At 35.8% G+C, this 70,702-nt stretch overlaps 7 protein-coding genes across 9 annotated transcripts; 3 read left to right on the top strand and 4 right to left on the bottom strand.

Moving 5' to 3' along the window:
* Positions 1–5,897: 5,897 nt before the first annotated feature.
* Positions 5,898–8,200, bottom strand: LOC109019992. The gene is made up of 3 exons (XM_019002373.2): positions 7,479–8,200; positions 7,289–7,389; positions 5,898–6,690 (listed from the first exon to the last, which is right to left on the bottom strand). The coding sequence occupies exons 1-3, from the start codon at positions 7,964–7,966 to the stop codon at positions 6,047–6,049; spliced, it is 1,233 nt and encodes a 410-aa protein (XP_018857918.1). The 5' UTR covers positions 7,967–8,200; the 3' UTR covers positions 5,898–6,046.
* A 2,976-nt stretch (positions 8,201–11,176) lies between these two features.
* LOC109019993 (tRNA (adenine(58)-N(1))-methyltransferase non-catalytic subunit trm6) lies at positions 11,177–18,319 on the top strand. 3 transcript variants are annotated; one of them, XM_019002375.2, is made up of 14 exons: positions 11,178–11,544; positions 11,638–11,765; positions 12,439–12,559; positions 12,777–12,858; positions 12,959–13,029; positions 13,800–13,841; positions 14,284–14,408; positions 14,911–15,004; positions 15,143–15,245; positions 15,322–15,497; positions 15,572–15,677; positions 15,845–15,892; positions 16,442–16,528; positions 17,802–18,319. In XM_019002375.2, the coding sequence occupies exons 1-14, from the start codon at positions 11,420–11,422 to the stop codon at positions 17,886–17,888; spliced, it is 1,395 nt and encodes a 464-aa protein (XP_018857920.1). In that variant the 5' UTR covers positions 11,178–11,419; the 3' UTR covers positions 17,889–18,319. The 3 variants fall into 3 exon arrangements, with proteins under 3 accessions (XP_018857923.1, XP_018857920.1, XP_018857921.1); XM_019002378.2 differs by lacking the exon at positions 17,802–18,319 and having other exon boundaries at positions 11,177–11,544; positions 15,801–15,892; XM_019002376.2 differs by lacking the exon at positions 15,845–15,892 and having other exon boundaries at positions 11,179–11,544.
* Positions 18,320–20,395: 2,076 nt separating this feature from the next.
* On the bottom strand, positions 20,396–24,310 carry LOC109014332 (putative HVA22-like protein g). Its single transcript, XM_035692873.1, has 8 exons — positions 24,007–24,310; positions 22,849–22,889; positions 22,660–22,758; positions 22,523–22,579; positions 22,368–22,431; positions 22,047–22,256; positions 20,935–21,343; positions 20,396–20,779 (listed from the first exon to the last, which is right to left on the bottom strand). The coding sequence occupies exons 2-8, from the start codon at positions 22,878–22,880 to the stop codon at positions 20,763–20,765; spliced, it is 888 nt and encodes a 295-aa protein (XP_035548766.1). The 5' UTR covers positions 22,881–22,889; positions 24,007–24,310; the 3' UTR covers positions 20,396–20,762.
* A 3,326-nt stretch (positions 24,311–27,636) lies between these two features.
* LOC109014333 (protein SPA, chloroplastic) lies at positions 27,637–29,516 on the top strand. The gene is made up of 5 exons (XM_018996760.2): positions 27,637–27,983; positions 28,081–28,164; positions 28,285–28,336; positions 28,844–29,000; positions 29,316–29,516. The coding sequence occupies exons 1-5, from the start codon at positions 27,819–27,821 to the stop codon at positions 29,335–29,337; spliced, it is 480 nt and encodes a 159-aa protein (XP_018852305.1). The 5' UTR covers positions 27,637–27,818; the 3' UTR covers positions 29,338–29,516.
* A 712-nt stretch (positions 29,517–30,228) lies between these two features.
* On the top strand, positions 30,229–36,648 carry LOC109014334 (endoglucanase 10). The gene is made up of 6 exons (XM_035693399.1): positions 30,229–30,726; positions 31,138–31,421; positions 31,806–32,243; positions 34,571–34,718; positions 35,683–35,852; positions 35,971–36,648. The coding sequence occupies exons 1-6, from the start codon at positions 30,516–30,518 to the stop codon at positions 36,301–36,303; spliced, it is 1,584 nt and encodes a 527-aa protein (XP_035549292.1). The 5' UTR covers positions 30,229–30,515; the 3' UTR covers positions 36,304–36,648.
* Positions 36,649–40,030: 3,382 nt separating this feature from the next.
* LOC109010587 (cytokinin riboside 5'-monophosphate phosphoribohydrolase LOG3-like) lies at positions 40,031–42,250 on the bottom strand. The gene is made up of 6 exons (XM_018991465.2): positions 41,972–42,250; positions 41,291–41,388; positions 41,192–41,222; positions 40,996–41,095; positions 40,452–40,522; positions 40,031–40,218 (listed from the first exon to the last, which is right to left on the bottom strand). The coding sequence occupies exons 1-6, from the start codon at positions 42,098–42,100 to the stop codon at positions 40,042–40,044; spliced, it is 606 nt and encodes a 201-aa protein (XP_018847010.1). The 5' UTR covers positions 42,101–42,250; the 3' UTR covers positions 40,031–40,041.
* Positions 42,251–45,303: 3,053 nt separating this feature from the next.
* LOC109010589 (5'-3' exoribonuclease 3-like) lies at positions 45,304–64,917 on the bottom strand. Its single transcript, XM_035693043.1, has 23 exons — positions 64,455–64,917; positions 63,328–63,430; positions 63,152–63,228; positions 62,037–62,228; positions 61,790–61,909; positions 61,577–61,639; positions 61,252–61,401; positions 60,987–61,151; positions 60,223–60,300; positions 60,012–60,098; positions 52,268–52,639; positions 51,960–52,055; positions 51,756–51,851; positions 51,591–51,661; positions 50,344–50,472; positions 50,178–50,254; positions 50,040–50,080; positions 49,875–49,949; positions 49,617–49,774; positions 47,468–47,572; positions 47,298–47,373; positions 46,269–46,348; positions 45,304–46,157 (listed from the first exon to the last, which is right to left on the bottom strand). The coding sequence occupies exons 1-23, from the start codon at positions 64,656–64,658 to the stop codon at positions 45,446–45,448; spliced, it is 3,327 nt and encodes a 1,108-aa protein (XP_035548936.1). The 5' UTR covers positions 64,659–64,917; the 3' UTR covers positions 45,304–45,445.
* Between the last annotated feature and the right edge of the window lie 5,785 nt (positions 64,918–70,702).

The raw sequence follows: 70,702 nt of genomic DNA, 5'->3' as shown, positions 1-70,702 counted from the left end.
CTAGACACTCGATCAGTTTGTCAAGTGTGCCTTAAACCAGGCCACACAGCCTTAACTTGCTAGCATCGATTCAACCAGACATACCAAACATCTCCTCCCCCTTCTCTCGTTGCTTAATTAATCACCCTCCATTCTCCCTCAACTCCACCGAATGTTTGGTTTCCTGACACTGCAGCTACTAACCATTTTACTACAGATTTCTCCAACTTAAATTTGGACTCAACAGCTTATCATGGCCCTGATCAAGTTAGCATTGGTGATGGCTCCTCTCTTCCGATCAACCACATTGGCTCGGCTCATCTTCTCATTGCCTCTGGCAAATTTCTACTTTGACACCTCTTTTATGTTCCCTCTATTTCCCACAATTTATTGTTTGTGCGTCAATTTTGTGTAGATAACTCTGTTTATTTTGAATTTCATTAATCTCATTTTCTTGTGAATGATTTGCAAATCAAGGAGGTACTTTTTCAGGGAACCGTTGAAAGTGGGTTGTATATGCTTCCGGTTGATGCCACTGCCACCACCTCCATTGTCTCTCCGCAAGCTTACTTGGGTGAACGAACTACCCCTCAAATTTGGCATTCCCGACTTGGTCACCCGTCCTCACGAGTCACCTCCTTTACACTCAAGAATTTTCAGCTTCCAATAACTAGTAGCACGAGTTTCATTTCATGTTTAGCTTGCTCTCAAGCAAAATCACACACACTTCCACATCCCACCTCACCCTCACAATCTCACAAACCTTTTGAACTTATATATCTTGATGTTTGGGGGTCGATACCCATGCTATCTACTTTGGGTTCTGGTTACTATTTAACCATTGTAGATGATTTCACCAAATACATTTGGATATTTTCCCTTCAATCTAAATCTGATGTCTCAACTGTTTTTCTTGTCGTTCTGATTTATGTTCGTAATTGTTTCTCTTCAAATATAATTTTTGTACAATCGGATTGGGGCGTTGAATTTCGTCCCCTCTCCCCAATCTTAAAAAAATTTGGAATTAATCAAAAGATCACTACTTCTCATTCCCATGCCCAAAATGACAGCATTAAATGACGTCATCACCATATTGTAGAAACGGAACTCTCTCTTTTAGCTCATGTGTCCGTACCACTCAAATATTGGTCTGCCACATTCCAAACAGTAGTGTTTTTAATCAAATAGATGCCCACCTCCATTCTTAATAACATATCTCCATTTCAAAAATTATTCCACAAAATACCTTATTACAAATTTCTAAGGACATTTGGGTCTGCTTGTTGGCCTCATTTATGCCCCTTTAATAGACACAAAATGGAATTCAGATCTCAACTCTGCGTCTTCATGGGCTATAGCCCAGATCACAATGCCTACAATTATTTGCATATACCGTCAGGTCATGTGTATATTTCAAGGGATGTTAAGTTTGATGAGCTTAATTTCCCTTTCGCTCATATGTCTAGCACAAGTCCTTCAGCACCCACGACCCCATCTCCTGGGCTTCATAACTTTTTCTCTTTGACCATATATACCAAGGCCTAATTCTTCATTTTCTCTACAAAGTGTTCCACTTGGTCCTCCCGTTTCATCTTGTGGACCTCCCGTTATCACTAGAGCCCATTCCCTTTTTTTCCCATCAAGCACATCATCTCTTCAACCCAACTTACAAACTTCTCAAACCCTACCGATTATTCTCAAACCTTCCCATCGCATACACTCTCTCCTTCCTTTGCGATTCCTTCCCCTGTACACACATCTTCAAACCCTAGCCTCCCTGAGCTGATTCCTCTTACCAACATTGAAGCCACTTCTCGTCAAAACCGAACCTCATCTCTCTCCTCTCATCCGATGGTTACACGCCTTAAAGCTTTGAAAATCTTTCATCTTAGACAGATAGATGGCACAGTTCCTTGGCCCCCACCTAAACCTTCTCTCTCTCTCACTGTATCTTGACCTTCTTCTATCGGAGCCTACCTCATTCACAGAGGCTTCTAAGTATCTAGAATGACGATTTGCCATGGAGGCTTAATTCCAAGCACTACCCATCAATCAAACATGGGATCTGGTACCTTTCTCTTCATCTTTCAATGTATTGGGTTCCAAGTGGGTTCTTAAACAAAAAGACTTGCTAATGGTACCCGAGAAGACCGTAAAGCACGACTTGTGGCTAAGGGATATTATCACCAAGTCGGTTTGGATTACACTGATACATTCAGCCCTGTAGTAAAACATGTTACTATCCGTTTACTCATTTCACTTCTTGTATCTTCCAATTGGCCATTGCATCAACTAGATATACAGAGCGTTTTTTTACATGGTGATCTGCAAGAAGCTATTTACATGCAGTAACTTTCAGGTTTTGTTCATCTTGATCTGCCTACACACGTTTGTAAGTTGAAAAAGTCTATTTATGGACTTAAACAAGCCCCTAGGGCTTGGTTTTCAAAACTAAGTGATCGACTACTCACACTTGGTTTTCAAAGTTCTAAATCTGATTACTCTCTCTTTATTCTTCAAACTGCTTCCACTGCCATTTACATTTTAATTTTTGTTGATGATATTATAGTAACTGACACTAATTTCTGTATTATTCTTGACTTTATTGTTGCACTTGGGCTTTACTTTCTAGTCAAAGATCTAGGACCTCTGCATTATCTCTTGGGTATTGAAGTGTGTCGCACTGCCTCTAGTTTATTTTTGACTCAGTCTCGATACATTTTAGACTTACTTACTCGGACTAATATGCATAAGTTCAAACCTATTTCGACCCCCATGTCTTCATCTCTTAAACTCATTGCACTAGACGGTCTTTTTTTTAAAGACCTTGGTTTATATAGAAGTGTAGTGGGTAGTCTCCAATATTTGGCCTTCACTTGGCCCAATATATCCTTCTCTGTTAATAAAGCTTGTCAATATATGCATTGTCCCCGTGCCCCTCATTGGCAAGCTGTGAAATAGATTTTGCATTATTTACGGCTCACTAATCAATTTGGTCTTCACTTTTCTTTTTCATCCTCTCTCACACTCTCGACCTACTTCGATGCTGACTGGACAAGTTGCTCTGATGATCGCAAGTCCACAGGAGGATTATACATTTATTTTGGTAAACATTTAATTTCTTGGGGTTCTAAAAGGCAGCCCACAATTGCGCATTCATCTACTGAGGCCGAGTATAAAGCTATTGCAAATATAGCATGTGAAGTCTTATGGTTGCAGTCTCTTTTGAAGGAGCTTCGTATTTTCCTTTTGGATCCCCAACATTATGACATGACAAGTTGGGGGCCACTTATCTATCTGTGAATCCTATTATGCATGCTCGAACCAAGCATGTTGGGTTTGACTATTATTTTATTCGTGAAAGAGTGGTTGCCCAAACCCTCAAAGTTTCCTTTATCTCCAGCACGGATTAACTTGCTGATATTCTCACAAAACCACTTTAAATAACTCAATTCAATCTATTGCGATCAAGCCTTACCATTGCCATGGTGTCGCTTGATTCGAGGGGGGCTATTAGAAAAAACAAAGCAGAGCATGAAGACCCACAAATACTCGAAGATTCTAGAAGCAATAACCCAACACAACCGAAAGGAAAAAGCCTAGAATAGGTGGCACAGTGGAATCGTCTAGAATTATTCTTGTAACAAATTTTGTTATGTAAATATTCTCTAGCTAGAATATTCTTCTGATAAATAATAGTCTATATAAATATGCTGCGATACTCTATAAAAAGTATTGTACAAAAACTGACCAAAAGATCACAAGGAATCAATACAATTTGGTTGAGGTTTTTCTTAATACAGTAGGTGTGCCTTCATTCTTCTTACTTTAACACTACTACTCATCGAGTAGTTTTGTAGTTTAAACTTTAGGATACAAATAATTACATAACCTAATTGGTTGTTTGAGTGTATAAGCATATTTGTCCATTACCATAAATTAGAGATCATAATCATATTCTAAATTTCCTTTTGCAAATTCTATGATTAAGAGACATATAAAGAATATATATAATTCTAATATAATGTATATTGTTGTAAGTTTGTGTAAGTTTTAGAACCAAAACAAAAAGTACTCTACCAAAATTTGATTCGCAATTTAGTAATTGAGATTGATCGATAAGGTTGATCTTAATGATCAAAAGGGGTTTTAACTTTTAATAACATATATGCAAATTGCAAAGCCATCTTGAAATGCGACTCTTTAGAAAATACAAGAAAGATTAGGTAGCTGGGGCAAAGTAGGAAGCTTCTTCGGAGTACTCTCGGCCTGCTCTGATCTCTCTCTCTCTCTCTCTCTCTCTCTCTCTCTCTCTCTCTCTCTCTCTCTCTCTCTCTATATATATATATATATATATATATAGTTTTACGTGCAAGATTTTAAATAATTAATTGAGGAAGCCTTATAGCTATTTGTAATCGATTATTATGATTATCCCATGCTCCAAACACACCAAACAATGAGAAAATGCACACATATACATGCTCAAGCATGTGTGCGCAATTATCATACCCTCACTCATGATCTCCTCCTTGCACAAGCTGACCTTGATCATCTGCATATATATATGTATAGTGCACTGTCTAATTCCCAAGTCATGCATGCTGTTTAATTAAATATTGGTCAAAGTCAAGCAAACTCTAATTTTCTCCTTCCCTCTTTCGTTAAATCTCCTTTAATTCCACACTTTCAGCGTTCCAATAATACTTCACATGGCTCTCCATGTATAAATTCAACTTATTGGCTACACGATCAAAACTAGTCAAATAGAAAATTAGATTCATTAATAAGTACTCCGTCATCGATATCTAAAAGAAAATAATATAGGAGGCCGGCCGGCCTCTCACTGACTAATCATATAGAATTCAATATGCTGTTCTTTTTAGTTACATGAATTTCCTAAAACTTTGACTCAAATATTCTTCATAATAAAATAAATAAATACATAATTACATGCATGCAGCAAACTATATTATATTTATAACTTGAAAAATATATGTATAATATATAATACATAACATGTGAACTCATTGTAATTAGAAAAATGATATTTGCAATTCTAGATGGTGCAAGTTTCATGTATTCATTTTGAAAAAAAAAATAGATAAATATAAGATCAACACAAGAAAAAAATTAATTTTTTTAATGATGGACTCTACTATTTTTCAAAAAGAATGCACAAGGCCAAATGAACATTATAAAACTGTATCTAACATGCATTACTCTTGTAATTAATACTAGAATCCATTTTGTCTATATATATAATTATTTAATATTATGAGATTTATATGTTGTACTACCTATCACTTCAAATCATAAACTTCGTTTGAATATATAAAAGAGAAGTTACCCATAAAAAGAAAGTGTATGGGATGTCAATGGAGAACTTGTTCAATAGATTCTTGGTTTAGCTTCCAAATGTACGTCAGGGCCTTTGCAGAGAAAGACCATAGAACGTCACGAGATGAGCCGAGACCAGCAGAGAAAGAGATTTGGCGCGAGTGCTTTACTTTAGACAGACGGTACGTACTAAAGGATGTGCCTTGAAGATGACAGGTACTCCACGCTTCCAGTTCCAGCGGCAGCTTCCACTTCAAAAAGTTGCACTTGCCCTCGTCACCTTGGAGTTCAATATATCTCATCCTTTCACATGTCCACTTTACACTTTAAAAAAAAAAAAGACTTAAATCACATAAATGATCAATGATCATCTTCCTAAATCACGATCTTTTCTCGATCGAGAGAAAATAATGAAAGACGTTTTAGTAAATTATTATCTTAATTGTCCAAAACGAATTCATCATGTATATATATATTTAAAAAATTGATCTTTTATTTACATGATAAATCAATTTTTAGTATGTAAACCAAATTATTATAATTCTAAATCCATTAAACTCGAATGGACTCCTACAATGTGAGCTTGGAAAAGAAAGAAGAAATTACATAATATATACACAAACACAGAGATGAGGCCAGCACGTTAGCTGACCCGGCCCTTGGATTTTAAGTACTGTGATTTTGATAGTAGAAGGTACAAAACATTCTTAGGAAAGAACAACGTTAATCAAGACTCCAGGGCTTTGTAGATCACTACGAAACAAGGAAGGATAGCCCTAGGATTAAAAACAGTCAGCTCCTCAAAGTTGGAGTAGATCCCAGCGCAGCCAACGGCAGAATCATACAATCCACCTGAAACGTTGTCCTCATCCATTGGCGTTGCATCATCCCCTATACGCCTCACCCTCCCGGCAATGACACGGCACACCAGCATGGCCCTGCGGCTGTCCGCACAACGTAGGGAGTCGTGGGCTTTGCCACTGCTTGCAGTGGTGGTACACATGATCCCCTTGCACTCCTCGCCCTTACCTTCGAACCCGTGCCTAATGATGGTGCATACTCCACAAGTAGGTATAGAGCTGCACAAGTTGGACGAGCCGCTTGCCCCAAGCGTGCATGTTAAGCTGGTGCAGTGGAATCGGAGGAGCTCGTTCCCGTCAGCGGCGCATCTTGGGTTTTTCTTGTTGCTGTTCAACGCACGAGTCTTGACTGCATCTCGACAGTCCTCAAACCGTTGTATCGTCCTCTGGGTGTTGTGAACCTTCAATATCCGCTCAATCTTGCATATTGAATTGTCCCTTTTGAGCCAGCTTGATTTGAAGATGATCTCCACGATGTTTCGACCCGAATCTTCATGTCCCAGCTCCGATACTGTACCCAAATCGGAGGCCTCTCAGGCTCCTTTGATAAAGAAAATCGAAATAATAATAATAATAATAATACTAATAATAATAATAATGATGATGAGTTCACTTTACAAATTTAATGTCTAGAAAGGTACCGGAGCGGTCACTGACAACCAATGAAGGTACGCCGGCTCACCGAAACAGCCCTTCAATACGGGGACAGCTGTTTGGGTGTACGAGTCCCTACAGCCTTCTAGCTAGACCATAAAGGGCCCAAGGGGGAAGCGGGTTGATTTTGGTCACGCGAGATTCACGGAAAATAGTGATACGAAGAAGTGTAAGAGTTCACAATTCTTTTTAATTTATTTTATTTAATTATTATATTTTTTTTAAAATTTTTATATAAAATAAGATAAAAAAATTTATTTTTTTTAAATTTTAAAATAAAAATAATATTAAAAAAAAATTTTATAATAATATTTTATTTAATTTTTAATTTTAATCTATATTCAACTTATCTCATCTAATCTTATATATGTAAAAATAAACTATACTTAAAGCTATTCAAGCGTAAATGATATACAAAATTAGAAATTAAATATTATTCTAATTAATATTATTACCAGCATGGCGAACTGCTTGGTGAAGCTCCAAGCTTTCAACCTTCGGAAAGACTTCCCCGCACTGAGAGCAAGCACAAATAGTGGTCCTTGGTATTGGGTACCTGATTTATTTGCTCTATTTTAATTCTCCACCATATTTTCTTGACAATTAAATCATGAAAATATAACCATTGGAGGGGGGGGCTAATACCTGCTAGGGTCAACGATCATGCGACACTCATAGCATCCGGAAAGCTTTCGGAATTGCATGCCTGATCTTGAACCAGACGAGTACGTTGATCCACCGTTGGATCTTGCTGTTGCTGACCTTGATACTGGCCGAGTTGAAGACCCGCCGGCTACGGTTTTCCGACTCAGCAGCCCAGTTTCCTGAGTACCGACTATGCTGCCCTCTGGCGAGTTATCAGCTCTATGAACAACCCTAGCTTTCCCATGAACTGTGTCCCGGAAGCTGCATATGGAGCTGCAAGAAGACCCTAGCTTCGAGTACCCAACGCCTGTGGCACCGTAATTCTTTGACGGATCATGCACTCGGGACCCTTCGATCTGTTTGCAGGTGATGAGGTTCTTGATTTGGTCCCATGAAGACGGTGGTTTTTTCTGCTTCTTTCGCTTGTGTTTGGAATATTGTTGTTTTTTAGGCTCTGAGGGCTCTGGTAAGAAAGTTAAGAGCGCCATAAAAGAGCAAACCAGGAAAATAGAAGGCAAGTAAAGCAAAACGATCTCTCTCTCTTTAGAGAGAGAGAGAGGTGCTTTTGAAAGTCGAGCGTGGTGTGATGGGGGTGAGGGATCCGAGAGAGGTAATAAGGAGGCAAAGCAGGTGGGAGTGGTGGGTCTGCTTTTGTTTATTGTTCCATGGACATGGCCGAGTCTCTCTCTCTCTCTCTCTGTGCTTAATTTGGATTAACCTAATTCAATCTGTGCTCGTCTTACACAGTACTACGAATTAAGTGCATCTTTGGCACCTAATAATCTCAGCTTGATGGCTGACCTTCTGTTGACTGGATGCATGGCTCGATTTATTTAGAGGAAAGTTCATCGTGTGGTTCAGGACTATCCAGGTGCTAATTGTCCCACTGCTTTCACGGTAATAGGGCTAAGGTTAATCTGTGTTTGGACGTTCAAGCGTCACTCAGGATGTACGTATGTACATGTGTTTTTGTGGGTACAGCTTGGAACACTAGGGGTTTAAGTGTTTCACAAGCTTACAACTGTACCTTAATTGTCATTACGGGTAAACCAAATCAACACATATGCACCCCCTTTGATCGGTTTCTAGAAAATGCTCCGGCTTCAAAGAATAATATTAGATACAAGTTTTAAATAGACAAATCTTATACAAATCTTTTGTAAATTAATGAGTCTTATTAATAAAGAATAGTTTTTTTTTTTTACTTTTTTAAGGTGGAGTCCACTTTTTTACAAATGTTTGTATAGGACTTGTCTATTTGGAACTTGTACAAATCATTTCTCTTTAATTATTTATATTATATTCTTAGTATTTGATCTACTCACATGTGGTCAAATTCTTTTTTAATGAGTAGATCCAATACGTGAAATATTTAATTAAATAAGATAGAGTATATATAGAGTACTCAAGATTCGAACTGATCAAGATCGATCTGATCTGCTCTAGCTAATACAATGTGAAATCATTACAGCTAATTGTCTAAAAAATTTAAATTGAGAAAAAAAATATATATTTAATTATTTATATTATATTCTTAACAACGTATAAATATTGTAATGCGGTGATGACACGTAAGTTATTAATAACTAATTAAATAATTAAACGGGCCGGGATGTTGTTTATAATATGCAGGGTAACTTTGCGGAAATGATCTCTAATTGGTAAAATATTATGGGGTCAGCTAGCTAGCTCCCATATATGATCATTTTATAAAATATGGTGATAAGAGTGGGCACGTACATCTATATATATATATATATGTATATATATTTGGGTGGTTTCTGGAACAAAATCACGTGTGAAGGGGGGGTCCAGATTCCAAAACGAAGCAAAATGAGCCAAAGAGACATCATATAAAACAGGTAGAAAGAATTAAGGATCGAGACTCCTATACCAATTTTCGTTTTCCAATGCCCGGCCTTTGATCTATCTACTTTGGTGGACAGACGTTGCGTAATCATGATCATGAACATGCAGTACCCTTTTCTGTTTTGGCTGGGCTCGAGATTTGTTCTAACATCTAACATATTGATCATCACCAGCTAGCCAACATAAAGTGAAAAAAATATATAGCCTGTTTGGCATTTTGCTATGAATTATCTAATCAATTAGTTGTTTGAGATGAAAATAATTATTTGCATTTAACTATTTTTATTAATTTTTTTAGAGCAAGCTGCATTTTTTTCTGATCCTAACAAAACATGGAACGTTGAATTATGTGCACGATTCTTGCTGGTTTTGTTCGTGCGTGCCCACGTATCAAAACATATAAAATAGTAAACTCAGATGAAGAGTACCTTACTGCAAGATGCATGGCAGTTGTTAGAACCTCAGATGTCAGACATGAGGGATCGATTTGGCCAACCATTCCCCTAAAAATAATGGAGATCGGTGTGTACGCGCGTAGTACCCTTGTCGTCCCCGACTCATGACCAGATAATTAATCACTCACTACCTCTCACCACCAATATATTATGGAAATATCACTTCCCAATCCATTATGCAGGAAAAGCATGTTAGACTAAAAACGATTCTATAATGTGGAATAACATTTTAAAAATAAGAATCGACAGATTTTAATGTCAAGAATAATATCTCTAGCTATTGATATTATTCACTGGTTTGTTTTGTTTCTCATTATATTTGACACTTCCAAACTCTTCTCCACTCTATTTAGATGGTGTAAGGCTGAAGGAAATTGAGTGAGTGAATTTGGAGACCAAATACTATATTTATAGTCGAAGCCTCCATCAAGCTTCGATGTTACGTGTCCCACATGCTCAGATTTTCATGGGATCAGCTTCTACGTTTTATGAACGTGATGAATAACTCAGAGTGGACCACTTCAAAGACTCCTAAACTTAAGGAAGCGAAATACTCATTCTTACAAACTGCCTCCGTGAGAAACGGTCAACAAAGCATACTTATGTTCATGCTATATAGTACGATCGATTACAATTATTATTGCATTATTTTCTTAGTCAAACCAAACCATTGTATTATTTCTTTTCCTGTAGCTTCCGATTCATAGCTAGGTTAATGGATTCCTGGCCTAAGACGTGTCTTTGTCTGTCTTTGTCTTTGTTCTCTTGTAGCCATGTGAGATGTCCCTCCTGTGTTTTATTCTAAAATATATACCAACAATTTTATTTACAGGCCGGAGTTGATAACAGTACACGTAGTAAAATAATTATGCCGTATAATTTAATTTAAAAGATAAATTTTAAATTTTAGGATCTTTCTCATCTTGGACCATGGGCTTTTTCAACCTTAAATCCAAAAAACTAGCTAAACCCAAGAAATATATATATATATATATATATATATATATATTCCATAATTAATCAATGTAAAACATACCATTCATATAATTTAAGGAAAATGTTAAATATATTTAAGAAAAATTTATAAAAAATTTAATTCTCTATATATCAGTTAAAATGAATCTTATAAATAAAAATATAAATAAAATTATAAATATATATAGCACCACTCATAATTTAAATAATAAAATTTAATTTGTCATAAATATAAGGCCCTAAACTATAAAACGAGATGTCATAACAGATTCAATTCACAATCACAACTTTGTTATTCTTCGGCCCAACGTTGGTTTGGGTACGAACAAAGACCGTGGAACATCATTATTGGGCCCGAATTAGCCTCCACACTTGGGGGCAAGGTTAGCCTGTCAGCAATCAAAAGTCTGTTAAACCCTAGAATCAGGGTTCTGAAGTTTTGGTACCTCTAATGGCGTTCCTTCAGAACTTTGCATTTATATATACTCCCTCTAGTTTCTTTCACTCAATCTGTAATTTGTTATCCAACAGAAAATAAGTCTGCAGTCGCAGTGAATTCTTTCGGCTTTCCATTTTAATTGTATCTTTTGTTTTTCATATTCTTCACCATAAGAGTTGATTTTTCTTCAATAAAGAATCGAGATGTCCCAAAATAAGTCTCAAGCCGTCATAATTCAAAACCCTAGAGTAACCTGGGAAGGTTGCAGTGTCTTGCTCGACATCAATGATGGCGACCGTTTGGTTTTTGCTCGTCTCTCGGCCGCTTCGTAAGTCCTATTTTTTCTTTCCTCGTACAAAAGTTGTTTTTCTTTTCCATATAAACTTATTTGGCATCGATAAACACTTGGGTGATTTTGCAGGACACTCAAAATTGGGAATAAGAACTTCTCTCTGCAGCCCCTGATTGGCTGTCCTTTTGGTTCTTCTTTTCAAATCGAGATCGGAGACAAAGGGCCGTTTTTGTCTCGCTTTGTTGCCTCCATAGAAGGTTTGTTTGTAATCTGCATTGACTTTCTTACGACTCCAAATAATGAAGTCGATACCTTTTTACTGTCTTCATCTGAAGTCCTTCACTTGCCACTTTGATGTCGAGTTCTCCAGGGAAAATAACTTTTTTATATAAGAAAGAACAGATAGCCGCCACGTTTAGGACACGATAAAATGCTCTGTTCTTAAGTTGTCTTATTCTGGAATGAAACCACCCCATTTTGTCCTCAGATATAGCCACAGCGTATGGTCCACAATTGCATGTCTATGACAGTTGATGGTTAAAGAATATGTATTTTGCTCCCTTTGTTTCCCTTCCTCTTCTCAATCAAAACTTTCCTTTCACTTCTTTATGGAGAATTCAAGCAGAATGAGAAATGGTTTATATCCTTTATTCTCATTTTATTTAGCCATTGTATTCTTCTCTCTTCTCCTTACTCTCCATACTAAGCTCCAAATCATACAACTAGCTATGGATTAGTGGATGCAGTATTGTAGGTATATTTTTTCGTTACTGTAGTCTAGAATTCTATCTCTGTTTTTCATGTTTGTGACGTTTAATATTTTTCTTTTTCTCTTTGTTACTTATAAATTTCCTCACATATTTAGCTGTAGGTCCTTGTTCGTTCTTCTCACCTCATTTTGTGCATCTTTTTGGTTGAATTTCTTGGCAGGCAATAATGCTCAGGAGAAAGAGGACTTTGAATCACAAGAAATATCCAAAGATAATCGAGCGTTAGTTGATAATAATAAAGCCCAAAGCCTAACCGGTGAAGATATAGATGCAATGAGAAGGTGAGAACATCATGCCTAAAGTTTTCTGCCAATGTTGTTGCTTCATGCTGTTACTTCTAGGTTTCTACTGAGGTGAGTTCATGCATGTCACATATAATATAGAAGGATCTTATGATAAACAACCTATAGGGATATCTGCTGAGTGAAAAATCTACTAGTTTCATTTTTTATATTTATCTCGAGAAATGTTGTGTAATGCTTGCTATTTTTCACACAGACAGGGTGCAACAGGTGATGAAATAGTTGATGCTCTTATTAAAAATAGTGCTACATTTGAAAAGAAAACACTTTTCTCACAGGTATGTTAGAGAATGAAATTTTCAAACAGAGTTTATTTGGGAGAAAAGCTGATTTTAAAATGTTTTTTTTTTGTAAGTACTGATTTTATAATGTTTGTAGGAGAAATATAAGCTTAAGAAGCAGAAGAAGTATGCACCCAAAGTTCTTTTGAGGCGCCCTGTTGCTCGAAGGTATTCACTTTGTTCAAGATATTTTATTTGCTGACATCGCTTTTTTCGAGATAGTTTGTGGATTTACATGCTGCCATTCCCTAACAAGCCTCTAGCATTTTCTTTTGAACTTTATGGCTTTACCTTAGGCAAAAGATGAATACCCAGCATTAATAAATTCCTCCTAACTGTTGAATGACGTCAACAAACTCGTGGTAGGCTTTGTGCAATTAAGAGGAGCCAAGCCAAGCTTTAGTTGTTCAAGCTTAACTTATAAAAGACATAGTATTCAAGCTCGGCCTGTTATTGACTTCAGCTTTGCCTTTTCTCCATTTGATGTTAGTTAAGCTCAAGATATGAGCTTAATCTCAAGATTGAGCTAAGCTCATCTAATCTACATTTTGAGCTGAGCCTAGCTTAATCTCAAGATTGAGCCGAGCCAAGCTTTAATGCCGAGCTGCTTGTGAGTTTGATGAGTCAAGCTAATATCTACATTCAAGCTTGACCCATTTGAAAGACAAGCTTGAAATTGAGGGTTGAGTGGCTTGGTTCATATTCCTCATGACTGTAGTGGAGTATTTCCTATAAATGTAAGCATAAGTTAATAAACCAGTCAATTATCATAGTGCATTAGGAAATTGAAGAAACATTTTGTGATTTTTGTTTAGTTGGGATGAGGATATGGGGGACATTGGCATTTATGATTGGGAAGATTGGCTCTGTTTATTTCTTTAGAATTATTTTGATGACTTGAGTCAATTTCTATTTTCTGACTTGTGTTTTTTCCCCAGCATATGTGAGGCGTACTTCAAGAAATACCCTGCAAGAATTGGGTAATGATTCATGTTTTTTCCTCATTCACATGATAAAATGAGTGGACTATTTTTGTACCTGAAATCAAAATCTTGAAAGGTAGCTAACCGGACTGATGAAAAATTGTGGAATTAGTCTATGAAGCTATGATATATTTTCAATAGGCAATCAAATTAACTTTACGGATTTCATATTCTGCTCTCCAAAACTATTGTATAAACTGTTATTTTTGTTCTTTTTTTAGTTGAAATAGTCCATTGAGAATCTCATAACAGTTACAGCACTTGCATATATGAAAAACCTGGGGTTAAAAAATAATTTGTAAAGACCGTGTCTTTCATGTTCTTTTCTTATTTTTTTACTTCTGTTGATTAATGTGACAGTTAGCTTTCCAAGTTTTTTTTTTTTTTTTTGGGGTTCTCTTCTATACTTGCTATTTATTCTTGTTTTCCTGTGAATCAGATTCTTGCGAGTGGATACATTATCTCTTCTGCTTTCCATGGCTAATGTTTCTGCAAATTCTGATGTTCTCGTAGTGGATATGGTTGGTGGCCTTCTAACTGGTGCTGTGGCAGAACGTTTAGGAGGTTTTTCTATGCTGATGCTCTTAAATTGGGTTTCATTATCTGGATCTGGAATTTGCGGAATAAGCGAAAATCTAGAACAATGAAAATGAATATCAGCCCAAAAGATTGAATAAAAGAGAAAAGAAATCACAAACTAAACGTGGAGTTCTTTCTTTTAATTAGATACCCTCCCCATCAAACCCCCCGCCAAAAAAAAAAGATCTCAGTATCTGGATGGCACGGACTAGAAGTTCTCCCATTAATACCCTTTCATTATCTGGATTTACTCGCATTAATACATTTATATTTTTTACATCTTGTTTTGGTAACATTTCAAAATGCTACTTTTTCCTGATAGCACGGACTAGAAGTTCTCCCAACATTTGTCTGCATGCTCCATATTAGAGTTGGATCTATACAGCCTTTGCTATCTGCGGGAAATTTCTTTGTTATGGTTGACTCATTTATTGAGAGCGGTTTTTGCATATATTCTTGGTTGTTGAATGATTTATCGGTGTGACAGGCACTGGTTATGTCTGCGGCACATATCTCGGAGGTACACCCTATCCTATGGATATAGTAAGAATATTTAACTTCAGTGATGAAGTTTGTAATAGGTAAATTTAGCTTTGAGTTCTCCCATATCTTGGAGTTGCCATTGCTTGTGCTTCTTTTTTCCCCTTATTGGAAGCAAGTTAGCACCATGTTGCTGAGTACTACATTTTTTTTTCTTCTATTAAATTTATTTGGTCCAGGATTGTACGGGCTGCTCTCACTGAGCTCTCTTTAACCCCGACCGTAACTCTTGAACAAATTCACCAGCAGGAAAATGAACTTAACATGGAATGCCTGTCAAATGTAAGTAGGCTCTGACGTATTGCTCATATATTTTGTTTACAGTCCCCTGATTGTGTCATAAGATTGATTTGTGCAGCCTCAAATGTCTTCATCAGTCAGCATCGAAGAAATTTCTCCATCTGAAAAGGAGATCTCAGTTCCTGTACCTGAGAATGTTGTTTCTCTTGTAAATAAAATGGGCAAATCTACGAAGGCTGGAAATAAGGCTTCTCAACAGGCCATTGAGTTGTGGAAGGAAAATGGTTTCTCTAGGTATCTACACATTTAATCTTTGGCTTACTAGTTGAAGGAAGCATTTAATTGATGGTTCTTTCAAAAACATGCAGCCTAATAATTGCCGCACCAGAGCTGGATATTTGGAGCCTGCTTCAAGATATTTGGCCACTTCTATCAAATTCAGCTCCTTTTGCAATTTATCATCAATATCTTCAGGTCAGTCCTCTGAACTCTTGGTATTGATATATTTTTTACTATATTGTTCGTTCTTTTAGTCACCTGTTTTGGGATGCTGATTCTTGTAATCCAAAAAAAATGTTAACACATTTAACTCAGCAGAAGTATGCCATGGATCTTCTAAGCCGCCATGGAATGCTTCACAGGTTGCCCCGTGTGACTCCAGCTTAATGCCAAGCTGTATTCTCATGATGGTGAGCTGCTATCAGATTTGGAGTAGTTGAGGAAAAGAATTTCCATGATCAACTCCAAAATATGTGGAGTAATATTACAGTGATATTTTTTTTTTTTTGATTGCTTAACAAAATTTTATTGAGCATAAAATAGACAAAGGCCCGAGTATACGGGACATATACAAGAGCATCGCTAATTACAGTGATAATTACTAATCAAAGAAAATATTACAGTGATAATTGTGGCACACCAATCTCTGTAGATTTTTATATCTGAAAGGCTTGAGCTAAGTTTACCAACTGTTCATTTGCAATTATTATGAATGAAATGAGCCTGCAACTTCCTCTCATGGGCATGTAACTCTTGAATTGGTTTATAGTGATTTGGGTTAATAGATTGTAGCTACTGCACATATTGATTTGGTTTCTCATTTCTTAGATGGGCCATTAGCACACATCCTGTGCACACAATTTCTCATTAGTCATCTTAAAAAATTAATTTGATTCAGGGATAGGAATTCATTTACTGAGAGGAGAAGAATCTAAACTACTACTTCTGTTTGAATGCAGCCTCTTGCAACTTGCATGCACAACCTGCAGCTTGGGAAAATGGCAATTGGCTTGCAAATTTCAGAACCTTGGTTGCGTGAATATCAGGTATTCTGTTTGGTTTCGATGTACATTAGTTTGGCAGTTCTTGTTTATGATCTATACCTATTGCAGATGTGTTGAATTAAATATTCATTGTTCAAATCTTCGTGAGCAAAAGAAGTTTTGGAGATTTCGTATGTGGCAAGAATCCATTTTAATATTATAATATTCTTTGCCCAATTCACATAGTTTTTATATGTTGGTGTGGATGGGTGAGTGTGTGTGTGTGAGAGAGAGAGAGAGAGAGAGAGAGAGACTGTCACAGGCTAAGTGTGGGATGCCGTAGGACGATTCCATGGCCTAAACAAGCAAAGGATGCAGAATTTTGACAAACATTTAGGTTCTTCCCTTTGGAGTGGGATGTTGCTGCTTTAAGAAAATAGTATCCTACATTTTGTTGTATGTTACACCTAGTATTGTGGTAGTGGAAAATATTATGATGTATAGAACCCAGTAAGAGCATTCTCATTGGATTAGCTAAAAGCTAAATCCAATAAGAATTTAGCTATTAGGTCAATAAATTGCTCACATTGAATTAGCTATATTCCAAATATTTGGAATATAGCTACAGTAATATCCAAACTAATTTCTAAATTTGGAACACACTATTCATTCATCAAATCATTTTTATATTATTTATTTCTCTCTTCTTTTAATATTAATTATTTATCTCTCTATTTTAAATGACAATTGAAAAAATATAATTAGAATACAATTACAAATTAATATATAATATTATAGATAGTAAAATATGATAAAATAAAATAAATTTATAATTAAAAAAATTAAAAAATTTTCAAAATTATTAATTACTCATTACTATATAATGAATAAATAGATAATTCAATTTGGAAATTTGATGTGAATAGTCAAAATTAAATTCATCTTATATTATTTTATTGTCATATAATGAAAAAATGGCTATTCCAATGTGGAGATTTATAAAAATGGAATAGCTAAAAGTTAAATTCATCTTATATTCATCAAAAATGTACTTTAATTTAGCCATTCCAATGAGAGTGCTTAGGGGTCTTTCTTTTAGAATTGTACAATGCTTTCAGGAAAAGATCCATCATTCATCTTGTTTAGTTATTGGCTACATAGATCGCAGATGCTGTTCGTATGACATGATGCTGAGTTTTACACATTGGCAGCTTCCTCATTTTGTCGCAATGATTTGTCTGATATTATCATGCAAGGGAATACGTGGAATGTAGTTCTTCAAATGAGATTAGGAAGCTGCCTTTTGACCTACCTCTTAATATTGACAATTTTGTAGGTGCTTCCATCACGAACTCATCCATGCATGCAAATGAATGCATTTGGTGGATATATTCTTAGTGGGACTAAAATATGTAGCAGCTAACCCCGGCTACAAAGGAGCTAAATTGCTCATTTCATGGTCATTTGCTCGTGTTGCTTCGTCACTGGCATGGAAAACAGATATCTGTGGAATGTACACTAGCTTTCATCTATTTATTTTCTGTAAACTTGCAACTGCTGCATTTTTTTCTTGCATGGTTGCGTTCTGGTTGACATTCTATTTGCTAGTTGTGGCGGTTTTCAGTTTCAACTTATCATAATGTCCAGTTGCTCCAGTATTTATATTTAGTTGTGCACTTGAATTATCCGACAATGTACAACACATTTTGTCTCCCCATTTTTTCCCCTACGTCTAAGAGTTAGGACCATGTACAATGGAATGATCTGATAATGTTTCCTTTTTAAGATTTTAGAAGCCACGTTAGGTCTGGTCTGGCTTTGGTTTTTAAAGTTAATGAAAGCTCAGTTCATGAAGGCTGCCATGTTTCTTGTTCGGCCAGGTTATGTTTCAACTAGATTGCTATTCTCATCTCTCTTTGGGTTTCCTTTGATGGGACACTTAGTTCAGATAATCTTGCATTTTATTCAGCATTCACATTTTCAGGAATGTGTTTGGATTTTGGGAATGTGATTAAACTTACATATTAGAATAATTATGAATTTAATAGAAAACCTATAAATTTGAGATTCACATGTTTTAACACATCCTGTATGAATAAATTCCAAAATAACCTTGTGTTTTTTCCCAAAGAGGCATAAAATTGTTGGGTCGTTCTTCTGTCAATTCTTAGTGCTGGATGTGACCACTAGTTTATTCTGTTTTTTTTTTTTTAAATATTTAAAGAACACAAATTTATTAGTGGTAGAGTAATACTGCATACAATTGTGTAGTGCTCAAATATCGTATAATTGTTTTGTCAAAGAGGAGAGTCTATTATTAAAAAAATTTTTTTTTTTTTTTATGTGACTCATATTTATTCATTTTTTCAAAGTGATTGTACGATGCTTGACTAATCCACGACTGTAAATATTATTTCTCCTTCAAAATTGTTTCATTTAAAAAACTAAAAAACAATAAATAAAAAAACTTGGGGAACGAACATAATGTAAACTATGGTTTTTTTTTTTTTTCCTTTTCCAAATTTATTCTTTTTTTCCCTCTCTGGTTGTTCATTTTATTTCTACCCGATCATAGCTTGTTCATTCGATTTTTGCTACGAAATTAAATAAGTAATTAATTTTACAAATGGCCGCAACGAAATGAGAAAAGCACATTAAAAAAAATAAAAAATACCACATTTTCGGGGATTAGGTAAAAACAAGTGGAAACTGGACCAATTCGCGAGAAGATGAGGTGGCCTAGTGAGGATTGAGGAAACACTAGACCAATTCGGGATTACAAGTTTTATCTGAATTTCTTAAAAGTTAAAAAAATAAAGATTAACATAAAAAAAAAAAAAAAAATCAAAAACTCTATGTGAAGGGGGGTAAAATATCTCCTATAAATCAAACCTAGCCCATCAAATGGCTCTCATTAAAAATAACAGAACAAGAAAGTAAGAAAAGACAAAGAGAAGACAACGAAAAAATAAGGAAAAAGAATACGTAGATTGAAAAGAAGGTGGTGACGGAAAGAAAAGAAAAATGAGAAAGGTAAAAAAGCAAGTCAGACATGCAAGTGAGGAGTGAAATAAAACTATCATTCTTCATCACTCCAAATGCCAAGATAAAAAGGAATAACCGAACGAGAAAGGGGACTTCATCTTGAACTTCTTCAACCTCACAATAAGAGCTTCAGAGAGAAGTTCTCTTTCAGAAAATAGCTCTACGACTTTCATTGTATAGTGAGGATGAGAGACCATTAGAGACTATAAAACAATTATATTATAGTATATTTATCCTCCAAAAGATTTGTAAATATAAACATTAACAGGTGATTTGACAAATTTGATGAGAACAAGAATAGAAGAAAAGGCATAATAAATTCACTCAAATGAAGAATGAATATAAGTAGTGTCTAACTTATTAGTCATATTAATAATAATATTAAAATAGTATAAGTAGTGTATAACTTATATCAAATATTATATTAATTTTATGTTACAAGATTAATAGATTAGAATTTCATGTTATATTAATTAGCAATTTATTATATAATATATATAATAAAATATAAAAAATTAAAAGATATATATATATATATACATATACCAATCCATTTCGGTTCAAACCGATTTTTAAAATATGAAAACCGGTTTAAGACAATTTTGATTCTTAAGAATCGGTATAGTATCAAACCCAACTGTTCAGTCCGGTCAATTGATTCAACCTGTTTTTTTTTACACCCCAGTTAGAGGACTCAATGCTTGAATGTCCCACACCGTCATATATTTGAGACAAATGAGGGTTTCGTCAGGGAAAATAATTGTTGGGATTGCATCTATTTAATCTTGAACTTGCGTATGCATAAGATTAACCAAATTTACTTCTCATAACAAAGTCTACATAGATTTGTGTCTTTCGAGTGCTGGAAAGGTTCAGAGGAGGAAAAAGGCATTTGTAATCTGTCAGGACTCAGACATCCTAAATTCAGTTTCGCACTGACAAATATCTCTTAAGGGGTCAATAATTTTATCCTGGTATAACTAATCATATTTTTTTCTGTGGTTTTAGGACGTGGAAAACTTCAAGCTGGTCTTTCAAACTAAAAGGATAGTGCCATCATGGCCCTAGTCCTAAAACAATACGTCTTCTAACCAAAAGCATATATCAATAAATTTAGAAAAGCCTTCGAAACCTAAGTATGCTTCCACCAACTTTTGACGACCAAACTTACATGCATCAGCCAGCTGATACGCCTCCCAACCCTCCAACGCATGCTAACATTAACAAAATCACCTTTTATCGTCATCCCCAATCATTCGCGAGTTGCACCTGTCAACAAATCATCAAAGAATGAAACAAGAAATGGAATTGAAGCTAGAAAAACAATAGATTTACATCATCGTTCACATCACATTTCAATACCCATTATTGTCCACCTAGATGAAATGCTAGTTCTGCATGATAAAAATTGGAAAATATCTAACTTTCATTCTTTGGGGATTTCCCGGCAGAACGGGCTTTCCTCAATCGTCCACGTGTAACCCGAATGGCTTCTTCCATTACAGTTTCTTTTGGGGCAGGATTTGTGTTCTCATCATTGGAAGAAGAAGAAGGCGCTACTTCAATCTGCATTGTTTCAGTTTCAGTTGGTGTAGCTTCGCTGGTTTTTTCGGGTGCAGCAGTTGCTTTTTGCGTATTCACACCTACTGCAGCAGGAGGTCCTTTAGGCTCTTGTGCACAACCAACCTCTTCCGCTACCTCCTTTTGGTGATGGTTGGAAGATGTACTAGAAGAGGGAGATGGTGGTTCTTCAGTCTCTGGTTGTACTGGGCTAGCTGCTTGTCGATTAGAGGTAGCAGGGGTTTTGCCAACCCTGACACTTGGCTGTTGTGGCTGTAATTAGAAGTAATAAATTGTTTAAAACAGGGGAAAAATGAATAGTAACATAATGTATGATGCAGTTTAAAGGGATAAACCAGAAAGGCAACATTACAACAAAAAAGAATAGATTATCTTGCATAGGGTTTTAATTAGATTCAACTATACAAGTATTCAAATTGGATTCAACATTGCTTATAAAAATAAAAAATAAAAAAGGATTCCACATTCACTTGCTGTGGATGATACAAACGTGCAATACTTTTTTTTTAGAACAACAGCAAGCATAACAGTATTGGTGACCCACTTCAACCTCGCGACCAAAAGCATACAAAAGTAAAAAGGAAGTGTCCTGTCAAGCATTTTCAGTAAATCACTTATCGAAGAAAAAAAGCATTTTCGATAAATAGTCACAGCTCATCAAGGAAAACAATAAGAATCTACCATGTAAAAGATAACATCACTCCAAGAAAATATTCACTTGCCCAGCAGAAAAATTTACGGTCCACAAGAAAATCATGATAAAATGGCAATGAAAAAAAAAATGAAGGCCTTGCTTTACTCTGAGCACTTCATTTTCTTTTTCTTTCAATTGGGGAGAACGGTGTGTTCTACTTTGTTATAAGTTTAGGCAATAGTTACCAAACACAAGCTACGAGACAAGGTATAACAAAAAAAAAGGCAAAACAAATCCAAAATCACACTGGTAAAAAACTACCTGAGAAGGACGAGGCCGTGGTGTTGATTGGGTAGCGACATACTGCAAAATATCATATATTCTGGTCTGACCATAGCTTGCGGCTCTTTGCCAATACAAAACTGCAATATCTCCAGCCCTAGTCCTCAGTTCTAATAAGTTCCGATCAATCTCAGTCTCATGCTTTGCAAGATATGGTCTAAAGAACGAATCATACACATACGTTGTTCCCTGTCACAATTACAAAATAGTCAGGAAAGGAAAGAGGGGAAGTATATAGTAAAGGAAATCAAATATTTAGATAACTATTTAGTTTCATTTCCCGAGCGCAAAAGAGAGCACCTTTGTTTTTGGGTACCACAAATATATAAAGAATGCCAACTTCGCTTCACTATACATTGGAACCCTTCAAGAAAGTTGGACAAACAAAATTAATATACAGATAGATTTATCTAAGCATGAAAATTGTTTCTTTGTCCACATTAGCAGCATCTTACCATGAAATAAAAGCATCTCCAAATCTCTCGCAAACTGTCAAAACTGCCACCAAAATCCTGCAATGTACAGGAATAAAAATAACTGTCACTATTATTTGCACACTATTTTCAGCACAAAATGGCAATCTAAAACATACCAATACTGGCACCAAAAGAGAAGTTGCTCGATCTCCGGCTTATTCTTTTCGACAGTTTTGTAGCACTCATAAGCTGGATAAGCATAGCCGAAAATCAATCTGCGAACATGTAACAAGTGATTGACTTTTGACAATCAACAACAATAGAACTAAAAAAAAAATGAGAAAATGAGTTGCAGAGTCACATACACAAGCCCTCTAGTGAGAAAGGATCCTATCATTTTGGATACCTAACACATACAAAGAAACAAACTAGCTAAGATAAATAAGGCGGCTTAAAACACATCTAATAGAATCATAAAAATAAGCTGTTAAATCTAAGGAACAGAATAGTAGCTCATTGTTCTATAAAGCAAATATGCAATATTTATAGCAACACTTTCATAGGTTTTTTTTTAATAGGTATTATACCAACATGACTGCAGAAATTATGCTATTAATATATTTGTTTCAAGTCTTACAGCAATGGTGCATATATAACATTGATACATAAGGCGACTATGGCAGATGAAGACCCTATAGACAGAGACATGGCTTGTAACTCAGATTTGTAACTCAGTATCAGCATTCCTTGAATTGCTTACAACGAAATTAATTACTATTTCTTCGAAGGTAACACATATATTCCGTGTCTTTGAACTTGCAGTCTAGCTTCTACCAAACAAATTCAGGTTTTGCATTCCCCAAAACAAATTTAGAGCAAGCTCTCACTTTCCTCCCACCCCAAATTAATGGAAGCTGAATTCAACTAAGATAAATGATTAAATCAAGCTTCGTCAATCAGATTTTGGCACTCACTAGATCATAAACCTCAGAAATGTTTCACTAAACCTAACACAACAACTTAGCCAAGTTCAGGAGGCCCGTTTTAAGAGCCAAACCACGTAAAACCCTTTGAGGATCCCGTTTTCCTTGCTCTTCCTCAAGTCTCTCAGCAGCAAAAATATGCGTAAATGCATTATACAAATGGAAAACTAGATTCTCCAATAAAACACTTGGGGAAAAAAAACAAAGCCAAAAATAATCACACGGAATAACCACCTAACAACCAAGAAACCGTATGAAACAAACTTCAAGCAGATTTAATAAAAAAGAAAGAAAGAAAGAAACTCAAACATAATCAGATTCAGACAAGTAAAAGAAGACGATTTACAGAAAAACCTACTAATAACCTTAAAATAAACCGAAAATGCACAATAGCAAGAAATTTTGAATTTAAGATATCTCATAAACTATATGCTCCAATTTCCAAGGTTGTTTTCAAACGCTCAAATATTAAAAAATAACGAGGGACACGGTTTAATTTCAGAGAGAGAGAGAGAATGAGCATGAGGAATCGATTACTACCTCTTGATTATTTTCCTGGAATAGAAATGGTGAAATCCAAACAAAATTTTTTAAAAAAAAGGTGTAAATGGAAATGAGGAAGCTAATCCGAAGCAGTTGACGAACAACGAAGCCAAGGAATTCTACGAGATCTCCGGAATGTAAGGACAAATCGGCGCCGCCGTAATGCCACGGCTGGCCGTTGCGATCTCGGCGGTGAGTTATCAGAGAGAGAGAGAGAGAGAGAGAGAGATCTTCCGTGCCGTTTAAATTTTGTTGTCCCTTTTGTCTCTTCGTGCTAACATTTATCGCCGCTCTCAGTCTCTCTGTGTCACGGAATTGTTTGTTAGGGGGTTTAATTGCTGTACTTTAAAACTCAAATTAAAATAATAGCAATAAATTATTGCTATTATTGTGAGATCAAAATAATAGTAATAATTATTACTTTAATTGCATTAAAAGTGGGGTTGGATAAGTTGGATCTCTCTTGTTTTTTTTTGTGTTTTGTTACAGAGTATGTAATTATGTATACCCTGTCCAGACTCTTAATTATCATGTAACTAACTATGTGGCTCCCCATTTTGAATCATACAATAAAGTTTATGCATGTATTATTATTATTTTTTCAAAATTATATTATATACACTTCTTGCCATGAAACTATAATAATTATAAAATAATTAAAATATAAATGCCTTTTATGTCAGCTGATGTTATGTGACATGTTTTTACATTATAGTTTGTCTGATGTGTTAATAAGTTGATTTGAAGATAGACTTTTTTATTAAGTAAATTCATTTCATTGATATGGGATACAATAACCACCATAGAATCATAGAGAATTTTATATAAAATTAACCTAACCAGTTAGGTTAAGATCAAGCTTATTGCCCAATCCAAGTACGCTATATTTAGATTCTGTTTGGATACAAAAACGGTTTCATCGCATCTCATCTTATCATTATAATTTTTTTAAATTTTCACACAAAATATAATAAACTTTTAACTTTTTTAAATTTTAAAATAATAATAAGTTAATAATATTTTATTTAATTTTTATTTAAAATTATCTCCATCTTATTTCACTATTTAAACGGGAATTGAGAAAATGGTGTGGTTATTGTTGGCTGTGATGGGATGAAAAAGCGAAAACTCTCGATGTTTCATTAGGAATTGGGTTATTCTCATAAGGATTAACAAAAAAAAAAAAAACAACCTAAGCATCATAGTCTAGGCAATCAAAATGGCGCCCAATAGTATGATAATTTGAAAATTAAATTTGATCGAAATAGTATGATAATTTGAATATTTATCGAGAATTAAAAAATAAAAAATAAGTGGGTTATATACCGTTTTGTCCTTTGCAGGAAATTGGAAAACCCGATTAATTACTCAAAACATAGGAGTGGTATTTATGTGAATTCGGCAGAGATAGAGGGCTATGAGACAAAAGGTCTAAAAGGGGTGACAAAATATAAGTGGAAGAGGGACGGGGACAATGATAAGACGCCGATTAGCTGCTAATAAATAAAGAAAAGAAAAGAAAATTGATCGGGCCGAGGGTAATTGTCAATTTTGATCAGGAGTGGGGCCCCTAAAGTTAACGTTAGCCTAAGGTTTGATTTCAAAAAACAATTATGGGCTGGGCTCCAACAGATCTAATTATCTTTTTTTTATAATAATATATTAGATTTGATGGTGCATGTTCTTTGTGATAATACATACTATCATGTGAATATATTGACTTGTGGTAGAGGAAAGTCTTAATTATAATGAACAAACCAGTAAAAGGGGTGTACATGTGTAAAAAAACAAATGTAACAAATGGGGTGACTATTAGTGAACAAACCTAATAGGTCTGCCACCCCTTTACTACACCTACCATCCTTTTACCATTCCTACCAACCCAAAAAATCCTAATCTCAAAAACAAGGACTGCCAACTTTGTCAATAACATACATGTCCAAAGTGTTGGAATCTGAGAGCATTATTCCCAATTTTGGAGCACTCTCAATGTGTTATGTAAAACTCATATGTAAAAGATGATGTATTTTCATTTGTAATTTCCAGTTTATTATAGTATTACCGCTACATTTAGCTTGCATTGTTTACTATTATATATCATTTTAAAATCAGTTCTCTCTCATCCGTGTACTTTTTTCTCCGATATCAAAATTCATTTTATTGCATTTTAATCCCTTTCAGCCCATCTGTTTATTTCGTGCGTCTTCCCTTCCTCACAGTTGGGGTCTGCTCATCTTCCATAAATCACAATTTGATGCTTTTTATTTTCATTATATAATCTCTTCTTTTTATTTTTTGAATTAATTTATATTTTGGTTTAACTTATAAATTTAGATTAATTTAAAATATAACATAATTATATGACATTGTATATAGAGAGATATTACAAATATTAAAATATATGAGAATATCACTGGTAGTTAAAAAAATATATTTGAAATGAATAGAAAACATTAAAAAGTATAGAGTGTAGAGTCAGTCAGGATTTGAACTCAGGACCTCTGCTTTGATACCATATGAAATCATCATTTGTCTCAAAAGTTTAAGTTAAGGGGAAGAGATAGATTTTATTATTTATTTTATATCATAATATATATGATGAATAATCTATTGGGAGTACTCTAACAAATGGGGGAATTAAAATGTGCAAGATGATTCCCTTATTTGTTGTAAACAGACTTGATCTCAAACTATCTAGAAGAGGGAGAACAAGACAGAGAGATGAATATAAAGTGAAAAAAGTGGCTGTGAGAAAAAGGGAAGCATGCGGATTCTATACCATACGTTTCTCAAATGCTCTCCATTCTGCGTCTTGTTGCATTATTTATAATTTATACCCCTCATTTTTTTTGGGTCCAACGTTAAGTTCACCCTCCCATCTCATGTGCTCCTTCATTATATAATAGGTAGGTGGCCTGTCGCTCTCTTGTCTCCTCCTCCCCTCCACACACTGTCTCTCTCTCTCTCTCTCTGTGTCTCTCTCTCATCGAATTCTTTCTTCCTTTGACCCTCCGGCTCATGCCTGATACTCCTACAATGATGGAATGTTCTCACCTTTAACCTTACCAAAAAACAAATGGAATTTTATTTCTTCCATTTCAAGCAACTTCAATGCCTTTGTTACTTTACTTTTAGGGTAGCTCTTTGATCAGCTTGTCTTAAAAAATCAGTAGATTAACAAATATAGATAGCATATTCTTAGAGACAGCCAAAGTTTTTGGTTTATATATATATTTTTTTTTTCTGTGGATTTTGTTATTTACAAGCTGACGTGTAAACACATTACTTATCATATAATTTATTATCGACCTATAATTATAAAAATTTATACTAACTGATGTGATAGATTAACAGAACAATGATATATTTGATCTCTTAATAAATGAATTTACAAATATTTTTCTTGTACAGTTAAATCCGAAATTATGACTAGGACTAGGAGGCATGCATTGGGCTGAAGTCTGAACCCAGGTCCAGCTGCTTGGAAAACCATAGGTATTGGTCTTGTTTTGTGACATGAAACCTTGAGCCCCTTTGATTTTGAGGTCACAAACAGAGTGGGCTAATATAAATTTTGAGCCCACAAATGTTGTTCGAGTGATACGCCGATGTCTCACAAACTGTCTGGTGGTTAATGTTCGTCTGCTCCTACTTCCTCTACCCCCACATTATCCGAATCCACACACACCACAGCCCCTGGACTTCAATTTTAACACCGCCTCTCGCACCGTGCGTGTCAACTGTCAGGGACGCAGACGCAGACGCAGACCGCAGACGCAGACCTCAAAATTGAAGCGCGAAGCTGAGAAATGTCACTAGCACCTTCGCTCCCTCGTTTCCATTCTCCCTTTCTTCGTCGCCCTCTCAAGCTCTCTCCCACCACTTCTTTTCTCCCCTACAGACCCGCGAGCAGAAATCAACGCTCCCCAGCGTCTTATCCATGCATTCGAGCTCTTGATCTCGATCAAAACACGGTTCTTTGTCCACCCACTTTTATGTTTTCTTATTGGCATTCCTTTTTTTCTCTCTATAACGTGAGCGTTGAAGTGACTTGGGAAATATCGGGTTCAGGTAGTGGCAATATCGGTTGGGCTTGTGAGCGTTGCAGTTGGGATAGGCATTCCAGTCTTCTATGAAACCCAAATTGATAATGCTGTAAGTGCTTTTTACCCCGCCCCCTATCTTCTAGAATATCCATAAAATTGCGATGCTAAATGGGTAATCCTGTTTTGTTTTGACCTAATGGAATTTTGAGGCTTTTCTATATGGCTGCAGGCACAGCGAGAAAACACTCAGCCATGCTTCCCCTGCAATGGCACCGGGGCGCGTAAGTAAATAGCCAATTGATTTGAACTGTGAATTGTCTGTTTTGGTAAAACATGGGTGGAGAGATTGTAAATAGAATCCTTGTCGGTCTGTTTTTTCCTTTCAAGTATACTATCGGTTCAAGCCAATTGAATGCTTAAGTGAGCAGCTACGGAAATTTGTAAATGCCCTAGGATGCTTTGACTAAACAAACTGTTTCACTTTTCCAAGTTTAATGGACACGGCACTCACTCTTTGAAGCTGGATTTTAGTTCTAAAATACATTACCAGGTTGGCTCAATTGGGCAAACTCACAATCTGGTTACCAAATAGTTATAAAAGGAAGGACAGTTATTCAACTGCAATTCCATATGGAACTCACAAATTTTTAGGCAACATTAAGCTAATTGACATGACGCTGGGAGCAGTCATAGGGTTTGTTAATATGATTGTCTATGATGCTTGCCATTTTGAACTAGTGATGGCTGTTTCAGATCTTTACTCTCATAAAAATGGATGTCCTCCCCAGAGAAATGCAGATTTTGCACGGGAACTGGCTCAGTGACAGTAGAGCTTGGTGGGGATGAGAAGGAAGTCTCTCGATGCATCAATTGTGATGGTGTCGGCTCATTGACATGTACCACATGTCAAGGCAATGGTATACAACCTCGATACCTCGATCGCAGGTATGGATGTACACGTCTAATGATGTTTTCATTCTCCTGCACAACCATTAAAATGGAACAGATACATGATACTAAACTTTGTTAGATAGTTTTGATTACAATTCTCAGTTATGAATGAGGAACTGAATGGCACCTCGGAAAGGACATTGTTCAATCCCATTAGGGTGTCTGTCTGGCTTACTTGCCTAAAAAGTGATGAAGAATGTTAGAATTATATTTTACTTCATCATTGTTCAATTCACACACTCACATAATATACTAACAAAGAAAATACTCGTGATTTATTTATGACAGAGTGATATTTTCTTTGAACAGGGAATTCAAAGATGATGACTGAGCCACAGGAAGATATAGCAGTGATTTTGATTTCAATACACTGCCTAGATAACTTATTACTCGAGGAATTGGAAGAAATCAGCATTTCCTTACTCTTATTTGTATCCACCTCTTATACATTATGCCAAATTGTTCTCCATGCCTACATCTAATGCACAATTCTGATTACAACTCAAAAACTACAGGACGCAATAAACATATGGAAAAGTGTGGAAGGATGATGGTTAAAAAGACGCTCCCATAACCGAATCGCCTTATCCATAATTTATGAAACTATGAATAAAAACTATGGCAGCAAAGATGAGATGCATTATCTATAAAACAAACAATTTCCACCTTAAAAAGGGGTAGAGAGCATGTGAACAATCTGGTTGGCCAGAGAGAGAACTATTTTAGTAAATAGAGATGATAGCCTTACAATCCAACTACAATTTATTTATGACTTATCATAAAATAATATTTTTTTAATTTCAAACACATCAAATCAAAATTAAAATTAAAATAAATATTTTAAAAATTATATTATTTTATTAGAAGGTTGTAGACAAATTGTAAAGGGGTAGTTATTTTATATTTTCCTTTATTGAATATCCCAACTTTAATCAAAATCACCATTCACTGGAATTCTTAGCCGTGGGGTTATTTTGCGGACTAGCGAAAATCACTGGGTCTATTGATCTAAGATCAACGGTATCTGTCAACCCACCTTCTTGTCGGTGGACAGTTCAACGGTCCAAAACAGTTAGATAATGACAACTCAGCAAATTGTCCTTTTTGCGCAATCTCTCCACACAAGAAAGTATGTTCTCCACCTAACCTCATAAACTATGTCAGGGGCATTTCCGTCATTCAGACCGGCAAAAGACCAGAAAAATAACAAAATAGGAAACCTATATTTTTAATACTGCTTCCGTCGGTGTTCCAGTCCATTCCAAGGAACCATATTCTCACCTTTTTTTTTTTTTAAGGAAAAAGGAGAGAAAAACAGGAGTCATTGTTCAGATCAGGGTCCGGTTCTTCGTTTCGGAGGTCCGAAGCTCTGTTTCTAATCTCTCCAGAGCTTATATAGTCCGCCAGAACGCTTTCGTACATTGTGTTCTGGTTGAGTCAGATCTAGGCCTTCAATATTCGTATTTTGTAAGTGATTGAATCGCACTGTAGAGCTGGCATTGCGTAAAAATGGGTGAGAAATCGAGGTCCAAAGGCTGGTGCGGTTGGTTTCTGGTTCTAGTAATCTTGGCCCTCGTCGTCGGTGCGGTGGTAATCACCGTAAGAAAAAAAAAGGGTGGCTCCGATGAGGCGGCTCCAGTGCCGGGTCCTCCAGGCGCGACTGTCAAGAAATATGCCGACGCTCTAAAGATCGCTATGCAATTCTTCGACGTACAAAAATGTGAGGACTACTCTCTCATTCCTTCCACGCAGTAATTGTTGCGCATTGCAATGCAGCATTATTTTGTGTTCATTATTCATTACATTCAGTAATTTTAGTATAATCACTTCGTAGCACTCAGGAAGATCTGAAAACTGACATGAGCTTTAGATTCAGTTACTATCATTGGTGTTTATGCTGTTTAAGACAGAAAGCCGTACTGGTAAAGTTCACACCTTACAGTTTGCTTCCTATGGGGTTTTTCAATCTTTTTTTTTTTTTTTCTCTCTGTTTTTGTTTTTGGGTGGAGGTGGGGCGGGGAGTTGGAAATTTAAATTGTGGCTACTACCGTACATTTGCAATTATCATAACGTTTCATTCTTGTTCCTCTGGTGCTAATTTGTGTTGGGTGTGCTGCTTCGCTTTTTGTAGCTGGTAAGTTGGTAGATAACGAGATATCTTGGAGAGGAGATTCGGCTTTGAAAGATGGAAGCCAAGCTGACTTGGATCTGTCAAAAGGAATGTATGACGCTGGGGATCACATGAAGTTTGGTTTTCCAATGGCCTTCACTGCCACAGTGTTGTCCTGGGCTATCCTCGAGTATGGAGATCAAATGGACACTGTGAATCAGTTGGAACCTGCTAAAGACTCGCTCAAGTGGGTCACAGATTACTTCATCAACGCCCACCCTGCTGAAAATGTTCTCTACATTCAGGTTGCTATAACCTTCAACTCTAAGCTATCTGGTTTTGTTTAACTGTGTGTTCTAGAGTTCCAATTGTTGATAGTTTTCCATGATCCCATGTCAGTAAACTAAAATTTTACAGCTTCGATATAGTACTTGGCAAGATCATAGTAATTTTTGTTTTTGCACTTTGGCATTCTTGGTGGTGTTCTCATGGTTTGGCATGAGATCAAAATGTTTTGTTGAAGAAGTATGTTTTCATTTCACTGTCTTATGAAACATTGTTGTAAAAGCACTCGTATTTGGGCTTGAATTAAGGAAGCACTTGTAATTTGGGCTTGAATTTTTTTCCTGTTGGAATGACAATGAAGCGTCTGAAATGTTTCTCTTTATTCACTTTTAATTTTGGACCAGGTGGGTGATTCCAAAGCAGATCACAAATGTTGGGATAGGCCTGAAGCCATGACCGAGAAGAGGCCAGTCACTCAGATAAACACAACTACTCCAGGAACAGAGGTTGCAGCTGAGACTGCAGCAGCAATGGCTTCAGCATCTCTGGTGTTTAAGAAAACTGATCCAACTTACTCTGACAAACTCCTTAAGCATGCCCAACAACTGTTTACTTTTGCCGACAAATATAGACATTCTTATAGTCTTAGCATCCCTGACGTCCAGACCTACTACAATTCGACTGGATATGGAGATGAGCTCTTATGGGCAGCTAGTTGGCTCTATCATGCTACAGGGGATCAATCATACCTTCAGTATGTGACAGAACATAATGGAAAAGCCTTTGCTCAATGGGGAAGTCCAACCTGGTTTAGCTGGGATAACAAGCTTGCAGGAACCCAGGTACACACGCACACACGCATGCATATGTTTTTTAAGTGTTAGGTCTATGCACAAATCTTACACAAAGAAGTTTACGCACTGATTTGGTTTAATGTAATGATTACTTTACAATAAAAAGAGTTTTACAATATGATTTATTATATTAAACCACATCAGTGTGTAAGCTTCCTTGCGTTAGATTTATGTATAGACCAAGATTTTTTTCCCCTTTAGGTAATCAAGATTATTTATTCATAAAGGAAACAGGCATAGCTAAAGTACATAGGACGTGTACAAGAGAAATGCCTAGCTAGGATTACACACGCATATGTACACGTGTATTTTGTAGGACATAAAGTTTGTACATCTGTTCCACTTTCATATGTAGTTTGCATACCATGGTTTCAACCATCATTACTTGATGCCAATAATAATAAAAATTCATTTTAGTTCTATATTCATGCAGTGGATCAACCATCAGCAAAACTCATAAAATCTGGGATCATACTTGTCTAAGAAAGTTATTTTGAGGAGGAAACAAACCCTTTTCAATTATTCATTTCTTTTTTATCAGTAAAAGAAAGATATTATATATATGAATGAAATAGACATAGTCCTTATATACAGGAAGTATACATAAGAACTCCTAATTACATTCTAAAGACGGTCAAATAACGACAAAAAATCCTGACCATTATCCCTATGTAATACAATAGTGGAAAAACAACACATTAGAGTATGGAGAAAAAAATTTTCAACTCGGTCATTGAGCGTTCCTTATCTTCAAAGCAACGTGCATTCATTTCCGTCCAAATGCACTACATAATACACAACGGGATTTTCTTCCATACTGCTACCACTTGAAGACTGCCTTGCATGTTTGGCCAACAACCCAACAAATCCACCACCCTCATAGGCATAACCCAAGCAACATCAACTCTTAAAAAGATTTCATCCCACAACTCCCTTGTTAGCTCACAGTGTAATAATAAATGGTCCATAGATTCTCCATTTTTTTTGTACATGTAACACCAATCCAACACTACACACCCTATCTTTCTAAAAATTTTTGTGGTCAATATCTTCCTAAGAGCAGCACTCCATACAAAAAATGCTACTTTTGAAGGCACACGAGTCTTCCAGATACTCTTCTACTACCAAGTTGTGTTGTTAAGATGCTGTAATACGCCTTCACTGTACATATCTTGTGGTTATTAAGCCGTCACTTCAAACTATCTCGTTGTGCCGTAGGAGTCTCCATCGAATATAATAAGCTGAAAAATTCTGAAACTAAAGGTAATTCTCAATCATGGAAATCCCTAATAAAAAAAACATTCCACTGCTGCACACCATGAGAGTACAAACGCACATCCACCACTGATGCTTCCCCGTTAACTGCAATACGGTATAAGGCCGGAAAAACCCTTTCCAATGCATATTCTCCACACCACACATCCTGCCAAAATCTAATACAAGTGCCCTCACCAACTACAAAGCGTATTTGATTTACAAAACATGGCCATCCCTTCCTTATGTACTTCCATAAACCCACACATACCTCCCTCTCACTTCCTAAAGAAACAAGTTAAAAAAAATTTAGACCATTTCTCGATTTGTGCGTGTCATCCTTGCGCAGGGGCCATGTTCTATGATTGAGAGAAACCCCTGACGGGCAAGCCTTATATATCAACTGACGCATGAAACTATACATTGTGTGAACCATGAGAGATAGAGTTTTCAATATCAAGCTTTTTTTTTATAAGTAAAATTTTGTTTTACAGAATCATTTTTTAAGGTAAAGATGAATGTAGTTCTCCAATGTCCTAATGCAGCATGAATGGAGCACTGGAAAAAAATAACAAAGGAACTTAGCAAATAAAAGGTGACAAGGCGGGAATACTCACCACTATACTACAACGACGTTGTTAAAACAGCTTTAACACATTGCTGATAAGCACATAAAAAAAATTAACCAAATTGACATTTGAGATGTTTCAAGCCATATATCTGGAACCACCCTTCTGTTGTCTTTACACATACACACACACACACACTTATTTAATGAATGAAGACTGTGGCATGGGACATGTTTACTGTACTTTCAGGAAGAGATTTGAAATCTATGTGACAACCTTCTATTTTTGAAAAAGTGTTTACTGATTTGGCTTTGTGTTACTTCTTTGAGGCATAAGTTGAAATTGAGAAAGTCCATTGCTTTATTTTTACCTTCCTAAATGGCACTATTTTATATAAAACATAGTTACGTTAGTCTTTGGAGATATTGTAAAGCCATGAATAGCGTATTCTGCTTCTCAACTTTGTTAAATGGGTCTACAATTTTGATGCAGGTTCTGTTGTCCAGGTTAAGCTTCTTTGGATCCAAAGACATCTCAAACTCACAGAAATCTGGTCTTCAAATGTACAGAAAGACAGCTGAGGCTGTTATGTGCGGCCTCCTACCAGATTCTCCAACAGCCACAGAGAGCAGAACTGAAAGTAATCTTCTCCACATTTGCAATTAGACTTGGATAATCATGCACATATTTTCTCTAATCTATCATCTCCCTTTTTTTTTTTCCTTTGCATTGATTTTTGAAGTGAATGGTCTCATTCCATCATGATTAATCGTATAAAACTAAATCTTCTTCTTAAGCCAGCAATTAGATCACTTCAACATGCAGTGGATTTTCTGGGTCCTCCCACGTTGTTCCATCTTTTTCCAATATAGAGGGACATCTAATTTTTTTTGTCATTAAATACCAGAACCGACTCGTTTGGTTTTACAACATTTCTCAACTCAACTCATCCCATCTTATCTAATCATTACAGCTTTTTCAAATTTTCACACAAAATAAAATAAACAATTCAACTTTTTCAAATCTCAAAATAAAAATAATATTAAAAAAATATATTCTAACAATATTTTATTCAATTTTCAACTTTAATCTCAACTCAATTCATCTTATCTCATTTGCAAAAACGAACCAGGCTGAAGAAAGATATCGAAGAACAAATGGATGATGATTAATTGACCTCTGAAATAAACCAAAAAAGAAAAATGAACGCAAAACTGGTGGCTGTGGCTCTAGAGACTGCTAAAGCTAATAATTGGCACCCATTATTGTTAAATGACCCGAGTAATTATTGGGATTTCTCTTTTCCTGTAAACATTTAACAGTAATACACATCCAAGCGATTCACTGCCTTATGGCAATGGAATTAGAGATACAGGAGAGTTTAAGACAGCCAAGATACCAAACATTTCTAAGCTATCAAATACATGTTCAGAGTGGAAGATAAAAATCTTATGGGCCTTGGATTTTTGCAAATTAGAGCACCACCCCAATTTTCCTAGGAAGTAATCAATATGCTCCAGGCAGAACTTGGATGTCTTATTCGTGTATTGAAATATCCAATTGCATTCTTAGCATCTGATGCCATTATGCTTTCCTTGATGCAGGTGGTCGTCTTATATGGGTCAGTGAATGGAACTCTTTGCAGCATCCTGTCGCTTCTGCATTCTTAGCTGCTCTTTACAGTGATTACATGCTTACATCCCGAACTGCAAAGCTCTCATGCAATAGAGATTCCTTCTCCCCAGCAGATCTTCGGAAATTTGCCAAATCTCAGGTATGCAAATCCTTTTTGTCTGTGCTAGAGATCTCCTAGAGGCAATAGATCTTAGCACTTAATAACCATGACACTCCGGGAATTGCTTACATCCGAGTATTCTGTCCATTTTTACCAGGCTGATTATGTCTTGGGTGACAATCCTCTGAAAATGAGTTTTCTTGTGGGTTACGGCGACAAGTACCCGCAATATGTGCACCATAGGGGAGCTTCAATTCCAGTTGAAGCAAAGACTGGCTGCACTGATGGGTTCCAGTGGCTTGACTCTGCTGAACCCAATCCAAATGTAGCCATTGGAGGACTTGTTGGCGGGCCTTTCAAAAACGAAACTTACATCGACTCCCGGAACAACTCCATGCAAGGAGAACCAACAACATATAATAGTGCGGTCATTGTTGGCCTCCTATCGAGTTTGGTCACCACCTCATCAGCAGTTCTATCCTTCACTTAAAGCTGCTTTAGTAGATAATAACTACTGGATGTCTGTATTATATCTAGCCGTTTACTTGACCTGTTCCTCTGCAAAATTCCAAATTCGTTGCTTTACACGGGTGAGATGTGATTTTTGGCTCAATCTGATGAGCTTTCCTATTCAATTGTTTTAGTAAGCGTCAGATATGTTTCTCTTTTGCAGTGATTGTGTATCAATCTGTTATTGGTGTAATTTTGTCTTCTTTTGTTTTTATTTTTTATTGTTTCTATGTTCCATCTTCCATAAGAAAATTGCAGAGCAGCAAATGTGACGATGCAAGAAACAATAATATTAGTATGTTACTGCCTTTCATTGAGGATAAAATCTGGACGTGAAAAGTTGTATTCAAATTTTTGTTCACTAACGTAAGTCTTATGCAGGAGAGAGATAGACGCGTGAAGTAGTTGATATAGCATTTAAAGTAGAGTAATGTTATATATAATTGTGGAGTAAGTGTCGTGCAATCGATCTAAAATAGAGTATGGTTTATTATTAAAAAATTATTTTTTTTTCATATAGATCTTATATTTATTTATTTTTTTTAAGGTGATTGTGTAATACTTGCATACTACGAACAGCTATCATTTCTTTATAACATTTATTTAGTATCTAATGCTGTCCAAAAGTTTACACGGTCAACAATAATGGCTCGTTCACTTTCACAAAATTTTTTATCTCATCTCATATAATCATTATAATTTTTTAAATTTTCACACAAAATAAAATAAATAATTCAATTTTTTCAAATATCAAAATAAAAGTAGTATTGAAAAAATATGTTTAAATAATATTTTATTCAATTTTTAACTTTTAAATATTATCCCAAATCAACTTAATTCTTCTCATTTGTAAAAACAAACCAATCCTAAATGTTGTAAGGTTTATTTTAGGTGTTTATTTTTCTCTTATATGAGAGGCTGAGACCCAAAGTTCGAATAACAATTTGAGGAACCAACTGGAAATCATAGTAGGTCAAGCCAATCTTCAATTTTTCTTTCTAATTTAAGAGAATTAAAGGTTAAAAAAGATCAAAATATTATCACCCTACTTTCCTCTCTCCTATTTTTCCTGTTACCAATAGAAAAATTGAGAGATTAAGATTCTTTTTAGATATAGAAACGATTTCGTCTCATCTCATTATTATAAATTTTTTAAATTTTTATAAAAAAATATAATAATTGATTCAATTTTTTTAAATATCAAAATAATAATAATATTAAAATTATATCATCTTATCTCACATCACTGTCTAAACGAGCCTAATTCAATCTCTCATTTCCATTCTTAATATTTTCCATCGTACGAAATGGATCATAAGTCTTGCAAGCAATAATTCCAAATAATCAAATTTCTTTTTGTGGACAGGATCAGAACATAGAGGCCTTCCTACAGTTACATGGCATTATGCTTATATATACCTAAATAGAATTAACATTGACAGCCGACAGGAGTTTTAAGGATGAATGACCTCAAAGGACATCGAGTTAGTGCTTATCCCGACAGAGAATTGGATGGAAGAACGACATCAAAGAAATAAATGAAAAGAGAGTCCAAATCCAAGTCAAACCTCGAAGCTCCAAATGCCATATTCAGTAGTGTCCCAGCCACCCTTATGTACAACTTTCAATTGCTGAGTAACACCTACACATAAAAAGCAAGGCCCACCTCCTCTCTCAGACTCCACCATTACTTTTCCCCTACCTCCATGCACACGTGTCACTTTCTCCCCTGTCCTCCGACTTTGTGGTAGGGTCGAGGAAAGTTGTGGGATCAAATTTCCCAAGTTATCTGAATTCGAAAGCGATCCTATAATATTTAATTGTCGTCTATATTAATATCTCGAGTAGTATTAAAGACTCACCTAATTAACTCGTTTTGTAAATGAACCGAACAAAACATAATGTTGACTCACATGACAAATTCCTATTAGAGCGGTGCTATTCTGTTGTCGTGTTCGCTAAATGTGCCGTCGAGTATAAATTATATTTTTATTTTAAATATTTAAAAAAAAATTAAAAAAATATAAATTATCACTTCTTTAATTATTAAAAAAAATTAAATGTATCAGCGGTGAAAATAAAATAATAAATTAAAGAGGCATAATAATAGCATTATTTAGAACTATTATTCTTCTTTTACTACTATTTATTTTTATTTACGTCTTGATTTACATAAGAATATATATGAGAACTGATCTCAAATTGGTTTTTTCTTGAAATTATAAAAAGAGTAATTTTATGCATCAGCCTATACTCTCCACAAATCATGCATTCAATTTTTTTTTTTTTAACTCAATACACTAATGTATTGAATGTGTGATAAATAATAGACTGATACAAATATTTTTTTTTATAAAAATATTCACATTATAAGAATTGAGTCACCTTCCATTCACACAACTCTCTTTTCGGTGAAAGCTACTTCCAACAACCCATCAAATCAATGGAAAAGAGGGATGTATACCGACAAGCTAACGCTGGGTTAAAAATCACACTGGTTTTTGAACTTTTGACATAAAAATCATTGTCATGCTTATGATCCACAGCTAGTTTTAAGAACTGTGGTGGCATCCACATGATGATGGAGAAATATGCTAACATCTATGGACAATAATCGTGAACGTCTAAGGTCAGGTCAAAGAAAAATTCGATCCTGCCTTTGTTGCCCAGTCCAGTTGTTGCTCTATCTCCCAACTTAGAATAGGGGGTCACGCCGCCATGGCCTGCGGCTTGATGGCACAAGATTCAAAATGGAGATCGTGGTTTCAACCCCTCTCCCTATGTATCAAAAAAGAAGAATAGGGGGTGGCAGTTAGGGACAGCAGGCAAAATCATTGCATCTATGAGAACTAAAAAATATTTATTTTTTGATTTATTGGTAGTTGAGGCTTTTGGAACTCTTAGAATAGTACAATTTGGACTGGAACTCTGTCTAACACAGATAATTATTGAAGAAGATTTCTTATAAGTCATCAAAAATCTTAAAAAAAGATAAAAGAAAGTTGTAACAGTGCAAATATATTTATATGTGAAATAAAATAGCTCTTAGAAAATTTTGCTAAGTGAGAGGTTTCTTATATAAGGAAAAAAGTTTTATTATGTACAAGTAAGTTTATATACCAATCTGTATACTAATATTGTTATTTTTATATTCTAAATTTAAATTAACATTATTTTTAATAAAATCTACTTTCTGACTAATTATATTGAATAGATATACGTATTAATGTACAGAATCGTTTATAATTAAATTTTTTCAAAAAAAAATTACAACTCTATAGCTGTATTATAACGTTGGAGTATTTTTCTCCTTGTATCCCTTTGGTTTGATTGAATGGAAATGAGTTACTCAAAAAAAAAATGGGATGGGAGGGGGGGAGGTTCACGCCAGATGATCAGTACTTGGGGATGGAATGAATGGACGGCTCAAATCAGTTCATTTTGCTGCATTAACTGAGATCTTTAAACGTTCCAATCAGTTCGTTTAATTCAGAAAAGAAATAGATACAAACATTAAGGCTAGCTGGTTCCTATATATACGAAATATTTACTGTCCAAAATTCGTGCACCAATAACATGAAATTATTTTCTATCCAAAATAGTAAATCATTACAATTTTTTTAAATTTACATAAAATAAAATAAAATAAATAATTTAATTTTTTCAAATTATAAAATAAAAATAATATTATAATAATATTTTATTTAATTTTCAATCTTCAGTTCATCTCATTTACAAAAACAAATGATGCCTCAAGCTTGTGCATGAGTTCTTGGGCAGTTTGAGCAGAGACGATAATGTTTCGGGCAGTGGGAGTTATGAATCCTTCGTCGACTGCTTTGTCTAGGAATGAGAGGAGTGAGTTGTAGTATCCATCCACGTTTAACAAGCCCACCTGCCCACCAATCACAATTTTTATCCAAAAAAATCGAATACACACATAAAAATAATAAAGAGATAATTCTATTCATAGACCTCAACATTACATACCATACATATATATGGTATAATTTGATTTAAAGAATAAATTTTAAATTTTATAAATTAAATTATGACATCATGTAGAGACCTATGAATAACATCGCTCGAATACTGATCGAACAAAGAGAGAGAAAAATGAAATGTTACAGGTTTATCATGGATTCCCAGTTGAGCCCAAGTGATGACTTCCAACAGTTCTTCCAAGGTGCCATACCCACCTGCAGCATTTAATTTTGTTAAATTACAGACACGTGATACTCTCATTCTTATAAATTAATATTTAGGTAAATAATTTTAATGATATGACATCATTATAGAAATATTACATAAACCGTTTGATCAGAATATCTAACAATTTGTTGAAAATATTTATCGTTGACAAGTTTTCAAAAAATATCTCATCGTATTTAATCTAATCATTTTAATCTTCTCAACTTTTAATATAAAATAAAATAAATAATTTAATTTTTTTTTAATTTTAAAATAAAAATAATATTAAAAATATATTCTAAAAATATTTTATTTAATTGTAAAAACAATATTGTCATAGATACATGTAAAGAAAAAGAATAATTATTTTATCGTCCACCAGACGACATTATTGTGCATTTAAAACGACAAATGCAGGAATAAATTTTATATATATATATATATATATATATATATATATGTAAAGAGAAAAAGATAGAACCTGGCAAGGCAATGAAAGCATCGGCCTGACGAGCCATTTCAGCCTTGCGTTGGTGCATGCCTGACACTGCTCTTAGTTCTCCCACAGTCTCTCCTGTTATCTGAAATCATACACCACCACACCCATCTTTCTTTTTCATATTCCAACTACTCAAATTATGAAATATTTACTGAAATATTAATTGATCATCACGTACCTCTCTTGGCATGAGAATTGTGGGAATTACTCTGCAGGGAAGAAAGAAACGTTAAAACCCAGAGAGATCAGAAAGAGTGAGAGAGAGAAGGTACCCCACCCCAAGACATGGCGACCTCCATCATGCACAGCTTGGGAGACCAGACCCATCAAGCCAATGCTCCCTCCTCCATAGACCAAGTCAATGTTCCTCTCCACCTGCAATGTTTTCTTAGGGTTAATAACCGAAGTGCTTGATTTGTATAATAATGAACCAAATGCATATTATTCAATTAAATATTTTGATATTTCTTATGTTTCGATATCTTCTTCTTCTTCTTCTTCTTTTTTTCCCACTAGTATTCATCCAAGGAAGGCAAGAGAAAACAAAACAGGGGATACCAAAACAGAGGACACTGTATCTGATCTCTGTTTTACTCTGCCACGTTTTCGTCCTCGTACAGTCATACTGCTAACACAGTTATTACTAGAGTTTGGAACGTATTTTGGTTAAATAAGACAAAAAGACGTCAAAAAATTAGGTCTCTGATTTCAATTCCTTAATTAAATACCGGCAGCAAAACAACATATACATCAGGTACTAAGAGTGCTTCTTGGTATCTGAAATCTTTCATTTTTCATGAAAAACATCGCATACAATGTTCCTGTAAGAAGCGGATAGAACTTGCATATATCCTGTTTCTGTGCAAACATGGTAAAGAGAAATCGTGCCACATGTTCTGCGTCAAAAACAGGTTTCACAGCAAGAAAAAAAAAAGGAGAGGTTATATATTGGAGGCACCAGTTGTTGGCCGAGTTGGATAGCAGCAATCTGGTAGCTAGGGCTCTTGCCGGGGCTGCTCCCACAGAAAACACAGACACGTCTGAACCTTGATTTCATGATGGCAGGCTGCTGCTGTTGATTTTCCATAAATGGAAAGTTATATGGCACCACCAAAGTTTGTAATGCGCCCTTTTTTGGGCTTTTGTAATTTTTGTGCCGAGGGAGAGAGAAACGTGAACGTGTTTTTGTTCAAGAAACTTGGAAAGAAAGAAAGACGAAGCCCAAAAGTAAGGGGAAATGGTATATATGGTGGTGATAATTGATTCCTGCTTCCTTTCAATATATATATATATATATTGTTAGGACTAAATTGATTGGTCCAACCCTTGAAAACATATCACTTATAATAAATAAATAAATAAAGAATAAATCCAAAAGATAAGGTAGGAAAGAGATAAGATAAGGAAGAGATAAATCAAAAGAAATTTGCTCAAATTCCTAAAATGAAAAGTCTTTACAAGGTAAGTTGAATTCCATCACTCCAAAGATAAAAATAGATCTTTATAAAAAGAGGAGATCATCTCTACAAATGAAAGATGGACTCTCGACAGGCTCGGGACGACTTTTCTACGTCTAGATTAAATCCCTCCACTATATTGAGCGACATGTGAGGTCAAGAGATATTGTAAAATCAATAATCATAATAAATTTTGCCCTCAAATAATCTATAGATGTAGGCTTTTATGCCAAACTATATAAATCTTTGTGTCTCTCTGTATTTATTTATATTTGTTTATTTACTATTTATTTTATGTATGAACCTGAAGGACACCTTATTGACGCCTGAATAACTATCGTGAGTCGAGATGATTTTTTCCTCTATTCCGGTCTGTTGTGCAAATTAAGACATTAAGATATTATATATATATATATATGTATAGCGAAGGCATGCAGCGCCACAATATACATACATTTCACACCTCTCGTTTTCTGGTCTCGCGATACTGTGCATGTACAATGAAATTCACGTAGATATTCATGACGACGACGACGTTTATATATATATATATATATATTCAAATTTTAATGGAAAATCACACACATATATATAGGTATATACTGATCGAATTTGATGTCATGACAAACTCTTCCCGTGGATAAAACAGTAGTAGTACTCGAAGTGGACAAAATCATTAAAAGCGATAGGATCATGAGCATTTAGCTATGATCGATTTTCCCTTAAAATATTAAGGCTTTGACAATTAAGGGTAACATATAACTGTGCTTGATAAGATTGGTGTAGAAAACACATCACATGATGATCTCCAAAGTGGGTTTTATTTAGAATTAGGTGGTGCAAGAAGAAGATGATCAAATGACCTAAAGATCTTAGATCTCCGATAAAGAAAAGCATTATCCATTCATTTGGATGAGAATCAATCTTAAGTGCTGGTGGGAGTACTATGATCACTATGCATGGGAGCCAAATGACAGAGGTACCGATCATCTTCATTTGGCATTTTTCCATGACCTTTTCGAGTCTATATATATCCATTTCCATGGCTTCCCATCTTTATTGCAAATCAGATCTCTCCCAAAAAGCTATTAATGGCATAAAGAGAGATCGAATTGTATGACTGGACTCATGACGTGTGAAATTGTCTTTTGAATTTTTTAGTAGTGTCGGGAAGCTTGAACGGCAAAGATGTTCCCAAAATCAGGAAAATTATTTTATAAGAATTACAAAAACAGTATTTAATTAATTAATTTGGAATTTTGAGGCTAATTATTTTTATGGTAATCATACCACCCACGTGGCACGTACAACACGTTATAATTAATGATGGGTATTATTAATATATCATCATTAAAGGATCATGATGATTGCTTTATAATTAATAATTTAGCCTTTGTGAACTGACTTTGTACACATCATTACGTGCGACTCACTAGCTAGCTCGATCAATTTGTTTTTTTTTTTTTTTTTTGCTCTGAACTAAAAAAAGAAATGATCTCTTGTTTGACATGACTTGGGATAATTAGAGAAGCCTCGGCCCCCATTAACTCAATAACAATATTCTAAGTTGAAACAGGATGGAATAATTCATGGTTTACTAATTTGTTATTTCTAGGTATTTATGGTCAAATCTATTAGATACTACTGTTCAATGGAATATTGACTCTATAATAAAATTAAATTGGGTTCAATTTATAAAATTAAAGTTTACATGGAAAGTAATAAACCGTATAAGGTCTACTAGAGCTCATTTTTTTGAGTGAAAAATACACGATCAAGATATGTATGATCAAATTAGATAGAAATTATTTGATATCAAGCGCAAGCATTTTTCTATTCCCAAGGATTCGGATAATGGGTCCCTAGGTTCCCCCCCACCACCACCCGACCATTCCAAGATGTGATTGTGCTGCACTCGTGCGGTTGATTGGACCCAATTTAACTCCTTTTTTTTTTCGTTTTTTGTTTTTGTTTTGGCACTCTCTCCACATTCCAAAGTCCAAAACACTCTTTGCTTCCAAGTTCCAACCAACTAAAAAATAAAGTGAATTGCAATTAGCAAAGCCTCAATAACGTACCTTTATATATATATATATATATATATATATATATATATATATAAAGAATATGTTGGTTTTGCCATTTTCTGCGAACATAGTGAAATCTCATAGTCATCCATAGCAAGCCAATAATGTTGTCCACCTTCGTGTCGAGTGCAGGTAGGTTAAGAGACTGACCCATGGCTCCTTATTCCACTGGACCACTACCAATGGCACTCTCCTCACCTCACCCTCTTCTCCTTTCGTATCCAACTTTTCCTCTTACAGTCCAAGTCAACTTTTCCTCTGCAAATCTTCACCACGTTTTCCTCTTTCAGCACTGCTAGCGTTTCCTTCTTCATTCTCCAAGATCACCTACCTCACCCTCCACTCCTTTGTTACAACAGGGGAAAAAAAAAAAACACCCTAAATTGAAACTCAACATAGCTTAAAGACATCATCCACTTTCGCCAATAATATATGCCATCCATTGGTCGAACTACGATCACGGTAACCCAACCCAAAGACACGGATTATGCTACGCATATCCAAACAACACAGAATGTCTGAATATCTATAAATCGCCGAGATCTGTATCATCCATCCCAGATGAAAAAGGTGCGACGCAAACGAAGAATTCGTTCCAATTTGTAATTTACGCACGACTCTCAACCTCAACGGTCAAATTGTTCCACAAGTATACATCCATACTCGTGCCGTTTTTCAGAGAGATTTACTCTTCTTTTTTTTCATTTTTATTTAAATTGGAAAAAAAAACAGATAACGGAACCACGGAGAAAAAACCCTATAGATCTTGGACTTCCAAAAACAAATGGAAAAAGAACTTAATGTTACAACTCACAGCAAATGAAAAAATGTGACTAGTGTACACATTTATTGGCAAGGTCAGGTTAGGGTGACGAGCACCAAGTATTTCTAGTTGTGCCCATATCCAGGTGGCGGTGGGGATGGCCGCTTATTTGCTCTTCTTTCTGGTACAGAATATTGGTTGCCTAGTTGTTGAGGGTTACCATACCCCCTCGGAATGCCCTGATTGGTCATTGGAGGCCGAACACCCCACCGCTGATGACTAGAACCTCCAGGTGATTGGTAGTTCTGATAACTGTTGTGACCACCTTGGTGAGGATAAGCACTGACCCCGTTTGGAGCTTGTGCCATCTGTCCCCTAGCATGCATGGGTCCTCCATTCTGATGACTTCCGGATGGATGATAGTTCACATTCCTGGAGTACTGACCGTTACTGTGGGTAACTGGTTGGTTATTTCTTTCGTAGTTCTGAGGGTGAGACCTATTGTTGGGATGACGGTCCACGGGTGAGACATATGGTGGATTGTACCCATCCTCATTGTAACCAGGACCGGCAGTGGAATTTGAAAATTGATGGTGTCCTCGAGGAGAGTGAAATGTTCCTGGTGGTCGCATTCTGTTATATGCCTGATCATGATATCTTTCATTTTGGTAGGAAGCCATCCGCGGGCGATGATGAGGCATGGGGTAAGATGGTGGTGGGGCATTCATTTTATTGCCATACCCATTAGGATTTACCTTCACTTGTAAGCTGTTAGCAACAAATCGATGAGCTGCCTCCCCAAGCTGTCGGCCAGAAGTGGTTCCCGAGGAGTTTTGCCTGAAAAGAAAATCAAAATAAATAGAAGTCAAATATACATGAAAAAGAAATTTCCAACAAGTTAGTCTAAATGGTGTGAATCAGTCAACATGATATACAATCATCGAATACCTTCCATTCTCCCATGGCCTCCTTCCAGAATCTTCATGCCACAAAACTGGTTCAGGTTTTAGATCCCCCAAATTCACAATCTGTAAGAACAGAACTTTCATGAAAATTGCTATAATACACCATATCAAGCTTAGAAAACCCCACCCCACTCAGCCATGTTATCTGCTTTTGCATAGTAATAAATAAATGACGTTTGTCATGATAACAGATTTTTTCAAGAAAAACCTTCCCCTAGTAAATGCCAGATATAGGAGAAGAATAGAAACATTGCTTGAGAAATTAATCCAACATCCGAAATGATATGATCAAGGTGTTTGCACGGAAGCAACCTCCCTTGCTAACATGGATCCACATAAACTGAAAATGTCTAGAAGCTCTGTGGGGTACGATATGTATCACCAGAATGTTTGGGTTTTGCAGCAACGGTCGGAATTAAATCTCTCTGTCTGTCTGTTTCTCTCACACACACAAGTTTTGTAACATAGACCATAGTTAGTTCCATACCAATCCTATAGGGTTTTTTCCATTGCATTTTACAGTCACCATTACACTTCTACACTTGATCCATCTTGCTCTTAACTTGCCGCATCCTCCTCAATATACTCATCCTTATAAATTACTGATCCCACATATGAAAACTGTCACTTTTTAGTTTCCATCTACCATTAAATTCTGTCATCCCTCCATCCATTCTTTCACTTAAATTGCATTCCACACGCTTGCTTTTAGTCCTACTAGACCTAAGAAGGTAAGACCAGTAGATTTTACAGTACCACTCCAAATTTGTAAGCTGAAATTAAATCCTGCTAAGTCTCATGAAAGAATACAATATCATCTGCAAAAGCATATATCAAGCACCATCATCCAGAATCAATCATGATCCACAAACCCGTTTTTGATACCTCCATTTGTCTCCATCTCTATCCACAAAAAGATTTGATCCCATACCGAAATTGAGAAAAAAGAGAACAAATAAAGTGGAAACAGACTTGACAGATGCGTAACAAGGCCTCAACAATAACCACATACCTTCTCTGGGAATTTAACCCCCACAGGTGGTCGAGTGATGTGTTCATGCATATCTGGGAGTTGGAATATAGCGCATCTGAACAGCAGGAATGAAGCGAAAAAATGAGGAAAAGCGATCCTAAATAATATGGTTCATTAAATCGAATAGCAACCAGTGCTCAAAAGCTTACATGACTTGGTTGTCAATAATATCTTCCATCCCTATCACGGGAGACCTGAAAATAGGTGGGTGGGGTTCTCCAGCGCATGGGGATAAATAGCCATTCATTCCACCACTGCATGTAGCCCTAAATAAATCAGAAAATAGTACGACACCATATATTGAAGTGTACAGTTGAATGGATGTATTGCAATTATTTGCAACATAAACCAAGATATACGCAAGTAGCATAAGCAGGAAAGGATATCATTCAACTTGTAACCAGACCACAGACAATCTGTGATAACATTTTTTTTATAAATAAAAAACACAAGCATCAATTAGCCTGTACCAGAACAATAATAAATACGAAATTGTCAGAAAGGGATGTTGATTCCTAGGTGGCACCAAATTTAACCATAATAAGTGAAGAAACTTCTCTGCCCTTTTTCCTCCCTTGTTTTTGGAGGGGAATGCTTAGTAAGGGCTTGGTTCCTCCTAAAAGCAATAAGACAACACATGGATAAACAAGTACTCAACACAAAAAGTTTTAATCAATAGCAGCAGGTCATATTAAGGGCTTGTTTGGGAAGTGAGATGATCTCACCCATATCAAAACTTCTCATAATTTTCTTCTCAAACACAAACACTTTTCACTTTCAAATCTTCAATTTTTTCATTTAATCATTACAATTTTTCCAAACTTTCAAACAAAACACAAAAAACAATACAAATTTTTCAACTTTCAAAACAAAAATAATATTGAAAAATTATATTCTAACAATATTTTAACTATATAATATTTTTATTCAACTCTCATTTTTCCCAAAACCCAACAAAACATATTAACTCATACAATTTCACTACTATTCACAAACTATTTCGCTACTATTCACAAAATTATCATTTCATCTCACTTCCCAAACAAGTCAGCCCTAAGGCCCCGTTTGGATTCAGAGTGTTTCATCTCATCTCATCATTACAACTTTTCTAAATTCTCATACAAAATAAAATAAACAATTCTAACTTTTTCAAATCTCAACTCAACCTTTTCAAATCTTAAAATAATAATATTAAAAAATAATATTCTAACAATATTTTATTCAACTTTCATCTAAAATCATCTCATCTCATGTCACTGTCCAAACCAGCCTTTAGTCTCATCTCATCTCAACATCCAAACACCATTCAAACACAAATACTTTTCAATTTCAAATCTTAACTTTTTCATCTAATAACTTCCAAACAAAAAAAAAAAATTTGAACCTTTTTAAATCTCAAAACAAAATATTAAAAAATTATATTCGAACAATATTTTAACTTCATAATATTTTTATTCAATTTTTTCTATCATTTTTCAAAATCTCATAAAACATCTTAACTCAAACCATTTCACTACTATTCACAGATTTTTCATCTCATATCAACATCCAAACAAGGCCCAAGCCTAGAAGCCTCACATCTTACGATCCCATATGAGATGCCAAAACATAAAGTGTGAATCCAATTTCCATCAAATAGCACATACTGGCCTTAAAAAAAAATTAAATTAAATTAAAAAAAAAAAAAGAGGAGGAAGTATAACATAATGACTTATGGAATTACCTATAAAAATATAATGATTGTGAAATGAAATCAATCTTATTAACATGGCATACTTTTTTGCTTAAAAAAACAGGGCATTAAGTAAAACCTTATGTACTCAGTATGAAGTAAAATACTAAGCTCGATATAAAATACTATTGAACAGAAAGTAATGCGCACAGTCAAACAGACACCATAAGTCTCAACAAATGATATATATTTTCGAGAGGGAAGTATAAAATATAAATGGTCAAACATCAAAAGGAACTACGAAAAAAAAGGATGGCAATAAAAATAGAAAGTTCAAAAAAAAATTATTGCCTTGAAAAATCACTGCTAAATCTTTTTCCCTTAGTTTTCTACTTACAAAAGGATCTCTTACGAATGTTACAATTCTACAAACTAGGGAAACCTGAATGAAAGTTTCCAACAAAATGTGCTACGCAATAAATGACAGCAGTTCTACAACAAAGATAAAGTATATAACAAATAATAACTATAAGGTGAGCCCTCAAATGTACACATTGATTACTTTAAAATATATATATATATATATATATATATATTCAATGAACAATTTAAAGACAACAGCAAACCTTTTTTCGGGCTTGAGTTTCTCCTTGACCTTGACACGTTCTTTGTCCGTTAATCGTTTATACTTCTCATCAAGAATACTTATGCATACAGAGAGAGGATGACACAATTTCACGAAAAGCATGTCGAACATCACGCTATTTCTCCAAACCTCCTCCTCCTTAGAAATAATGCAAAAAATAATAAAATGAATTTGCATCTAAAAAAGAAAACAAAACTGGTGTACAGAATATCAAACTGGCTTATGTCAAAAACCATACTGTCAATGTATGTTCAATTTTCTGGACTTCTGAAAGAAGGCGAGCTTCATCAATAAAAGGCAATTTCGCAATACCCTTAAGAATAGCAAATACGGGTGTAAGAAAAAAGAAATCTATAAACAGTCATCATGCTGTCTACATATACAGATTAGAACAGAAACCCACCTGCCAAGCAAACCGTTTGCCATTCATATCCACCTCAAAATCTGAAAAACAGGATTAAGGTTGAGTGGGAAGAATTCTTGTTAGATATAAGTTCAAAGAAAGATGAGTTTCAGGCTCCCATTTTAGCCAAAAGCATACCAGTCGGGTAAAAGTCAATAATAGGTGAATTTGGATCGGTCATCAATTTCCTGTAATGCTCAGGAAGTGCATGGGAACTGCAAATGAATAATAGTTTGCTCTTAGGGATGGGCAATTTACAAAAAATGTGAAAATGAAATAAAATAAATAGTAATGCCTACTGCACCTTGCAGCAGGAAATACTCCCAAAAGCTGATTGAATGGTTTGAAGGGAGAGCCAAGCTCAAAGCTTATGTCCAGCTGACCAAGATCCTTGAGATCAGAAGCAAAAGGTGCATAATGATAAGGATAAAACCTACAATATAAATTCTTCAAAGTCAGAGTAAAGATCCAAAAATGTAAAAGCATATAAAAAAGAGATAAAAGGATAACCGGCAAGTAATCCACACCACAAAAGAAGAACAAACGCCCCAGAACAAAAAAGATTAGGGCAAAGCCTTAAAGATTATATTTTTACATTGGATAGAGGATATTGATGCAAGTTGGAGTTTAAGGAAATAAAAAATGGCTTGATAAAAAAATAAATTTCTTGTTGAATTTCAACCGTATGAAAAAATCTTTTCATCTTTCATATGTATCCCTAATGACACTGTCAGAGAAGAAGGATCAATATGCTGTTACTCCGTAGTAATTGGTTTCAGCTCTTAAACCATATATACATTTAGTTTGAACTCTTAGTTGGCAGTGGGGCATCAATCATATTTTACTTCCTTGCAAGGTGGCCAGGGATCTATGGACATCAATATTTCGTAACTTCAAAATTTAGTAGGTCATGAACCAACTGTTGGTGGACTTGATAGCTTCTTAGCAACCTCACCTCAGTGGCCATAGCAATTAAAGGTTTGGGAATGGTCCCTTTTGTGTTTGATGTGGTGTGTTTGGCGGGAACGTAATGCTCGAACTCTAAGACAGTATTAGAATCAATAGTCATTATATTTAATTCTCTTAATGTTTGGAAGTGTGCAACAGCTCATGCTGCGCTAGCTTTCTAGATTTCATAGGATCGTGTTCTTACTTCCTCCCTCTAGTTGGGTGTTTCCTATTGGATACTTCTTGTATACTTGGGTTGAGTCCCTCTATGCTTTGAATAAAATTACCCTTCTTACCAGATATATGAAGCTCAACCAGATGATCAATTTAAAATTTGGTAGTGTCCCATTATGAACCCATTCAATGGGAAAAATACATAGGAGGGGGTGTTGGCACCCCTTACCTGCAGACCTGAGAAGGCAACCCTATAAACTTGACCCAATAGGGATAGGGATCACCCTCTGCGACATGATTGTAGCACGATTCTAATCCCCATCAACAACATTATTTTGATATTATCCCTGTATGACTTTTTTTTTTTTTTATAAGTAAACATATTATCCCTGTATGACTTCGAAGAAGAATAAGAGAAAACAAACTCACCACTGCCATGAACAAACCCCTTCATAATAATAGTGCATGACCCAACAAAGGCCTTCTGTGTAACTCAAGACCTGATAGAAGTGCCAATATACAAACTTAACCAACAGTTATACAGCAAATACAAGCTCTAATATATTAGATAACACTTGAATTCATTTTACTCACAACATCCCTTCGAATCGCTTCAAGCTCCTCAGGAGTTCTAACAGAAAACTTTTCCTCATAGTATCTTTCTTTCCACCCCGGTTCTCCCAACTTAATCTAATAATATAGCATAACATGTATAAAAACTCGAGCAGAAGGTAATTGAATTATGTAAGTCAAGTTTTTGATACTTATAAATATGCAACGGTAAACTTATCATCAAACCTTGTCCTCTTCTGGTTTTTGAGAGTTAAAAACATCTGACTTCTCACGAAGTACCTCCTTAAGCTTCACTTTCAATTCTTCTTTGTTTTCGCTTACCTGAAAAGCAGGACAAAAAGATGACTAGATGAGCATCACTTTAACATCATATACCGTCAAGAAAGGCGACAAACAAATGATAATACAGAAGAAGATATAGTAATAACCCCTTGCAGGCAAGGCTCATACCCAAGCCCACAGAAAGTTACTCTAAAAGATGGTTGACGGAGTCAACTATGTTACAGTGCCTCTCCTGAAGCAAGAAAACATACTTCTGTTTCAAGGCTATTTTCAGCTTCAACAATAGCAGCACCAATTGTAGCCCCTGAAGACAAGCGTGCAACTTTTTGAGGCGGAGCAGAAGCCCCTCTAGCATCTGCAGCCCAAGACTGTTTGCTTTTAATTTCAAGCCCTGACAGCCCTGCTGTGTCTTGTCCAAGTTGGTAATCTTTTCTGGCAGACATTGAGCTCCCTGAATTGTAATTAGATTCTGATTGTTGATATGGAGAAGGTGAAGGACCAGAAGCAAGCCGAGAACCATGAAATCGAGCAACCGGCACCAAAGACTCGGGTTGAACTAGAGGCTGTGCATCATCCCCTCTCCTGGCATGTGCCTTTTCACGCTTTATTCTTTCAGCCTGCCGCTGAAAAGGAAAGCAGAATAAAAATTCCATCAATCTGTTTATAGGTATAACATATAGCAACGGGCCATACAACCACATCAGTACCGAATCCAATAATATTCTTAGAAAATCATTGCTTTAATGGCGAGCAGTTTCAGCAATAACACCAAGCAGACACTTAGAACAATATAACCAATCCTAACAAACTGCTGATATCCATTGTGAGTTATTATGAGAAGCTTTTTATGGAAGAACATTCATGGAGACCAAAGTTAGATGGGCTAGTGTTTGAGTCCATTGATCAAATGAGTGCAGATTGGTTGGAGTGAACTTTTGAGGAAGAAGAAGTTCTTGATGTGGTTAGAGGTATGACTAAGGACAAGGCCCGGATGGTTTTTCTATGGCGTTTTTCCAAGCATGTTGGGACATCATGAAGGATGACATTATGAAAGTTTTTGGTGAATTCCACCCGTTCCTGAAATTTGAGAAGAGTATTAATACTAAATTCATTTCTCTCATTCCTAAAAGGGCGGGTGCAGTGGAGATGAGCGATTTTAGCCCTATTAGCTTGGTAAATGGGGTGTACAAAATAATGCCAAGGTGTCAGCCAATTGTATTAGTGTGGTTATGGACAAGATTATATCAAACTCTCAAAATGCATTTGTGAGGGTAAGACAAATACTTGACTCGGTTTTAATTGCTAACGAATGCCTGGAAAGTAAAATAAGAATGGGTAAATCTAGAGTTTTAGTTAAATTGGACATGGAAAAGGCTTTTGACCATGTCAATTGGGAATTTCTTCTTTACATACTGGGGAGATTTGGCTTTGGTGAGAAGTGGTGTTCATGGATTAAACATTGTATTTTGAACGCCAGATTTTCGATATTAGTGAATGGCAATCTAGTTGGCTTTTTTAACAGCTCTCGGGATTTGAGACAAGGAGATCCCTTATCTCCTTTTCTATTTGTAATAGTGATGGATGCATTGAGTCGAATGCTTGAGGTGGCTGTCAAAGGAAGATTTATGTCAGGATTTGTGGTGGGTGATGAAACTCGGGATAGTATTTCAGTATCACATTTGCTTTTTGCAGACGACACTTCGATTCTATGTGATAACAATCGGGATCACCTTCGTGTTTTGAGAGCCTTATTGTTATGTTTCGAAGTTGTTTCTGGTTTAAGAATTAATCTTGCCAAGTTCAAAATTGTTCCAGTGGGTACGGTCAGGAATATTTTGAATCTGGCCAATATTTTGGGATGTAAGGTAGCTTCGTTACCTATGAGATACCTCTACCTTTGGGTGCCCCTCACAAATCAGTTTCTATTTGGGATGGGGTGATTAAGAAGATTAGGACGAGGTTAGCTGGTTGGAAAAAATTATATTTGTCTAAAGGTGGAAGAGTTACCTTGATTAAGAGCACATTGACTAATCTCCCTACTTATTTCCTCTCTCTCTTTTCTTTACCAGTTGGGGTTGCTAAAAGAATTGAGAGGATTTATAGGAATTTTCTGTGGGATGGTAATGAAGATGGAGAGGAAATAAAGTTTCATTTGATGAGTTGGAAAAAGGTTTGTCTTCCGGTTTCTAGTGGAGGGTTGGGAGTGCGAAATTTAAGACTTTTCAACAAAGCTCTCCTTGGCAAATAGCTTTGGAGGTACTGTAATGAGAGTACTGCATTTTGGAGAAATATTGTGGATGTTAAATATGGGAGGATGTGGGGGAGTTGGTGCACGAATGAAGTTAGAGGGATGTTTGGGGTGGGTTTGTGGAAGTCTATTCGGTTGGGATGGGGGGACTTTGTCAAGAATTCCAAATTCAAGGCGGGGGATGGGGCAAAGATCTATTTTTGGCATAACACCTGGTGTAGGGATTCTCCTCTTAAGGTTTTTTTTTTTTTTTTATAAGTAAGAAAAGTTTTATTTAATGAAACTAGGCAAATCCCATGTAAACAAAGTACACAAAAGAAGCACCTAATTACATTCTAGAAACTTGAAAAGAAAACAAAAACTCATGAACATTTCCTCCTTTGAGGACAATTTCCAGATATCCTCAACAATTCGCTCTTTGTCGTTGAAGCATCGCTCATTCCTTTCTATCCATAAACACCACATAATACATAAAGGGATCATCCTCCACGCCGCTGCCAACTTAGAGCTTCTGTGTTGCCTGTTCCAACATGCTAGTAAATCCACCACTCTCATTGGCATAACCCAGTTCTACTAAGAACCTCAATCCATAACTCCCTAGCCACCTCACAATGTAAAGTAAATGATCAATCGATTCACCATTTTTCTTACACATGGAACACCACTCCACCACAACCATATCACGCTTCTTCAAATTGTCAATCATCAAAATCTTCCCAAGTGCAGTAGTCCAAGTGAAAAAAAAAAACTTTAGACGGCACATGCGCCCTCCAAATACTCTTCCATGGAAAAGGAAATTGTTGCGGGCCATGAAACACCTTATAATAAGATTTAACATAAAGTTTTTTGTTCCCCATGTGTTTCCACAACATTAGATCCCTCGCATTTTCTCCTATATTCAGAGAATACAAGAAACTGAAAAAATTTGCAATCTCATCAAGTTTCCAATCATGTACATTTCTAGTGAAAGTAACATCCCACTGCACAGTCCCATTAGCACGACTCAACACCTCTGAAACAACGGCATGTTGATTTCCAGTCAAGTTGAAAACAACCAGGAAGATAGAATAGAGGGCTCTCTCCCCACACCATTCGTCAAACCAAAAACGAATTCCTGCACCTTATCCAACCTCAAACTTGGTATGTTTTACAAAGATGTCCTGCCCCTTTCTAATATATTTCCATACACACCATAAGATCTTCTACCCTCCTTAGAGCACCATCCCCCCCAATCACCTTTGTACTTTTGATCAATAACCTCTCTCCACAATGAGTCCCCTTCCATTTGATACCTCCATAGTCACTTCCTTAATAGTACCTTATTAAAATTACTCAAGTTTCGCACCCCCAGGCCTCCATTTGCAATCGGACAGCACACCATATGCCAACTCACAAGGTAAAATTTATTCTCCTCTCCCATGCCACCCCCATAAGAATGCTCTAAACAACTTCTCAATCTGATTTGCCAACCCAACCGGTAAAGGGAACAAGAAAAGATAATAAGTGGAAAGGTTGGAAATGATGCTTTTAATGAGGGTTAGTATTCCCCCTTTTGATAAATATAAATGCTTCCAACCTAACAGTCTTTTCTCAACCTTTTCTACAACACCATCCCATATGTTCTTTACTTTGAACAATGCCTCCAACAGAAGCCCAAGATATTTCATTGGAAAAGAACCAACTTTGCAGCCCAACAAATCCGCTAAAAGATTCATATTCCTCACATCTCCCACCGGTACCAATTATGACGTACCCAAATTCACCTTGAGGCTCGAGACAGTTTCAAAGCACAATAAGATAGCCCTTAAAGCTTGACTCTGTTCATTATCAACATCACAAAAAATGAGAGTATCATCTGCAAATAATAAATGGGAGATTGAAGTAGTATCATTGTTAATATTACCCACCGAAAAACCAGAGAGAAACCCCCCCTACAGTAGCTTCCACCATACGACTCAATACTTCCATCACTAAAGCAAAAAGGAAAGGGGACAATAGATCCCCTTGTCTCAAATCCCTTGAACTCTGAAAAAAACCACAAGAGTTACCATTAACTAAAATAGAGAACCGAGCGGTTGAAACGCAATGTCTAACCCATCCACACCACTTATCCCCAAAGCCGCATCTTCTTAGCATATAAAAGAGAAAATCTCAGCAAATGTGGTCGTATGCCTTTTTCATGTCAAGCTTGCAAAGAACACCCGGAATACCAATCCTTATACAGCTGTCCAAACACTCATTAGCAATTAGAACTGAGTCCAAAATTTGACATCCCTTAACGAAAGCATTTTGAGGTTTAGAAATGATTTTATCCATCACCATACAGTCGTACTCATACGGTTAGCTAACACCTTCGATATAATTTTATAGATCCCACCTATCAAACTAATAGGACGGAAATCCTTCAACTCATGACCACTAGCTATCTTAGGGATAAGAGCAATGAATGTAGCATTTATGAACTTCTCAAACTTCTGACAAGAATGGAAATCTTGAAATACCCGCATAACATCTACTTTCACTATATCCTAACACTCTTGAAAAAAAGCCATGGAGAAGCCATTCGGGTCCAGAGCTTTATCTTTACACATTCCATTTTTTTTTTTTTATAAATAATCTTTACACATTCTATTCACCACCTGATGCACTTCATTTTCTTCAAAATGCCTCTCCAACCAGATGACTGCACAAAAGTCAATCTGGTCAAAATTCAGACCATCCAACTTAGGACGCCACTCCTCTGTCTCGGTTAGAAGATCTTCATAATATTGCACTATGTGGTCTTGAATCTCATTAGGGGTGTGAAGCACATTAGCATCGGAATGAAGTACCTCAATAGCGTTGTTGAGCATATGTGAATTAGTTATCTAGTGGAAAAACTTAGTACACCTATCCCCCTCTTTCAACCAAAGCACCCTTGATTTTTGCCTCCAAGAAACTTCTTCCATCAACAAAACTTTCTCAATTTTAGTCACTACCTCCTCCTTCCTCAACAATGACTCCTCATTTACCTCCCCTCCTCCAAAGCATGCAACTCATCCCAAAGTAGATTTTTCTACACTTCAGTTTGCCTAAAGACTTCATTATTCCACTTCTTAAAATCAAACTTTAGAGCTTTAAATTTACCTGTCAAAATAAAGCTAGGAGTTCCAGAAAAGGAGTACGATACCCACCAGTTCCTAACCTTCTCCGCAAATCAGTCAAATGTAAGCCACATATTCTCAAATTTAAAATAACGCCTACCCCCAAGTAAGCCACCACAATCAAGCAAAATGGAGAACAAACACGGAGAAACCTCTGCTGACATAAATCCGGGTAGTGAGTCTCCCATGAAGGAGAGACTAGAAATCTATCCAACCTTGACGGTCTACTGTTAGACCAAGTATAAACCCCCCTGCCAAAGGAAGATCCACAAGATTCAGATCAAAAATCAGCTCCAAAAACTCTTCCATAGCCACAAATAACGTAGTTGCACCTGCCCTCTCACTGGGAAACCAAACGATATTGAAGTCCCCACACAAGCACCAAGGCACATCTCACAAGTGAAACAAACAAGCCAACTCCTCCCACAAAAACCTACTCTCCCTATCCACATTAGACCCATACACACCTGCAAAAGCCCATCGCCACCCATCCTCAATGGTTAAAGAACCAGCCACAGAATAAGTCTCAATGCAGTTCTCTACTAACTCCATCACCCTCTTTTCCACATCAACAACACACCTCCTGAAGCACCCAATGAAGCAAGATAACTCCACCCCACAAAAGCACAACCCACAAACTACGAATGATGCTTCTATCAATAAAACTCGGCTTAGTTTCTTGAGGACATACAATATCAATTTTCCAATTACGGAGGAGAGATCTAATACGGAGACGCTTGTTGACATCATTAATCCCCCACATTCCAAGAGAGGATTTTAGGCTTCATTTGATGACCAAGATCCCCTCCCCTTCAACCTATCCCTCCACACACTTCCCTCCTTATCGTAATCAATGGAGCATATTAAACATTTCAACTCCCTATCCTTTTTCGCTGCCTACTTCAAAGCCATAGGTCTTCTTGTTTCAATGAAAACAAGAAGAGCCTTAAACTGCTCCTCAAACCCTTCACAAGATATCCCCAGACATGCCTGTAAATCTTCAACCTTTTTTAAAACCCAATTTGAGGCATTTTTGGTTGAAGCAAGAGACGGGAGAGTGCATATAGGGATCGGGCTACCCGCATCCTCATCAAAGGTTTCCCCCTCATATAAATCCAACTGTAAAGTGGCCTTAATCACATCCCCTCTAGAAGAAACCTCCTGTCGTAAATCTCCAGTCAATGCCAAAATAGAGCAAATCATCTCAGGGTGCAGAAGATCAACTGGATTGAGGGGTTTGAATAACAAAGAAACTGGGTCCATCGACTGCACTTCATTAGCCAAAGGAACCACAGACACAAGCGGATTACAAACCATGTCAGTCAGCTTTCCCCTTACAACTTCACATTCCACGATTTCTCCCTCTTCCACCTCTGGCGATAGCACCGGCTCCGACCCACCACGAAATGACTCCTCGAGGACCGGCGAAAGTTTCTGTGCGAGTGGCGGCGCCATTGGGTCAAGAGATGGCGCCGTCGTGCTAGACTCCCCCAGCCTCCCGATACACCGAAACTCCTGATATCTACAGCTCGGACCTTAGCCTTCCATACCCGTTTCGGCCCATTCACTGGATCAACCATACAACTGCTTCCCCTTATGAAGCCCTCCACTGAGCCTGTCCACCTGATCCAAGCCCAACTTACCCTAGTGAAAACCTCCAACGAGCCCATCCCCATCCCCTTTACTTCCGCAACGCACTATATCGACCCCATCCCTTTATCCTCCTCAACGCTTAAGGTTGTTTACCCTAACCTTTCCAAGATTGCTAGAGACAAAGGGGTTGCAATGACTGATTCCTATCACTTTTCAAACAATTTGATTTGCTGGTCTGTGGAATTTATTAGAGATGTACAGGATTGGGAAGTAAGTGAAGTTTCTCATTTTTTAGGAAGATTATGTGAGATGAAGCTTGATCAGAAGAGGGAGGACAGCCTAATGCGGTCACATACAATTAATTCTAGATTTTTAGTGAGTTTTTTTTATAAGGTGTTAACCAGTCATGGGGTCAAAGACTATCCCTGGAAACGTATTTGAAGAGCCAAGGTGCCAGTAAGATTGCTTTTTTCTGCTGGCTGGTGTCCCTTGGGAAAATATTAACCACAGACAACTTGAGGAAGAGAGGTTTTCAGGTGGCTGAATGGTGTTTTATGTGTAAGAATGAAGGTGAATCTATTGATCATCTTTTTCTTCATTGTGAGGTAGCAACATTGTTGTGGAATGAGATTTTTGCAAGGGTTGGCATTTTATGGGTGATGCCTATGCATGTGGCAGATTTCTTTGCATGTTGGCAAGGTATCAAAGGGAGAAGTAACAGCACTACAGTGTTGAAGATGATCCTTGTGTTTACTTTGGTGTTTTTGGTTAGAGAGGAATGGGAGGTGCTTTGACAATTGTGAACATTCTATAGGGGAACTTAGGAAGTATTTCCTTAGTACTTTAAGCTTTTGGGTGAAGAATCTTGTAAGGAATGGGAATGATTGTAATGTTTTGCTTTAGTTATATTCTGTTTTAGCTTGTAAGTAGGTGTTCTCATTTGTATACATCATGTGTACTTGGGCTATGCCTATTTACTTGGAATAGAATTTCTCCAGAAGTAGAGCAAACCTGATGCAATCGAGCTCTTTTTTGGAATATCTTATCTTCGAAAGATCCAACAACCTGAATAAAATGCTCCACCCTGCTCAAATTTGGCTATGAAATAAAACAAGTCAAGAATGATATGCAACTCACAAATAAGATTAAACGATTAGAGAAAAAGTAATTTGGCAACTGAACCAACTTTTAGAAGGTACTATGAATATAACTAATTGAATACCTTGCTTCCATTAGTCAAATACCCGCCCAATGCCCTGATTTCTTTCTTGTATATTGCCATCAGCAAGTTAATCGCACCCTATAAAAATAACACAGTATCGAATATTTAGTTGTGTAAATCCAAGAGAAGTCAATAAGGAAATTCAATCGCAGATATCGTGCAAGTTGCAAAGTATTGCGTGTTCCAATGAGATGATACAAATAAGGTCTCATTTGGTTACGCGGTTCAGATCAGATGAGTTGTTTTGTTGAAAGTTGAATAAAATATTGTTACAATATAATTTTTTAATATTGTTTTTATTTTTATATTTGAAAAAGTTAAATTATTTATTATATTTTGTGTGGGAGTTTGGAAAAGTTGTAATGATTATATGAGATGAGATGAGATAGTTTGGTTTTGTGTAACCAAACCAGCCCTAAATCAAAACATCCTATCTTATTCTATCACCAAATGCCTACTTTAAGGTTTTCATCTCAAAGGAGTGTGTTCAAAACTAATCAACTTTATGAACATATATACTTCTAAAATATAGTTTATGCCAAAGCTATAACTCTCGTTTTGAATCCTTTACAAGTTTTTACTAGCACTTGTTTTCCACACCTTCCTTAAACTAGCCGGTCCCCCTTGTATAACCCTGTGTAGTTGGGTTGCACCCCTAGCACTTTATTCAATAAAAGTGGTATTGTACTAAAAAGATAGTTTATGCCAAACCTATCAAAATTCATAAACTAATTTAATACAAAATAAAACACTTATTAACAAACCTCGCGAATCTCCAATGTGGGCATATGCGGTAAGAAATCATTGCCAACAAAGAAACACATGAAGATAAAATCGTCCACAATGCATTCAAGATCAATCTTGAATGAAGTGTTAGGAATTGTCATCTCATGCTCCAAGTATTCTCTCAGAGTCCAGATGTGGAGAAACTGTCGGGAAGGTAAAGCCAGTGCTAGATTAGTAATTAGAACAACCATATATACACAAAGGATCTTTACCACCAAGGTTTTCCACATGATGAAAACAAACCTGGTATGGTTTTTTGGCAACAGCAGCACCATCACCTTTCTCATCAAACTCTCCAGCCTTTCTTTTTGCCTTTCCTTCACAATTTGCTGCTAAATGGCCCACCTGTCCACATAGGAAGCATTTGTCTTGTTGCCCAGGAGTAAATACAATCTGAAATGGACCATTCAGAAAGACACTGATTATTTTTTTAAAATAGAAATAAAATCTAGATATTATAGGAAAATTAGAGCTCCTGGGTTCCTTCATTCTCATCATTATAACTTATTGAAAAAGGAAAACTAAACAAAAAGTACATGTAAGTCCATGTAAATAAGAGAATACCAACCTCTCGAAGAATTGAAAAATGAATTTCATGGGTAGCTAAACCCAACATTATCAAATCCGCATCCTGTGATTGCACCAATTCATAGAGCAGCTAATGTTAATCCAAAATAATCGGGGCGCAACTCACAAGCATATAAAACAAACTCCCAATAATTATAAGGAAGCCAATACTCATTATTATATCTGAACATATATGTTGAAGGAAGATATATACCAAACCATACAGGCAATGGCGTGTATTTGGGTCATAACCAGGGAGGTTTCTTTGAAGGCGAATGTATGACATAATCTTGTGTTCCCCCTCACCAGGAACATTGGCATCAGAAAGAATAACCTTGCCAAGAAGAGAGAAGAAAAGTCACTCGATCTAGCAAGACACGCAACCGCAAAACAAGCATTCTATCCACGAAGAAACCAAAGTACAATTCAAAATTTACAAGGGAGTTTGGCAAGTAGAATACCTTAACTTTTTCCCAACCAGGGTCATTGTTCAACCTGAGATGAATGTAGTACTGCAGTGCAATTGATAGAACAGCCATAAATTCGGTTCCTGGAGTAATAACATTAGAATCAAAAACTTGTGACTCCTGTTTTGGAGGAAGCTTTCGGCCTTCTCTCTCAAACTCTTCCCTTAGCCTTGCTTCTTCATCTGCCTACAGAATAAAGGAATCAACATCAAAAGTAAGAAACTTTGCTTTCCTTTATTCATTTTTATTTCTTATTGGTGCTTTTTCCTCTTCTTGGGAAAGTGAGCAGCAGCACATTACTGAACGTAATACAGTAATAGGGGGTAAGGACTCTATAGAACATGAACATAGGAAGGGGGATAGCAACTGCAAATGCCAACTAATAACTTGCGATTGACGTCCCCCCAACTGTTCTCATGGTAGATATGCGTTAAAAATTCCCAAGATCAAAGAAACCTAGGATAATGGTCAATATGAAATTCTTACTGGATCAAGCGAATACAAGACATGCATGCTAAAAGGAAATGAAAATGTTAAGAGGACAGATGGAGCAGGTTTGTAACATAATGTAACCCCGCTCTTCTCGAAAATTAATACAAAATATCATCCCTTACACCAAAATAATGAAACAAAACATCAATACCGTCCTTGTCTATAAATGGGAAGCATTCCTCTGGGCATGTAGTATAAAAAAAATCTAAAAAAATGAGTCTAATAGTTCTTATATTAACTATTGAGATTAGAAAATGCCAAAGAAAATGCCATTAAAAAAATTTCAAAGAAAACAAAAACCCCTTGGCTTTCTGTTGGAACTGTAGAAGTAAAATAATATACATTCTCTTTCAATAATTGCATCTGGTGAATCTTTTGTATCTATTTCTAGTTCTTAAATATATTTTTCCTTGTATACACCCTATGCACTTGGGATATGCCTATTTGTCAATCATTAATAAAATTTCTTTTACCTATCAAAAAAGAACAGCATTTGGAGCATAAGTTTGTTTAATACAAAAAAGAAGTGGCAAGTTACCCAAAGAAACAATATATTTAAGAAGCCCTTCACGTGCACACACATAAAGGGCGCACCTAGCATATTCAAAAGCACATACCGCATCTGCTGCATCTTTGGCTGCTCTAAAACGCCTAGACCGTTGTTGATTCATTTTAGCCCTTGGAGCAACACCATCTACCAGCAGCCCCCAGATAGTTAGCATCATACACAGAACATATGATATTTAATAGGCTAGTACTTTGCAGTAACAAAAAATTTAACTCCAATACCGACCAATAGCCATGTATAGCAGTTTTCGAGGCCGCACCATCACAAAAAGCCTATCAATGTAATCAAACATGCACTGAAATACCTCAGCATAAGTAGTTGGAGAAGGCTGCATAAATAAAACAACGCGATGAAGGCGTAGCTGGTTAGAAATAAATTTGAAAGAAAAGGATGATACAGGCAGTGAGAATACGACATACAAATATAGAGTGTATAGAAGAGTAAAGCTCTCAGTGAGCAGAAACAGATCTTTCCAAATAATGGAATCCATCGAATCATTGAGAAAGTATTTAGTCAGTCTATTTTGTCGATGTAAGTAATTATAAGAGGACATCGGCAGGGAATATGAGCAGAATTATATTTGTTTCATGTATTTGCACCATCTACATGATAAAAAGGCCATGAAAATGAAACCAACTACATTTTGCCTTTTTCCCTCACACAACTACGCTTCTTCCTTATTAAGATACATATTTGCGTGTGCACACTTAAAAGGACAAGTGAATACCATAAAAAATCTCTATTTGTTACCATGACTATAGTTGTTAATAATTTCTATACTGGATTTCAAAAACAATAAAAGGCAACACACATGATATTTATAGTTAAAATAAAATTTAAAAAATTCATTGCGTTGCCTTTTATCTTTTGAAAACCAGTAGTAAACCATAACGATGATCATTTGGTATTTACTAAACCATAACGATGATCTGGGCTATCATACCATACAGTTAGTAAATATTGAGCACGCGTGCTACGCACAAAACAGCACTCATTAACCAATTCAAATAATAAAAAAATACCTAAAGGTCATTCTCCTGCACAGAAAGAAAGAATGAGAAATGCGTGATCCACAAAAAAGTTTTTTTTTATAGGTACACAAAAAGAATTACAAAAGATTACATTAAAAAAAAAACTATATTAGATTCTACAAATTTTTATTGTGAAATAGATATGATATTCCACATAAGCCACCTCAATTTTAATTTGGTAAGGTAGTTATAGGAACTTATTTGTAATTTAGCCAGCACTGCTAAAAATATATATAAACGAAATCATCTGCAGGTCCCTAATCAGGTAGTTGAGCATCAAAACTACAAGCAAGATAATTGTAACTATGATTTGAATCGTACCCTATCTTCGGGATGAAAGCAGGGGTGAATAATGCCGTTCATGTCGAGGTAGAGATTGTCGAATTCCATATTGTTAGGGTTTGGCTTACTAGTATCAACCGGTATCTTAATGCCATCGATTTCAACCGGTTCTTCTTCGACGACATCCACCACCACCAACGGGTACTTCTCCGCTAACCATCTATAGAAAGCTGGAACTCCCATTGAGAATCCGCTTAAGAGCTCGCAGACTCAGAAAGCTCCCGCAGCCCACACAGGCGAGCGAGAAAGAGCGAGAAGACGAAATAAAGCCCCTAACCCTAATTGAGTGATTCAGACAGAAGGGTAGCGAGCGAGAAAGAGCGAGAAGACAAAATAAAGCCCCTAACCCTAATTGAGTGATTCAGACAGAAGGGTAGAGAAATGCGACGGCGGAGTTCTTGGTGCGCGCGAGTAACTTTGTACATGAAATGTCGGTTCAGATGAAGGCTGCGTTTGGAGTGTGTCGGATTGAATTGAGTTCAATCGAATTGTGATAATAAAATATTGTTGTTAAAATATTATTTTTTAATATTATTATTATTTTAATATTTAAAAACATTATAATTATAAATTGAGTTGAGGTAAAATGAATTTAAGAATCAAATAAAACCAAAATCATAAAGAGAATTATATGTAGGAAAATGATAAAGTTACTAATAAATAATAATTTGTATACAATAATGTAATAAAATAAAAATAATATTATTTTGTCCTCTCATTTTGATTCTTTATTTTAACCATTCATGTATTTAATTTTTTTTATTTATTAATTAAGGAAGTGATTATTAATGTATTGATATTTTTTATTTTTTAAATATTAAAAAATGTGAAAATAAAAAATAAAAAATATATATATATATAAATTTTGCCTAGGCAACACACCCAGTAGTTATAGCTAGGCGGTAGCCTAGCATTACTCATAAAATAATATTATTTTAAATTTGATTTTAACTTTTACTTTTGATTTGATGTGTTTAAATGTAATAAAATTGTCTATAAGTTGTGAATGGGTGGTTAGCCGATCACTACCCTTATTTGTATACATAAGTTATTTAAACGACAATTTTTATTTTATAATATTCAAATTTTCAAATTTATTCACTTATCAAAAAAAAAATTTCAAATTTATTTTTGAAATCAAATTATATCATATAAACATTTTGAATTATATGCTTTACACACTGATTTATAAATAAAATTTTTCATGAGTATATAGTCCAGTGAGCGAAGCCAAACAATCAAACTGAACCAACCTAAAGACCTCACGAAAAGACGCAACCCATCCATTTCACCAATAAATCGTCATATTTTATGGTGAGTTATTTTATTCTCAAGCCCATGTGTTGAGCACACTATCCACAGTACTTAATAGTAAGATTTGATTTGTAGAATTCAAATTTTAAAACTTATCTTTCAAATTGAGTTATGTCATGTAAGTACTTCACTAGCTATATTATTCATGCTAACTTATAAATATATTTTTTCATACTTGTAACCCATCGCTGCCGACAAGCATAAATTAGACTGGTCTTTTGAATATTGACTAGTTAAGCGTCCACGCGCCTTAATTTCACTTTAAGCAAACACGACAGTACTTGTAATTCTTAATAGTGGTGTTCTTGGAATGATCATCCATGGATTGCTTCCCTTCATGCAGTGCTTGCTTGGAGGTAAGTGCTTTCCTCTCAATGGTGCTTATCGAGATGGCAAACACTTTTGCTCTCCATGAGACTCACTTTAGAGCAATCACTTTTTCTTTTAGAGGTGCTCGTTAGGGGACGATCACTTTTGCTCTCACGATGCTCACTTAGGGTCGATGACTTTTGCTTTTCATGATGCTCGCTTAAGAGCGAGCACTTTTTTGCCCACAATGTTTGCCTGGAATTGAGCACATTTACTCTCACGATGCTCGCTTAGGGTCAATGACTTTTACTATTGCAATGCTCGCATGGGCGTGTACACTTTGCTTTCCATGATGCTCATTGAGGGCGTGGGCACTTTGCCTTTCAATGGTGCTCACCTGAGCACATTGCCTTTTAGTAGAAAAATTATTTTTTTAAGGAAAAAAGAAAAACAAAATAGTTAAGCAAAATAAAACTAAGTTGAACATAAGAATTAACTCTGAATAAACATTTCAAGACCATTTTTTTGTTATATCAATTTAGCACCAAAAACACAAAGGAAGCTAGGAAGAGATTTAGATTTTTTTTAGGTACAATTTGGATAGTGAGTTGAGATGAAAGTTGAATAAAATATTGTTAAAATATTATTTTTTAATATTATTATTGTTTTAAAATTTGAAAATTTGAATTGTTTATTATATTTTGTGTGAAAATTTAAAAAAATTGTCATAATAAGATTATATGAGATGAAATACTTATTGTATCCAAATATTTCATAGAATAATCAATATCATTACCACCTATTATGCTCTCTTTTTTCACAATAGACAAACATATTCATTTTGATAAAAATGAACACTCTTTTTATTACAAGAAGGGAAAATTCAAATTTGCAAAATATGTAATTTCATATCTATCGAAATGTTTACGTATTTCGTCTATTTTGAAATAGCCTAAACGAAAAGAGCACATAATCTATTTCATTCTCCGGAGTTAATATTGTTAAACGACTAAACAGAACTCGGGCAATTACCAACCCGGATTTTACCTACTCAAGTATACCTAGGAGTAGGTGTACAAGTAAGGAGTACTACCCAGGCTCCAAATTTAAACATGGAATCCAATTTAGGTCTTGTTTGTGTTTACAATTCCTAATTTCCTCTCAACTTATTTCATCTTATTTCATTTAATTATTATAATTTTTCTAAATTCTTACACAAAATAAAATAAATAATTCAATTTTTTCAAATCTCAAAATAAAAATAATATTAAAAATATATATTCTAACAATATTTTATTTAACTTTTAACTTTAATCTCAACTCATCTCATCTGTAAAAGCAAATGAGGCCTAAGAGTTTTTTATTAACAAAAAACCAAACAAACAAACAAACAAACTTTAGACATTGTAAACAAGCATGCATTTTTCATATTTTTGGTTGAAAATAATTATCTATATAACTCGTTCGTGTATGATCTGTATTGGAATAAGGTTTTTTTTAACTGTCGTTTTTTTATTAAAAGGTCCTGAATTTTACTTTTTTTTAAAAAAAACAAGACAACAAAACTTGTATTCATTCTTCTTCAACTGTTACAACTTTATCCTTTAGAACATGGTATTGTATGCCTAGAAGGCCTTATTCTATCCAAATTCTTTCCTCATTTACAAGTAAATAAGCTTTTGCTAGAAAGTGAGCTACACAATTACATTCCCTATATGTATGTTTGATTGTCCAGTTATATCTATTCTTCAAAACCCCTTTAATATCTTCAACCAATTGACCATGCCATTCCCAGTTAGCTTCAGTCTCATTCACTGCTTTAATCACACTCAACGCATCTCCTTCAAAAACCACTTTTGATAAGTTCAAATCCGCACACAGTTGCATAGCACGCCAAAGAGCCTGTAACTCAGCTACTAGAGGAGAAGTTACACTTCCCTCATGAGCACACAATGAAACCAACACATCTCCTTGCACTTCCCTTATCACTACACCAATCCTCATCCTACCTTCATTAACCTTTAGTGCAACATCCCAATTAACATTCACTTGGCCTTCTTCAAGAGCCTTCCATCTGCATGATCTTCTTGCCTGAGTTCTATCAATCTGGTTCTTGAGTTCTTTTTGTTGAGCTTTCTAGAACTGAAGCAAACAGTCAGTGGCTTGCCTAAAAATTACATCAGGCCCTTCAAATTTATTTTCAAACACAAAGCTATTTCGCCTCAACCAAATCCTTCTCAATACTACTGTCATTAACTCCAATTCTTCTCTTTTCAATTTGTTACACCAGTCTGCCCATAACTCATGCATATCCCTTTCAGTAGATGCCCATTTATGCACAGGACTGAGGTTATCTACCCAAACATCCATAGCTCTACCACAGCTCCAAAGAGCATGAGAAACTGTTTCCTTCTGCATCTTACAAATTGGGCAGTAGTAGTCTTTAACAATCTTCCTACAAGACAAGTTAAACTTTGTAAGAAGATAGTAGTTCATTGCTTTCCATAGAAATATTTTAACTACACCAGGAACATTTAAGCTCCACAACACCTTCCAGTTCTCTGTGCCACCTTTTGAAACCTCCCCCTTTGCTCTATTTTTCCTACACATCTTCAGGTGATATGCACTTTTAACATCAAATTGACCATTCTTAGTATGAGCCCATATTAATTTATCAAGTAGACCTGATGAACTAATAGGTAAACTGCAGACAAGTGTTGCCTCTTCTTCATTTAAAATGTCTTTTACCATCTCTGTTTTCCAGGTTTTAGTATCCACATCAATGAGTTCTTTGACCTTTGCTTCAGCTGTTAGTAAGGTTCTGGGAGTTTGAATCCTGAAAGTAGACAGTTTGGGTATCCACTTATCCCTCCAGATATTGATACTCTCCCCATCACCTACTATCCACACCAATCCCTCCTTTAACAACTCCAAAGACTCTCATAAACTCCTCCAAATAACTGATGGCCTTTGACCTAGTTTTGAAACCAAGATTTTAGAGTGCCTAAAATATTTGTCATTCAGGACCTTTGCAGCCAAAGAGTGAGGATTTGTCAACACTCTCCAACATTGCTTTGCTAGTAAAGCCTTGTTGAAGCTTACAAGTTCTCTTAAACCCAATCCTCCACCAGTTTTTGCAACCCCCATTTTTGCCCAGCTCCTCCATTGAATTTCATTATCTTTCTTTTTGAAACCCCACAAGAATTTAGCCATTTGAGTAACTATTTCCATGCATAATTTCTTTGGAAGTTTGAAGACATTCATGTGATATGTTGGGACGGCTTGAATTACAGCCTTTAACAATTACTAATCTTTTTCCACACTTGGTCCTTTATGACTCTAAAAGAGTTGTATTTGGATCTATCAACCATAATTGGCAAACCCAAGTATTTTTCACAATTATTTAGTTGCCTTGCTCCCATCTCCTTCATCATTCTTTCCCTCATAGAAACGTGGACTTTGGAATTGAAAAAAATTGTAGACTTATTCTTGTTTAAACTCTGACCTGAGGCAGCTTCATAAAGCTCAAGAATGCCATTAATCTTCTCCCATTCCAACCAACTTGCCTTCCCAAAAATTATACAATCATCTGCAAAAAGAAAGTGAGTGACCCTTATACCTCCTCCTCTAGCTATTGACACCCCTTTCAATTCTGATTTTTTTTCAGCATTATTGAGCATTGCACTTAGACCTTCAGCACACAAAAGGAAAAGATAGGGAGATAAGGGATCTCCTTGTCTTAGCTCCCTTGAAGGGAAGATAGTCTCACCTGGTCTAGCATTAGTTAAAGCTTCATAAGACACTGAAGATATGCACTCCATTATCAAACCAGTCCACCTATCCCCAAATCACAGCTTCTTCATCATTGCTTCAAGGTAAGACCATTTTACTTTATCATAAGCCTTTGAGATATCCAACTTTAAAGCCATGCTTACTCCTTTGCCTTGTTTGCATAGAGTGCAGTACTTCATAGGTTGCTATAATATTGTCAGAAATCAACCTTCTAGGAATGAAAGCACTATGATTTTTAGAAATGATAACATCCATAACTTTCTTTAATCTGTTGGCAAGAGTTTTTGCTACAAGCTTATACACAACATTGCATAAATTTATCGGTCTAAACTCATTGACATTTTTGGGATCACTCACTTTAGGGATTAAAGCTATATAGGTGTGGTTCAAGGTAGAATCCATCCTTCCACCATTGAGGAACTGGAGCATTACCCCACACACATCATCACCCACAATATGCCAAAAAGATTGAAAGAAACATGCCCCAAAACCATCTGGTCTTGGGGACTTTAATGGTCTCATCATCTTCAAAACCTCCTCTACTTCCTCCCTCTTAAAATTCTTCTCCAAGGATTCATTCATTTCATCAGCTACCCTTCTTTCTACATCTACAAGGCACTTGTCAATCATTTCAACTCTTGGGCTGGCAGTTTTATACACTTCATCAAAATGATCTTTAAAAGCTTCTGTAACTCCATCTTGTTCTAACCTCAAGGTCCCTTTTCTGCCTACAATTGAAGATATCTTACTTCTTTTCTTCATTTGATTTGTACACTCATGAAAGAACCTTGTGTTTTTGTCACCAAGGCTAT

Source organism: Juglans regia, chromosome 8, assembly GCF_001411555.2.
Source record: "Juglans regia cultivar Chandler chromosome 8, Walnut 2.0, whole genome shotgun sequence".
NCBI classification, from domain to species: domain Eukaryota; kingdom Viridiplantae; phylum Streptophyta; class Magnoliopsida; order Fagales; family Juglandaceae; genus Juglans; species Juglans regia.
Note: the sequence above shows the minus strand (reverse complement) of the source record. Positions and strands in the feature narration are given on the sequence as shown.

Bases quoted from the DNA above. Each gene is read 5' to 3' on its own strand.
- LOC109019993 (XM_019002375.2), top strand. From the start codon at position 11,420: ATGTCCCAAAATAAGTCTCAAGCCGTCATAATTCAAAACCCTAGAGTA. The intron at 13,842-14,283 runs GTAATGATTCAT...CCTGTGAATCAG, and splicing joins AAATACCCTGCAAGAATTGG to ATTCTTGCGAGTGGATACAT. The intron at 15,678-15,844 runs GTCAGTCCTCTG...AATGCTTCACAG, and splicing joins TTTATCATCAATATCTTCAG to GTTGCCCCGTGTGACTCCAG.
- LOC109010589 (XM_035693043.1), bottom strand. From the start codon at position 64,658: ATGGGAGTTCCAGCTTTCTATAGATGGTTAGCGGAGAAGTACCCGTTG. The intron at 51,852-51,959 runs GTTTGATGATAA...CTATATTATTAG, and splicing joins AAAAACCAGAAGAGGACAAG to ATTAAGTTGGGAGAACCGGG. The intron at 47,573-49,616 runs GTTTGCTGTTGT...GGCTACATGCAG, and splicing joins AAACTCAAGCCCGAAAAAAG to TGGTGGAATGAATGGCTATT.
- LOC109010587 (XM_018991465.2), bottom strand. From the start codon at position 42,100: ATGGAAAATCAACAGCAGCAGCCTGCCATCATGAAATCAAGGTTCAGA. The intron at 41,389-41,971 runs GTGCCTCCAATA...AAAACATTGCAG, and splicing joins TCCAACTCGGCCAACAACTG to GTGGAGAGGAACATTGACTT. The intron at 40,523-40,995 runs GTTCTATCTTTT...TAAATGCTGCAG, and splicing joins TGCTTTCATTGCCTTGCCAG to GTGGGTATGGCACCTTGGAA.
- LOC109014334 (XM_035693399.1), top strand. From the start codon at position 30,516: ATGGGTGAGAAATCGAGGTCCAAAGGCTGGTGCGGTTGGTTTCTGGTT. The intron at 32,244-34,570 runs GTACACACGCAC...ATTTTGATGCAG, and splicing joins ACAAGCTTGCAGGAACCCAG to GTTCTGTTGTCCAGGTTAAG. The intron at 34,719-35,682 runs GTAATCTTCTCC...TCCTTGATGCAG, and splicing joins CACAGAGAGCAGAACTGAAA to GTGGTCGTCTTATATGGGTC.
- LOC109019992 (XM_019002373.2), bottom strand. From the start codon at position 7,966: ATGGCGCTCTTAACTTTCTTACCAGAGCCCTCAGAGCCTAAAAAACAA. The intron at 7,390-7,478 runs GTATTAGCCCCC...CAAATAAATCAG, and splicing joins ATGATCGTTGACCCTAGCAG to GTACCCAATACCAAGGACCA. The intron at 6,691-7,288 runs GTAATAATATTA...ATTTGGGTACAG, and splicing joins CCAAGCAGTTCGCCATGCTG to TATCGGAGCTGGGACATGAA.
- LOC109014333 (XM_018996760.2), top strand. From the start codon at position 27,819: ATGTCACTAGCACCTTCGCTCCCTCGTTTCCATTCTCCCTTTCTTCGT. The intron at 27,984-28,080 runs GTTCTTTGTCCA...TATCGGGTTCAG, and splicing joins TTGATCTCGATCAAAACACG to GTAGTGGCAATATCGGTTGG. The intron at 29,001-29,315 runs GTATGGATGTAC...TTCTTTGAACAG, and splicing joins CCTCGATACCTCGATCGCAG to GGAATTCAAAGATGATGACT.
- LOC109014332 (XM_035692873.1), bottom strand. From the start codon at position 22,880: ATGATAGGATCCTTTCTCACTAGAGGGCTTGT. The intron at 22,580-22,659 runs GTATGTTTTAGA...TGTACATTGCAG, and splicing joins CTCTTTTGGTGCCAGTATTG to GATTTTGGTGGCAGTTTTGA. The intron at 22,432-22,522 runs GTAAGATGCTGC...ACTTTCTTGAAG, and splicing joins GGAGATGCTTTTATTTCATG to GGTTCCAATGTATAGTGAAG.